The 72,089-nt window shown below is 45.0% G+C and overlaps 4 protein-coding genes across 4 annotated transcripts in view; 2 read left to right on the forward strand and 2 right to left on the reverse strand.

Annotated features, from left to right (window-relative positions):
* The window catches only part of LOC308138643 (cationic amino acid transporter 2-like), a gene marked incomplete at both ends in the record, with an annotated part of 8,883 nt that extends 926 nt beyond the window's left edge, over positions 1 to 7,957 (reverse strand). The window contains 11 exons of the mRNA XM_080507857.1: positions 1 to 78; positions 245 to 369; positions 703 to 805; positions 1,657 to 1,793; positions 2,480 to 2,702; positions 2,770 to 2,906; positions 3,850 to 4,042; positions 4,139 to 4,294; positions 5,593 to 5,978; positions 6,932 to 6,950; positions 7,861 to 7,957. The exon at positions 1 to 78 is cut by the window's left edge and continues 89 nt beyond it. Of these exons, the coding sequence (XP_080363983.1) occupies positions 1 to 78; positions 245 to 369; positions 703 to 805; positions 1,657 to 1,793; positions 2,480 to 2,702; positions 2,770 to 2,906; positions 3,850 to 4,042; positions 4,139 to 4,294; positions 5,593 to 5,978; positions 6,932 to 6,950; positions 7,861 to 7,957 (1,654 nt within the window). The remainder of the gene's footprint in view (positions 79 to 244; positions 370 to 702; positions 806 to 1,656; positions 1,794 to 2,479; positions 2,703 to 2,769; positions 2,907 to 3,849; positions 4,043 to 4,138; positions 4,295 to 5,592; positions 5,979 to 6,931; positions 6,951 to 7,860) is intronic.
* Positions 7,958 to 25,627: 17,670 nt separating this feature from the next.
* Positions 25,628 to 49,872, reverse strand: LOC308138644 (uncharacterized protein; the record flags this gene model as incomplete). Its single annotated transcript, XM_080507858.1, is given in 5 exon segments — positions 25,628 to 25,706; positions 36,567 to 36,624; positions 46,986 to 47,286; positions 47,288 to 48,124; positions 49,609 to 49,872. Coding segments are annotated over 5 exon segments (1,539 nt in total).
* Positions 49,873 to 52,084: 2,212 nt separating this feature from the next.
* LOC308138635 (uncharacterized protein) lies at positions 52,085 to 55,705 on the forward strand. The gene is made up of 4 exons (XM_080507847.1): positions 52,085 to 52,220; positions 52,298 to 52,424; positions 54,250 to 54,403; positions 55,119 to 55,705. Exons 1-4 carry the CDS (start codon positions 52,101 to 52,103, stop codon positions 55,288 to 55,290), a joined length of 573 nt encoding a protein of 190 aa, XP_080363973.1. The 5' UTR covers positions 52,085 to 52,100; the 3' UTR covers positions 55,291 to 55,705.
* An 8,633-nt stretch (positions 55,706 to 64,338) lies between these two features.
* slc24a3 (solute carrier family 24 member 3) overlaps positions 64,339 to 72,089 on the forward strand; it is a gene marked incomplete at its 3' end in the record, with an annotated part of 49,586 nt that continues 41,835 nt past the window's right edge. The window contains exon 1 of the mRNA XM_080507776.1: positions 64,339 to 64,434. Coding sequence (XP_080363902.1) covers positions 64,383 to 64,434 — 52 coding nt within the window. The 5' untranslated portion in view covers positions 64,339 to 64,382. The remainder of the gene's footprint in view (positions 64,435 to 72,089) is intronic.

Genomic DNA, 72,089 nt, shown 5'->3' on the forward strand with positions numbered 1-72,089 from the left:
CCACGCTCCACGCCGCCCGCCTCCGCAGGCCGTCGACGGCCTCGGAGAGCAGCACAGTCAGGGCGATGACCAGAAACACTGAGGGGAGACGGCGGATTAGAGAAACCGTCATCTCAATCTTCAGTCAAAATTCCATTTTTTTTCGTGGGTTCAGTCGGGACTTGACCGTACTGTGTCCGCCACAGAGGAACCGGTAAGAATATCACAGGTTTAAAAAGAATAAAAAGAATGCAGGATGACGTACAGACGATGATGGTGAACACTCGGACGTTTATAGAGGTGCGCCGGGTCGCCCGACGCGGCGGCTTGAACAGTCCCTTCATCGTGAACGGTTCCGTTGTGTAACTAAAAGCTGGTTCTTCTTTATACCTGGAAGAGAAAACCAAACACGCCGATGTACAAAGAGAACAACACACACACACTTTAAAATGTTTAAACATGCAACACACACTATTCTAATCACTGTGTTCAATACAAAAATAGAAAAAAATAACCTGGTGTTAAAGGACATTAGACTAGAAAGAGCTACGACTTAAGGAAATTGACGCGACAGTTTTACACACCAGCTGCTCTCCAACCAAAATGTATAAAAATTCCATACAGAAATGTGAAATTACCAGTTAAACTAAATGTTCAAGGGCTAACAACTTTTCCAACATGTTAAGACGGTTAAACATCTGTCCAGAAAGTCGGTGTACATACCTCAATATGAGAATACACGCCGCAACAAGAGTGTACGCAAAGATTGTCCCAATAGAACTCATATCCACCAAAGCCTTCAGGTCAAACAGGAGCACCATAAAAGCTGAAATCCAATTCAAAAAGCATGTAAAAAAAAAAAGTCCCATGACAAATGAAGCAGAGTGATTGATCCAGTCCTCGTCTAACCATCACATTTTAGTTAATTTGCCAAGGATCCATCGTGGTCATATGGACAGCTAGCGGCGTATGTTTAACGTAATTAGCAGTGGCGGGCCGAACATTTCAGTAAGTGCTCAGTCTGAACCAATCCATCCCTCAATGACTTTTTTTTATACCTATAAAAACCACATTATGAAGCAGAAATACACTGTAAAGAGCTGTTGGGTCACAGATGTCGGCAGAATAAATACCTTTACTGGTGAAAATAAATCCCGAGCAGTGCAACTCTCTTGTGGGAGTCGAGGAGGAAAGACAAACGTCACCTTTTCGTGGTCTAGAAATCTGGCCTGTGTCTGGCAAATAATATAATCCAGAATCCTGCCGTGGAAATTATATATATAGCGAGTGCATTAACTTTTCCACGCGCTCGGTGCGCTGTGGTGCGTTCAATGGCCGTCTTGGTTGACATGACGGCCATTAAATCGACACATTTGCCTCAGTGACTGCATGGAGGAGTGTTTCTTTGGGGAGAAAACAATGTTTCCTGTGGGGTAAAAGCTGCTTCTTGGCATCGTGTATCAGGTTGTGAAAAATACTGAAATTAGCAACCATTTCTCAACGTGCTGCTAGCAACGGGGCTAACGGCAACGCCTGTGAGATTCACAGGTACAGATGACCTTGAAAGTGGACATAACTGTGCCCTGGTCAGGAAACTACTGGGTTTAGATAGTTTTTTGGGGTTGTTTTTTCTTTATAAGAATTTGTGTTCAGAATGGGTCCAAAGTCAGGGCTCACCTGCCACAGCTCCCGAGCACAGTGTGGCCAAGACTGGACTCCGTCTGCGACTCGTGTAGCGCAGTTTCTTGAAGAGCAGACCATCTCTGGCCATGGCGAACAGAACCCGCGGGATTGGAAACATCATCCCAAGGAGACTGACAGAAAGTAATGCGAAAAAAAATTCCAGAATGGTTAAAGTCAATTCAAAAAGACATTTGTTAAAAGGGACATGTGGTCATCTTCTCTTGTGGCTCTCTCAGATTCCTACGGTGGGACGGAGGCAACTTGAACAAACCGCTATCGGGGGTTTTGAAAGAGGCTCCACCTGTTTGGAGCAGCTTCCTCAGCTGGATGTGCAAACGTTTGCTTCAAGCATCTCGCTGCACAAGTTTTATCAACTTCATACAGCGCAACATAAAAGTTGCACTGTCACTCCTACAAAGAGAGAGTTGGAGATCGAAAACAATCAAGGAATACTTTTGGATTCCAAGGTCGTTTCCAAGGGTTATTTGGCCAAACATTATCTGTAACAAACAGAACGTATCCATCCCTGGTAGTTTAGACTGAAAATGGTGTGCAGCGTTGGTCAAACTCCAGCAAAGACATGATTTTGCAAGCGTCTCCCCGCTGGCACTCTCTCTCAAGCTTTCAAAGGCTTTAGGAATTTCAGTACAAAGTCACACAGACGACACATTCGTATGACACTATTTTTGTGCAAACCTCCCAGTGCAATAACTGGTTTGGTTCCCTCCTTCAGGAGACCATCTTTTCTCCCAACATCGCCGAAATTCTTACAAAAAGAAATAAATACATATGTGATCTGGACCGTTTGCCCAGGTACCTGGTTGAGAGTGCACAAAGGGATCCCACGGCCACGGCATACTTGGCCGGCTCCCAGCCGACGTACTCGAAGGCCACAGGTAGCGGACTGTGGGAGTCCAGCAGGTAGTAGGGCATGAGGAGCGTCAGCGAAGCCGAAACGCCAAAATAGGCCAGGAAGCAGATGAGCAGGGACGCCACGATCCCAATGGGTATAGCCTTCTGTGGGTTCTTCACCTCCTCGCCTGGAAAACGTCAGGCTTGGTTTTGTCACTTCAATTGCATAGGGTTATCAGCGTCTTGGGACCGTACCCGTCGCGGCGATGCAATCAAAGCGGACGAACGCGTAGAAACACGTCGCGGCTCCTGCTAAAGTCCCTTCGAAGCCAAACGCGAAGAACCCGCCTTGACCGAAGTTTACCGTTCCGGTGTGGTTCGCCGTGGCGTTCCTGCACAAAGAAAGAAGAGCTTCAGTAAACGAGTTTCAGTGCAACTCAATGATCAGTGCTTCTCGTCTTCGGGGCCCATCGTCAAAGACAAAATCGGTGACGAGGGAATAGAAGAGAATATGCTAACACTTACCAAAGTTAATCGACAAAATAAGCAGCGAACGGAGAATCGGACAGGGACAGATCATCTTTCCTGCTCAATTGGCTGCATTCTAATAAAGTTAAAATTACTCAGACACGCGAACGTATATTGAAATTCAGATTCTGTGTCGAACCGGTGCTTCATTTATAATTGGGAATTAACAAACATGAAGCTAGACGTTTTGAATTTTAGGCCCGTTTACATGACGTTTCAAGCGAAAACATCATTTTAGAAAAGGGAAATGATAAAAAAAAATATATATATTATTTTCCCACAGAAACTGCAGAAACAGTGAAAAAAGATATAGTTAAATGCCAAACAATGAGTAGAGTGATGTTGGTTGTTTTTGCAATGAAACTACACACGCATGCGTGAGGAGAGAATAATATGCCGTAAATGTCAACAACAGGAGAACAAGGACTTTCAGATTGACAGACGACAAAGTTGGATTATTATTACGGTGATTCTCAACTATAAAACTACCAAGTGAATATTAGACTGGGACTAATGACACTCGTATGGATTGTTTTTAGGCATTTCCTCATTATGTGGGGCAAAAGACAAATCTATACAGGAGTTACGAAATTCATATTTCAGGAAGTAATTCTAACTTCATCAGTTCTTTGTGGACCAGACTGGAAAATAATTGAAGGATTAACAAGGTTTCCTGTTCTTGAAGAGTAGAAAATTGGAATCTGACCCCGATTCCACGTTTTATCGCTCAGAGCTGAACCGGACCATGAAAGTGACACAGGGTTACTTGTAATCCCTCAATCTTCCAAACCAGTAAACTACAGTCACTTGATATCAGACTGAAATATGACTCGCAGTATTTCTTGAGTTGCATTGAGAATGGTCTCCTTGCTGATCCTCCAGTTCTCGATGTCGCCTTTTATGAAACCGGCGACGATGATGAAGAGCAGCACGGTCACGTTCACGGCGGTAAAAGCGATGTTGACGATGGCCGACTCCTTCACGCCAAACGCCAGAACACCTGTGAAAAATAAAAGGGGAGAAAGTGAAACGCAACTGATCTCGGATCAATCTTCAACGCTTCAATAGGCTTTGCGCAAAACGAGGAACTCGTCACCAGCGAGCAACATGATGATCCCGGCAGCGAAGAAGTCTGGGTACGGCGCCAAGCCGGGCGAGTCCATGGGCGTGCGTTTCCCCAACGTGTCGGCCATGACATTATCAATGAGGTCATCAAACGCCCCCGCCCAGGCTTTAGCGACACTCGACGTTCCTGAAAAGACAAGAAACAGATGAGACCCAAGTCAATGAAAGGGCGGTTTTTAAATCGCAACGCGTTCAACAGCTCTGGATCGGGAAGTTTCAGATTGTCGAGCTGTAAGAAGCCTGAGCTGTATCCATAGCGACTGGGACGCATTAGCAACATTATCCAAATATTAGCATCCTCTTTTAAGAGTCATCTTCAACTACGACGCTTCAACACTTTCACATTTTTTCTTGTGGTTCCAGAAAAACGTATTCGAAGTTTATCGCCACAAATCCAGCGCTCCAAGATCTCTAAACTGATTTCTCCGCTCAGCTGCAGATCAGGGCTGAACGAATGCACCAATCACCATCGTTTAAAGAATGGGTGTGGTCCTTTTCCAAGAGATCTGATTGGTTGGGAGGCGGAGTTCTGACTGCTATATAGGGTTTGACTTCCGTTGGAAAACCTCTAGATCAGGGGTCGGCAACCTTTAATGCTCAAAGAGCCACTTGGTCCCGTTTCCAACTGAACGCAACTCCCAAAGAGCCGCACACATTTTATTTTGACAGTCCCACAGGAAGACCATGCCAGGAGGACACTAAACACAAAACCTCCTTCACTGCTGGTTGACAACTTACAACTAATAAACTAAACTACATGAACTAAGCAACAAAAACACAACACAATTACTACCAACGCTACAAACCTAACATAACCCCCAATAATTACATTTAAAACACGACAAACAGAAATTCCCATAATGCATTGCAGCTCTCAGATCCTTTATCGCTACACATTATTAAAATGGAAGATAAATGTGGGAGATGTGGATTGTTAGAACCATGAGTGTGATGGTGTGTCTTTTATGTCCTGTAGTTGTTGTGTAATTCACTAGAATGTTCCGTCACTCTCAACAAGTCTGCAATGAACCTCCTGGGACTGTCTGCTTTTACTGTGAAAGGTACAGGAAGCTCCCAGTTGAGCCGCTGTCATGACCTGCAGCCGCAATTCTACGTTCTTCATGCCGTTATTGTTGTAATGACGTCACATCGCTGCGACGTTCATGACACTACATTTTACCACTCTTTGTAGCGGGACTGCGCTCTAGGTGCGCCTTGCCTCCTTACGTCCCTACGGGATGAACTGCAGTGCGACGGAGGCTCCAGGAGCCGCGAGTTGCCGACCCCTGGTCTAGAAAGAGAATTTTGCGTAGTACGTTTTAAAAAGGAGCCACGGTAGACGTCTAAGGAGCGCGGAACCACTGCGGTGTCAAGATCTGGTCAGATTCACCGTCGCGTTTCCGAGGACCCCAGCCGGTCACCCACCGATGACGTAGGACAGCAGCAGGTTCCACCCGGTCACGAACGCCCACACCTCGCCCACCGTCACGTAGCTGTACAAGTAGGCCGAGCCCGTCTTGGGCACGCGGGCGCCGAACTCCGCGTAGCACAGGCCGGCGAGCGCGGACGCCACGGCCGCCACCAGGAAGGAGACGACGACGCCGGGACCCGCCACGTCCCTCGCCACCTCCCCGGACAGGACGTAGACGCCGGCGCCCAGCGTGCTGCCCACCCCCAGGACCACCAGGTCCAGGGTGGTCAGGCAGCGGCAGAAGTTGGAGCCCTCGCCCTCCGGCTCCAGGGGCTTCTTCCGGGCGAGCGAGTGGACGAAGGCCGACGCCCCGGAGCAACACCTCCGGCTGCCGGCGGCGCTTCAACACACACAGGAGGAGCGTCGGGTGGGTTTAGTGGGGAATCTTGAATCAAGTCATGGTTTATTATTACAGTTTCAGTACATTCAGTTCACGCGCACATCTGTTTTCACGTCATCTGTAGCCAAGGCTTATTTTTGCCGAGCCCCTTAATCAACCCATGAAGTTCCCCAAGACACCAGTGATGCAACATTTTAACCAAAAAAAAAAGAAAAAACTAAACGTAACAGAAGTAATATGGAAAAGCAGAAAAAAAAATACAGACAAGTAGAACATAAAAATACGAGAAAAACGTTTTGGTTTTTTTAAGCACAGCAAAGTCCGTTCCATAAAATGATATATATGATATATTTAACATTAGTTCTCGCACAACCTTTTTCAAACACACACAATCCTCTTGTATTGTATTTATTTTGTCTTTATTTACATTTTTTTTTTTTTTTAAAGCTACGGGAAGACTTTTATTCTTCATTCGAAATAATACTTGGAATGTTTTTTTAAGTATATAATATCTATGCATTTTAAAGTGCAAGATTCTATGATTAATTTATTAGTGTTTTAATCTTTATTTATGAGTCTAATAGTTCTTTTCTGGAGTTTCATGCCATAATTTATGTGTTCTACATGTATTTTCTCAACACAATATGTCCTATTGCTAAAATAATGGTGACAAACTTCATGACAACCATTTTATTATTGTAACCCTTCCTGAAGTTCAATCACAACCTTCATAATATGATATATGACAAAAGTAAACTATACAATAGTTGAGTCACTTCCTGTGTTTCTCCTGCAACATAAAACTGCTTCTATCAGTAGAAAATCAAACTTTTTTAAGACTAATGTGTAGTTTCTGTTGGTAAATTTAGACCTTTGGTGATTTTTTTCATCTCGATGAGGTTTTTGTAGCTTTCAGTGAGACAAATAATAATGTCGGTGGAAACCAGGTTTACCTGTCGCTCATGTTCAGACCTGCAGAATCAGGATCAGGAGGCGCGAAGGACAAAGGGTGTGAAATGTCCCTCCTGTCCATTTGCTGCACGGCTGAAGTCCATTCATTCAATCAGGATGGAGGCTCAGTGCTGCCCCCTGTGGACAATTGAAGCAGCGCAGGACACGTTCACTTCAAGTTAAAGGTCAGATTAGAATCATACATTTTTCTATAGTTGCACCTTCACTCTGGAGGAATCAGGCTCAGACATTTCTTCACTTTTTCTTTTAGTGGTTTGGTGTCATTTCTTAATAAATGAGAACTTTATTTTTTTTTTTTTTAAATTGGGGTTTTTTATTTTGAAAGCCTAGCTAAACACTAAATATCCAATTTGAAGATTTACATTGTCATTTTGAAAAAAATAAGACTTCTAGTTTGACAAAATTTGGGGCTTTGACACTTTATCATCTTTTTTTGAGTGAAAATCTTATTTTGATGGGCAAATTCCGGACTTCCTGTTGGATTTAGGTCAAAAAGATTTTTTAAAGTCTTGATGAGATAAACAGTTGGATTTTTGTTTGATCTCCCTACGACATTCCCACAGGCCATGGTACCTGTTTTTGTGTTTCTAGGTGGCGCTGGAGAGCACATTTTGGAAGTCTGGCGGTTCATTTTTTAATTTTCAAAAAAATGTCGCCAGTTTTGACAAGCATGCCAAATTTGGTGAACATTTGAGCGATAACATTTCCACCTGATTAATCCTCGTAACTTTCTCAGTGATTCAGGATTATATTCAATCGATGTTTATACATTTTAAAAGCTTTAAAGGGAGTGTTGAACTTTTATTTATTTATATTAAATCCGATTTTTTTGTGACGTTTCTACTCCCAAACCATAAATTTTTATGTAAATGTTTCTAGTTTTTGATTTGTTGATTTGTACACTTGTTACCTGGAGGCTGCAGCACCGCTTTCTCCCAGCAGATGGCAGCAGAGTCTAGGGTTACCGTTGTGGGTGGGAGTACGCGCACGTGCCTGCACTCGAGCATGACATAATCCGGAAATGTGTGAAGCATGTGGAGCCTTTTCAAAATAAGAGAAAAGAAAAAAATGTTTCTTTCTTTTTTGTTTTTACTTTATTCTGCTGATGAGGCGACAAACGGTTTCAGCTGAACTCTACTGGAACAAAACGGTCAAATCACAGCACAACAACAAATAAACAACATTTTTGGAGGTTTTGCTTTATTTTATGTCAAGAAATGCAGACATTTTTCACATACAGTGCATTTTTTTTCTCTCTCATAGATTCTAATTTGAACAAGAACACTCACATGTAATCGGATACTTAGTGTGCACGTTTTCACAAAACTACATTTACATGTATTTACTGAATTGATGCTGCTGGTGCGTTATCGATGCGGTCATACAGTCCATGTACACACAATTCTTTGGGTTTGATAAATTTGTGAAACAAGTCGGGTTTTTTTTGGCGTTCTTTCCAAACACGTAAACGCCGGGGGCTCCGATTATGATTGACATGGGGTGGTACGATCCTCACGGAGGACATACCAGAGGGTAGGACAGTAATAAAAGCAGCCGAGGACAGAGAGACCAGCGCCCCCTGGAGGCCTGGCATGTGTACTACACGCCCTGAGCCGTGTTCATAGTGACGTGCGGAAACGTATGAAATATAGAGGTTTTTATTTGCGATGATTTCTTATTTTTAATCTCAACCTGTCCGTCCTTTATTCCATCACCCCCCACTACCCCTAGTACCCCCCCCACTCCCTTCATCCTAATTCTCTCCTCCGTCTTCTGCTTCCTGTCACTGTGAGAAGAGCACGTGTTTAAGATCAGCCGCTGGCTTTTGTCACGTTCGTGTCACACTCCCGTCACACCAGGTGAGACGGAAACCGTCTTAATACGACGAGCTGACATTTACCTCGCCGCGGATACGCGCTGTACACGCCACCGCCTTGACGCCCGGTCACCGTTTCCTCCGGCGCACGGGAAGCACTAATCCAGCGTCGAGTTCAGGTAAAATAAACCGTCTGTCGTCCATGCTTGTGACGCCAGACGATAGAAACGACCACATTATGTACAAAGCAACATTATTATTGCTTCCGTGTTTGAATTGGTTTCCATATATATGTGTTTGTTTTTATTTGTATTTGTTCTTCTATTCTGTTTCTTTACCAACCCTTCCTCACGTCACTGGTTTCATAACTTAAAAAAAGCCAAATTGATTTGAAGGATTGGATGTCAAGGTACATTTGACACATTTGGACGCATTATTAAGTATATTTGACTCAAAAACACAAGATATACTGTATATTCCATTGTGACGCAGTCTCTCTTGCACATTTCAGTAGATCTATGTCTTTTTTTTATTATTCATTTCAATCATGTCATTTTCTTCCCCTCAGATTTCATTGCATTGAATGTTTACATAATTGAAAACGAGCACAAAACAGATAAACTCTTAGTGGGTGTCCCTTCCTTCAAACACATTACAGATTAAAAAAACAAAACAAACAAGCAACATATTAATGGACTGATGTGCAATTTATAGAATGTTCAAATCAACTTTTTTTTAGCTCATAGCTTACAAACTAATAAAGAAATAATAAAGAAATAAAAATGTATTACCTGCAGTTAACTGACTAATCATATTTCAGCAAATTCAATGTAACATTAAACTTGAAGAGCATTTGACACCAAAATATTATTGAAAAGCAGCAACACAAAATAAAAATATTTTTTTAAATTATAAAACGTTTTTGTCATACTGTCATCATACATAATAAGAAAAAAAACATGAAAAACAAATTTAAAACATTTTCATTGTTTTGTCCATTTCTGTGTAAATGACATCGTTTTCTGAATTTTTACAAAACAAAAAAACAACAACATGCATTTTCACTTTAAACACGTGTGTACGCGTCTCAAGCAGACCTGGACCTGAACCTGAACCTGAACCTGAACCTGAACCTGAACCTGAACCTTCCACGACGGATTCCGCAGTTGTTCGGTGACAATGAAACGCCTCGTGATCAAGTCGTGAAGGTGAGACGAGCGATGCTTTATCCAGGGAAAAAAAAAGGTGACGTCTTGCAATTAGCGCCTTTTCAGTTAAAGGTAACGAGTTAAAAATAACCTCGCGTGCCGACGGGTAGAAGAGGCGGCTGACAACGCTGGATTCCCGCTGAATCTCCAGACTGCTGTTTTCTCTGCAGTCTCTTCGCCGTCGTGTCACTTCCTGAAGCTGCATGGAAATGGTGGGAATTTATTTTATAGGACAGACCTTAGGGCCGTCCGGTCGGGTGTGCTGCAGCGCCCCCTAGGACGGCCAGAGCTCCCCCAAGAAATGTGATTTTTTTTTTTCTCTCAGTTTATTTAGATACATTTTTTTACGTGTGAAGATTCTAATTTGTTGCCTGGTTAGTTAATAAATACACCAATACAAATGTTTTTTTATTTATTTTATTTATTTTATTTATTTTATTTATTTTATTTATTTTATTTATTTTATTTATTTTATTTATTTTATTTATTTTATTTAGCATGCATTAACCTTTGAACTTACTACTTCCTGTTATTACGAGCGCATTTTCTCCTGGTGACGTAATGAAACATGGGGTGCTTTTTGCAAAAATAAATAAATAAAAATAAAAATAAAGGAAAAACAATCACTGATGCTTTTGCTCTGGACAAAAACAACAACCGACGTGTCGCTTTATTGTGACGTCTCACGGTGACTGATGATTATTGCCTGTTTAGTGTTTGAGATTCGAACTGGTTCAGTGAAGTTCTAGTGTTAAAGTCTACATTCTTCTCTACATCCTACAGGCTTGTAAACCTTTCATCTTTCCCGAAATGCGCTGCGTTTGTAGAAAAGAAACTAGATTGCAGGAAAAAAAACTATTATTGTAGAAAATAAACTAGAGACCCTTAAATTCCCCAGAACCGTCACTGAAAGAAGGAGCTCCCCCAATAGCACCCGCAAAAAAAAACAACCTCTTGCACTGCAAAATTGGAATCCATGGACACTGGGGTTATTGGGGGGGGTGAAGGGGGGGTGAAGGGGGGGGGGGGGGGCAGGGAGGGCTCATTAACCCACCTACATAGTTAGAGGAGTTACTCCCAGCAATATCAATTGAGACTAATTGGCTGAAAACGTCACGTTGCTATATTAGAATTCCCCCGGGGGGGCGATGGGGGGGGCGGCCATTAAAAGCTTGACACGTCGGGAGGCGCTTTACAAGAGCATGATGGAGGTGAAGGTGTTTCTTTTCTTCTTCATTACTTTCATTCATTGTGTTTCCTCAATCCCGGGGAAGCGTCCTTGACGGGGAGAATTCCCTCCCCCCCCGCCACCCCCGTTCTGCACGGGCGTCAAGATTCTCGTCCTCTCAAGGTGAAACCCACTGCCCCCGGTGGAGGCGTTGGGCTCAGCAGCTGGATTCACAGGACACACCTGAACAATACTTTAATTATGAGGCTGATGCAACAGAAACACTTAAAAAAAAAAAAAATACAAAATCAAACTAGAAACTTGGAGCTGGTTTCAAAAGAGAAGAGCTCAAATCATTCGCTTCACCTTGTATCTTCAGAATATATATATATATATATATGGAATGACAAAACAGCAGATATGAAAAGGAGACATGATGACGGCGACGTCAATGGAAATTCTCCTGAAAAAGCTGCGATTTCTTCTTTTGTTTGTTTGTTTTTTTGACCTCACAGATCATTTTTGCATATGACAAAGTAACAGTGACTCACATTTCCCCTGCCGGACCTTTTATAACCGATGCCTAAACGTCCTCGAGTGAATCAACGACGATCTGCGGGAAAAACAGCTAAGACGTCACGGGGAGTTTGGGTTACGTGGGGGGGGGGGTTGACCTGCAAGATGGAAAGAAGGAATACAACCTGGAGAAAATGTAACACGGTTGTTTTTGACACCAAAAACATATGGGGGGGGGGGAGAATTCGGGGGGGAAAGGGGGGGGGTCATGCTGCAGCACGTCCTCCCTTTCGCCCAGCAGCTGAAGTGATACATGTTCTTCCCAGAAACTCAATTACTTCTGTCACCAAAGACACACAGCAGCCCCGGATAATCCATGAGCAACAAGCAGAGTGATCGATTCTCCATTAGAGACGCCGCCGCCGCCGCCGTTTGTGCAGCTCGACACTCCCCGGTGCTGCTTCCGTGAAATTTACTGCCGTCGCTGAGAAAACCGTCTCCGTCCCGGGTGGAAGACGCGTCGGTGTGCTTCCCTACAGTTTCTACCCACCGAGCTGCTTCATCCACATAATCTACAACTGCATTTTAAAGACTTTTCTAAATGGCAGTTTTCACATGTGTGAGTCGACCGTATTTCAGTGTAATAACCTTTGAATTTAAACCTTTAAAATCTTTCTTTCTTGTTGCGGGACCAAAAAAAATGTCTCTGAATTTTAAGTTGCGTTTTTTTTTTTTTTTTTGCACAAAGCAATTAGTAATTTTACATTTTTTTTTAAAAGCATCACCAAATTGCCAATCATCAAGTGACTCACCTATTGAACGCACTTAATCTTTTAATTGGTCCTGTATCCTCGGTGCGTCCTGTCGACATCTGGGCCACATCTGGACTGGGTCTTGACGTCAAAAAATATGAAACGATTTGGTGACTTTCTTATATCTTTTTTATTTCCCCTCTACAATTAAGATAACATTTGTTTTTCCAATTAATACATTTCATTTAATTATTTTTAAAAAAAGCAGCTGCAGAGAATAATAACATTTTGTCGGAAAAGAAAGAAGAAGCTACATTTTAAATGACGGAAACAATTATAAAATATGATGAAACACGGCCAATCAAAATGCACTTTTTTTTTTTTTTTATCACACTCCGACTGGAAATAAAGGAAAACACAATTTTTCTGAAAGAACTATGTTTTCACTTGGAACACCACGTGCTATATACAGAAGATGACTTCCAAGAAACGCTAGTTAAACGATGATGAAACCAATAGAACAACATCATCTGCATAAAGCAGCGAGAACATCTGAGAACATGTTTCGGTCTCGTCGTGACTCAGTCTGCAGGAAGACTGCAGGCTGGTTCATATTTAATATTCCTGTCGCTTCTTCGGCAAAAGTTCCCCAAAACAAATTAGGGACAAATTCGACACTCGGGATGCCGAACGAAACTAAATTACGGCAATTTGAGGCAATCGATCAACGTCTGCAGCGCGCAGAGCGTTTGCTCCCAGCGAGTGAGACGCCTCCGCCCGGCGGTGCGTCGTAGCCGACGAGCAAACCTCGCTAATTCCGCCATCTGATGCCCACCCAGCCGGCGGGTCCGGCCTCCATCAGTCTATACTTAGACTGGAGATCTGTGTGAACGGTGCCACTGCACACAAGGAGGAGCAGGCAGTGTGTGAGGGAAGATTTAGACACACACACACACACACACACACACACACACACACACACACACACACACACACACACACACACACACACACACACACACACACACACACACACACACACACACACACACACACACACACACACACACACACAGGGTCAGGTTCATGCTCTGCGGCCACACTGCTCCCGGGAAGTACGTTAGCAGAGCAGCAATCAGCAAGAGGAAGGAGGAAAAAAGAAAGAGGGAGTTAAAAGGAGAGGACAGGAAGAATGATGGTGAGCACAGGGGGGTGGAGGGGTGGAGGGGTGGATGGGGGGGGGGGGGGGGGGTACAGTCTGCTCGACACCACCGTTCTTTTGAAATGTGACTGAGCCTTTGCTCTTTTGGGTGCAGTCGATTCTTCTCCATTTGCCCGGGTGACAGCAGTGAAACAGGAGACTCCCTCCTCCTCCTCCTCCTCCCTCCTCCTCCCTCCTCCTCCTCCTCTCTCATCTCTCCTCCTCTCTCCTCCTCCTCCTCTCTCTCCTCATCTCTCCTCCTCCCTCCTCCTCCTCTCTCCTCTCTCCTCCTCCCTCCTCCTCCCTCCTCCTCCTCCTCTCTCATCTCTCCTCCTCTCTCCTCATCTCCTCCTCCTCCTCCTCTCTCTCCTCATCTCTCCTCCTCCCTCCTCCTCCTCTCTCCTCTCTCCTCCTCCCTCCTCCCTCCTCTCTCCTCCTCCTCCTCCTCTCTCCTCCCTCCTCCTCCTCCCTCCTCCTCCTCCTCTCTCATCTCTCCTCCTCTCTCCTCATCTCTCCTCCTCCTCCTCTCTCTCCTCATCTCTCCTCCTCCCTCCTCCTCCTCTCTCCTCTCTCCTCCTCCCTCCTCCCTCCTCTCTCCTCCTCCTCCTCCTCTCTCCTCCCTCCTCCTCCTTCCTCCTCCTCTCTCCTCCTCCTCCTCCCTCTCTCCTCCTCTGATCCTCATGTCTCTGTTTCACTTTGTGTCTTCTCCTCCACTGAGCCAGTTTTTTATTGGATTTCTTTATGTTTTTTATACACCTTCCATCACTTGTGTTTCTGCAGTGTGAGCATGACGGGGAGTCCATTACAGGTCGTGGTCTGTTGACTGTACAAGAATCTCACCACTCGTTTTTTTTTTTTTAAGATGTAAAATTCACATTCTAATGGTTTTCTAACAGTAATTTGTGTTGCCATATCTGGGAGTGACGCCCCCGAAGTGAAGACAGTGTCTCTTCTCTCTCTCCCCGGCTTGTTCCAGGTTTTAAAAAGTGTGTTGCTCGAACCAGCCAATCAGAAATCAAGCCCTATATAGTGTCATCAGGGGATTAGCCAATCACAATCAAGGTCCTTTTGACTCCTCCCACAATCAGGCAGCTCTGCTCTGGCACATCCTGGCACCACGAGATGTTGCCAGTACTTCCTCCATCTTCCCATAGATGGGCGTGTGTGGGGGCGGAGCCAGTCCGGCTCTCACATGACGTAGCGGAGCGGACCAATCACAGCCCTCATGGTCAGCGGAGCTTCTTTGGGAGTTTTTTTTTGGGAGGGAGGCGGAAGTGATTTGTAGCCAAATTTAGCTGAAGGCGTCGCCTCGACCCTCGGATTCCTCCCGTTGCTGCTGCAGCCCTGGAGGCTCTCCGGAAGCCTTTTTAATGAGCCGCTCAGCTAAATACATGAACGGCGAACGGTTTCTAGGCAGTAACATGCCCTGTGGCATTAAGCTGCTTTAAATTCTACTTTGGGGGGGGGGACGTCCTCACTCTGCATTCGTGACCTGTCGATGCATCACTCTCAACACATCTCGGTCGCGTCGCTTCTGCACAGAAACCGAGCCACAGGAGAGATTTATTAATAGAACGCTCTGAAAAGGTGACACATGGAAAAGAATGGCGGATTGTATATTGGTCCATTAGGCTTCCAGGCGCTTAAAAAAAAACAAACAAACCCAGCAGCAGACGTGAGGAAACTGAAACATCAGCCTGACTAACGATCTCTGCTCTGCTACGTGTCTTTTTAAAAAAAATAAGACCTCGATTCCTCCTTTCAATCTTTCACTCAATACTTAATAACCAGGAAGTGACAACAACAGTAAAGGCAAAACAATTTCCAGATGATGAGAAATTGTTTTAATCCCGAATACAATATCCAGATACAGGTGACTGAGGGTTTTTTTTCTTGTTTTTTTGCAAATATAATAATATCTGATTTCCTTTAATATGTATATTCCAGAATAGACAAATGGCGAATTCTTGCAGTTACAAAAGAATCAAAAGAAGGAAAGACTTTGCATTTGTCCGTATCTGCAGTTTAATGTGATGTTTGACTTGTTGGGCCTCCAGAGGTCAGATCAGGTTGATGTGGCCCCTCGACTGAAACCAGTTTGACCCCCCCTGTTTTATTGTGTCTGACTGAAGTATGTAAACGAGGGGGAGAGTTGAGCCTTTAACATTCTCGTCAACACGCGGCTCTTACTTGTAAGCCGTCACTCTGCAAAGCAATTTCGGGGCCATGAAACATCTTCAAGGTGTCATCCAGCTAATTTCCAGCAGGCCGAAGCAGTGAGGCGGCGATGCCTGAGCGCCGATCGATACCAGGGCCGCTCCATCAATCAAACCGGCCGGCCCAATGAGACGCTCCCTGTCACCCAGTGTTACTTTCCCTTTACGTAAATTGTCTAAATGACGCGAGATCGCTTACAAGTCTTTCGGAGAGAAATACAACCCCTCCCCGCCCCCTCCCTGTGTTTACAAGATGTAATATATTGGCTCTCTCTCTCTCTCACACACACACACACACACACACACACACAGAAACGCGATTAACCTTCAGATATGCTGCCTAAGATGTTTGCCTTGGTTGCCTCACCGCTAACCTTTTCACAAGTAGTTCTTACCCTCTCTTTCTTTTCTAACCTGCTTGTAGCATGTTCCGTCTGGATCAGGAGGATTATAGTGCAAGCCATGATACATACTACATGGTACATGCTACATGCTACATACTACATGCTACATGCTACATACTACATGCTACATGCTACATACTACATACTACATGCTACATACTACATGCTACATACTACATGCTGCATGCTACATGCTAAAGAGTCTCAGGGCTCATAGACAAGCGATGCTTATGGTTGCCAACTGTCCCTTGAAAAATGGAATCGTCCCATAAATTGCAAACTCCTGTATTGAGCTGAGAAGGGACACACTTTGTCACGTGTTACCGCGAGAATCAAAAATAGCGTGATAAAGTGTCAACGGAACTTATGACAAACAGGGCGCTTTATATCGAAATGAAATGACAGCATACTCACACACGAGTATGACAACACAGAATCTCGCTTATCTCATTGGCCGAGGTACAGCTGCTCATAAAAGATACCGGAAGACAGCAGACGGGCAAACAAAGCAGCGTATTTAAATGAAGTTGAGATTGGCTGACACCGAATATTAATGAAGAGAGATTCCTGTGAATCCATCAGGAGGCACGTTAGAATAAGTGTGAAGAACAGCACGTCTGGACCCAGCTATCGTCTTCACGGCAGCTGTGTCGTGTCGTCCGCCTCCGAGCGAGTGACGAAGGAAACACTTCAGTGATTGTCTGAAAATGAGACCCCCTCAAACCAGAGACGAGCCTCTTGTTAAACAAGGCGAGGCGAATCGGCGGAGGAGATATTGCTTCTCTACGCCCCTGATGTCTCTGTCCGGCGATGGGCCACGCACACGGAGGGAACATAACAAAGGGAGCACATCAGCCTGCCTTCACGCTGTGATCTATGTCGGCCTCTTCCAGAAGACGTATGATACCGGATGCGGCCGTGAAGAACTTTGAGGAATTGAGCCGGCGCTCTCGCTGACACCGACGGGGTTGTAAAGGCGGCCGAGAGCTGCAACGGCCTCTTCAATCAAACCGCAGCTCCCAACGTGTGGAATCCCGCAATAAAACCCAGTCGAATTCATCAGAGCTCGAAACGGAGCGAGTTATTGCTGGTTGGTTGTCATTCCTCATGTTCTTGTAATCAGAGGTTTGCTGCGTGTTGTGCTGTCCTGTGGTGCATATTGAGCTCCGGTGGGCCGAGACTTGAGCTGGGCCACATTCAGGGCCGATGGAATCGGCAGTCTTCTGAAGAGGGATGCATCCGTATTGGGTATGGGTAACATTTTTTCCGAAACTACACACACACACACACACACACACTGCTCGTACTTGAGTATTACGTGACATCATCCATCAGCAACAGGTAGACGAGAGAGGATGAGTGAATCTTTAATATTAAAGAGGCTGACAAAAGTAAAGAGACAGACAGTAAACTGTGTACTTCCAAAATATCAAGAGGACGACAGAGATGGTTGGTACAACACCAGCAACTTAATAACCAGACATTCAGACGGGCCGTGAGCTGCTCAGTGAACGAGGAGGATCTTTACTACATGCTAAGGCAGGGGTGTCAAACTGGTTTCAGTTGAGGAGCCACATCCACCCTAACCTGACCTCTGGAGGCCCAACAAGTCAAACGTACCGTTAAACTGCAGATACGGACAAATGCAAAGTCTTTCCTTCTTTTGATTCTTTTGTATCTGCATGAATTTGCATATTACATATTTGCATATTAAAAACCTATATCATAACCTATATTAAAACATATATGTTTGTATAGGTTCTTACCATGTGGGGTAAAAGAATAGAAAGATGTATTTGCGAACATAAAAGTTTACCTGACAGAGACAACGATGCAGTTTTTTTTTTCATATCAAAGTGAAGGTTAAAGGTCGACGGCCACTACTTTGTGCTTTTGTGTTAAAAATGCTCTTCCTGACAGAGTTATTTACGTCAGAAAGAAAGAGTGTCTTCGTTTCCACAACCTCGGAATGAAGTGATAATAGAAAAGCTGCAACCATTAGCAAAGCCGGTACGAGTCAGAGGTGAGAATTAAAACGGATGCTGTTCCAGCTCGGCTCGTGAAGGAGGGGAAAACCGAGAGAGGAGGAGAAACTCAACGAACAAGAGGAAGTGTGAAAACCGAGGAGGGAAGTTCTGAGCAGAGGCAAAATGACAGCGGCTGAAAAATGTTGTCTTCGCCGGAGACATCCGAGACGTGGACTTAGCTGGACCTTCGGAATGCCGACGGACACAATCTGTGTGACGAGGTCAAAAGCCTTCACAGGTTCCACACCTGGGTAATTTAAGCTTCAGGCACGAGTACTCATCTTCACCTGTTTGCTCACACGGAGCACCGATTTGCCATTAAGCCTGATTTACACTCTGTGGCGGCGTGAGGCGGCGTGAGGGAGGCGCCGGCACACCCCACATGGAAAGAACCTATACAAACATATATGTTTTAATATAGGTTACGATATAGGTTTTTAATATATGTGACATATATAAAATTGGCCATTTTCCTATATTATATGTACATAAATGCACATATATGTACACATATACGTGCATACAGGCACCTATGTAGGTACATATATGCACATATATAGGTACATATGCTTACATAATTGTTTTTTTAGTTAGTTCTTAGTTACTTGATAATGTATGACAGTTGCTAAAGTGAGATATGGCCTATATATATGTGGAAATAAAGAAGCAGTACAGGAGACCTATATGGCCTGTATATTCACATATATGCACCTCAATTTCACCTATATGTGCATATAAACTGCTTATAGGTTTCATATATGCCCATATATCCTCGTATAGGTTCTTTCCATGTGGGACAAATCAGACCAGCAGGATGACGACGTAATCAACCATACAGCCACATTTAAATCGGGTTTATTTTAATATGAATTGCTTAATGCTTAATAATGCAGCACCGTGGCGGTTTAAAGAAGACGCCAGTAAACCTAAATATGCATTTTCAAATTAAATATTCCTAATTGATGAGGATTTTCGTTGCGCTCTCGTCATTGGGACCTCGGACGGAGCTCTGAGTGTTAAACTGACGAATCCATCATGTTGTTTTCACCTCATTATCTTCAGCTGCTGGTCTTGACACAGATTGACGTTTGCTTTGGGTCGATGCTCCACCGTCCACGACCCTCCCTGCATAATCCTGACTGACGCCGCGCCGGCAGACGATGGCCGTGCTTCAAATCAGCCTCTAATTGAAGTTAATTATAAAAGCGGCATAAATGATATAAAAGAAGGGAGATGTTTTAAATTACTTATAATCCAGGAAGGCAAGTCCACTCGAGGTTTGGGGAAACTTCACATCAAAGGGGAAATAAATGGCGAAGAGAAGGTTGGCAAAATGTTCGAAAAAATAAGTACGGGTAACCGCTTTAGTCTGAAAACAGTTGCCTGCGAAACCATCAAATAAGGCCTTGTTTACGCAACAAACAACTGTGTTCGATTCCCAATTCCCCCTCTCTTTATTGTGTCAAGGTGTCTCCCCGGGAAGACATTTAAAATCCTAATTGCTCCCCATGGAGGTCGAGCACTTTGCCTTGGCAGCCATTTAATGGGACTGAAAATGTTACATCAGCAGAATTTACCAGGCAAATCCCATTGAACTCAAAACGTAATTGAAAATAAAGAAACACCGAAAGATAACAAGCTCAAATTTTTTGCATAGCAAAAATGACAATGCTGTATTTCCTGCCAGCATGATCAATAAATCGGCTGATTAAAGGTGATTGAGATAAAGGTTTTGAATCCTGTGTGGTCATAATTGTGACGCTACGCCAGTCCAGCTTTGTGCCGAGTCATGAATTCAACTGTGAAAACTGCCTTTGCTGTCACGGCACCTTGTCAAACACCGGAGATGATCAATAATAAAGAACGTGGTAAAGAAGTCGAAGGTCAGCGGATCGATAAACGCGCTCTCTATTGCTTCAAAATACACCGTCCCTTCGCTTTCATTAGCGGGCGGTTAATGAAGCGGTGGCAGCAGTAGTCTGCCGATTCCCGCGCTTCCCACAATGCCTCTGCTCGTCTTCACTGGGGAAATAAGGCCAGACTGTGAGCCGAGCGCTCAGGCTGCAGGAGTGAAGTCTGCACGGGGTTTACTTTGTGTTTGCACTGAGATTTTGGAAGGTTTGCCGTTTGTCTTTGCTGCTAAAACGAGAAAGATGATGAATTCTGAGCTCCCGGTGTCCTGAAGTGGCCCGAAGAAGAAGCGAGGACTGAGAGACCAAAGAAGCCAGTCAGACGTCTTTACATTTATACGCATGAATAAAAGACGTCGTCCAGCTTCTATTTAATAATGCAAATAGATTTGATCATTCATCGGGACCAACTCAGAATAAGTACTTCAGGTGACCCTGGAAACTTTTGACTGTACCCACATGGAAAGAACCTATATGAGGATATATGTACACATATGAAACATATAAGCAGTTTATATGCACATATATGACTATATATATGCTGCATACATGCGTATATATGCCACATATAGGCAAATTTTAGGTGCATATATGTGAATATACAGGCCATATAGGTCTCCTGTACTGCTTCTTTATTTCCACATATAAACATATATACATATAAACATATATATATGTGTGTGTGTGTGTGTGTGTGTGTGTGTGTGTGTGTGTGTGTGTGTGTGTGTGTGTGTGTGTGTGTGTGTGTGTGTGTGTGTGTGTGTGTGTGTGTGTGTAGCCTATATATCTCACTTTGTCATACATTATCAAGGCAATAACTGAGAACTAACTAAAAAACAATTATGTAAGAAGAACATATAGGTACATATATGCACACATATATACGTGCATATATGTACCTATATAGCTACCTGTATGCATGTATATGTGTACACATATATGTATATATATGTGCATATACGCACATATAATATAGGAAAATGGCCAATTTTATATATGTCACTTATATTAAAAACCTATATCAAAACCTATATTAAAACATATATGTTTATATAGATTCTTTCCATGTGGGTAGAAAAATGAAGCACGTCGACCTCCTGTAGCCTCGACGTAGCTTCCACAGCTGCAGCACAGCTGATCGCAGTGAGCGGCTCGTTATTGGGCTTTTTCACAACCTTGGTGATGACATCATCGCTACATTCAGGCGTGCTGCAGCGGGGGGGGGAGAACTAAAACATGTAGGACACCGTCCCGACGGGACCCAGTGTCCTGCGTGACACTTTGAGTTCAGCTCAGGGGAAAAATGGGGGGAAAAACCAAAAGCGTTGCGTTGACCCACGTGGAAAGAACCTATATAAACATATATGTTTTAATGTAGGTTATGATATAGGTTTTTAATATATATGACATATATAAAATTGGCCATTTTCCTATATTATATGTACATATATGCACATATATGTACACATATACGTGCATACAGGTACCTATATAGGTACATATATGCACCTATATGTTCTTCTTACATAATCGTTTTTTAGTTAGTTCTTAGTTATTGCCTTGATAATGTATGACAGTTAAAAGTGAGATATGGGCTATATATATGTGGAAATAAAGAAGCAGTACAGGAGACCTACATGGCCTGTATATTCACATATATGCACCTCAATTTAGCCTATATGTGGCATATATACGCATATATGTGCATATAAACTGCTTATAGGTTTCATATATGCGCCTATATCCTCGTATAGGTTCTTTCCGTGTGGGGAGATATCTTGTTCAGAGAACCCAGAAAGCACAGGGACGTGTAACCGGGGCCTTCGACGCCGTCGTCAGGTCCCCGAGTGTCTCGCCTCGCGTTTCCTATTAACCAATGGCCTTCTCCCTCTGTGTTGACTTCCACCTGTGTGCTTCCCTCACCTGTGTATTTAAACCTTCTCCCCTCAGTCGCCTGGTTACCATGTCACTCGTGTTGTCACCTGTTTAGTTCGCCCATGAGTTGCCTCTGGTCATCCAGCACACTGTTGAGTGAGAAGGGGGGGGGGTCTGAGAATAGAAATACTTTATTAATCAATCAATCTGGTTGGAAAGGAGCAGTTTGGTTTTCAGTGTCTTCAGCGACTCTTCCACATGTGGAAGAAGACCTCATTCTGCCGACTCAGCAGCAATGTTTTAGTTACTTGTGATCGCTAGTTGCTTTCTTCAGGCACAAAATGGTTTATAAAAAATTATGAATTGATTTGTTTTTCTTTTCGTTTTTTAATCTGGGGGAAAAAAAACAAAAGAGGAAACTGCGTTCACAGGTATCTAAAACTCTACAACTGATGGTGTTGCTTCACAAACCACGAGAATTGAATAACGAACCAGAAGTACCACAAGAAATCCTCTCATTTAGTTCTGTACTGCATCTCCAGGCCAGTCTGCAGCCTCCTGCTCCTCCTGCTCCCCCTGCAGCCTCCTGCTCCTCCTGCAGCCTCCTGCTCCTCCTGCAGCCTCCTGCTCCTCCTGCTCCCCCTGCAGCCTCCTGCTCCTCCTGCTCCCCCTGCAGCCTCCTGCTCCTCCTGCAGCCTCCTGCTCCTCCTGCTCCCCCTGCAGCCTCCTGCTCCCCCTGCAGCCTCCTGCTCCTCCTGCAGCCTCCTGCTCCTCCTGCTCCTCCTGCAGCCTCCTGCTCCTCCTGCAGCCTCCTGCTCCTCCTGCTCCCCCTGCAGCCTCCTGCTCCTCCTGCAGCCTCCTGCTCCTCCTGCTCCCCCTGCAGCCTCCTGCTCCTCCTGCTCCTCCTGCTCCCCCTGCAGCCTCCTGCTCCTCCTGCTCCCCCTGCAGCCTCCAGCTCCTCCTGCTCCTCCTGTTCCCCCTGCAGCCTCCTGCTCCTCCTGCTCCTCCTGTTCCCCCTGCAGCCTCCTGCTCCCCCTGCAGCCTCCTGCTCCTCCTGCTCCCCCTGCAGCCTTCTGCTCCCCCTGCAGCCTCCTGCTCCTCCTGCTCCTCCTGCTCCCCCTGCTCCCCCTGCAGCCTCCTGCTCCTCCTGCTCCCCCTGCAGCCTCCTGCTCCTCCTGCTCCTCCTGCTCCCCCTGCAGCCTCCTGCTCCTCCTGCTCTGAAGGAAACTCGACCGGTTTGCAGTCGCAGAGCTCCGGCGTAACTGAAAACACTGAGCCACAAAGATTCAAGGTGGAAACGACATAATATCCGAAAAGCTGCATTATTGTCAATTGTTCCGATTCTCACAGATCGGCCTCATTTGCAGGCTGCTAATATTGAGTTTGGGATTCATCGCAGGGCTCTCTTGTCTTCACACTCATCTCCAACAGGAATTTGAGAGAGCAAACTATTGATCATCCATAACCCCACTGGCAGTTTGTCAATATCATTTTCACTTAACGTTTCCCACGGATTGTAGAAGTCAATTTGAAAAAGCAGAGCAGGGCGTATTCAAATCTAGTGACCGTGGCTGATGTGGCTCTCGGTGAACAACATGAAGAATTTTTAGACACGTTGAATTTTTACACACATATTTTTTGATGTTGAAACAAATATCAGAAGCAAAAAAAGATACGTACTTGAAATTCGACAGCTTTTAAAATTCAAAGTCTGATTTTGATGGTAAAAAAAAAAAGAGTTAGAAATTCTAGTTCAGAATCTGATGGCACAGTTTTATTTCCATACTCCAGACCGGCCCACCGGTCCACCAAGCAGAGGTGGAATGCAATCCACATGCAATTAAGTTTTTGGAACATTTCACTGTATTTTGCATCAGAAGTTTAATTAAAATTGGCTTCATGTGGAAATTGTAGTATTTTTCAGTGATTGTTTTGGTTTTGCATAAGTATAGTCTATGTTTATTTATTTATTTCAAACGAAGGAACAATTAAAATCAGATGAAATGATGGAAAAGAAAAATCATGAATCCAATTGTAATATAGAACACATCTAACACATTTGAAAAGCGGTAGGGAGAAGCCGAGGCTCGTCAAGCCCGACCCACATTCTACACCATCGACGAGTGAAACAAAATCCAATAAAATAACTAAACAGGCAGTTAAAAAAAAACAAAAAAAAAAACCCAAACAAACAAAAAAACAAAACTACTCCTATCTGGCTATTGACCTTGGTTATCAATGGACTATTTGACCATTCGGACCAACTCGAGATGAAACTAGGCTGAATGTGGCCCTTAGATTTCAAAGTGCTAACTAACATTCAAAAGAACTGGGCAGGTGGTTGTAATATTGTGGCTGATGGGTGCATGAGGCCATTGGTTTGGAAATAATTTTCACCCACTGCGGTCAGAATGAAGGATTTGCTTCCGTTCGTCTGGCCGGACACGGTGTTTGTTCTCGTCGTCTTTCATTCTGCCTGTTCCAACACACCGATATTCGTTCTGGAGGAGACGAAACCGGAGAGACTTGCTCTGCACCGCCGCATTCTTCCGGAAGCCTCGATTACTTGTTGGAATGTGTTGGACCTTGGGAACATGAGTGATAGAAGAATTTCGTAGTAAAAAAAAAAAAAAAAAAACATCAGTGAGACAGAATGCACAGCAAATCAGACTGAGAGCGATTTGCACAAAGTTTAAGATCATTTTATTAAATTATTCTTGAAAGAAGAGACAAAGTCACGGTACAAGCCTTTGCATGATTGACCAGGAGTTTGTCTATATCTAAAGTCACACTGTGTCTTCTTAAAGCCAGAAATTGTTTGGAGCTGAATTGGAAAAACCCCAAAAGCAGCACCGAGGTTCCGACAGAACTTCTGTTCACCCTGGAACATCCCAGATTATTCCTCATTCTTTAAGAGACAAAACAAGGTTCGAAAAAGAGACATTGAGTCAAGGGACACTCTTGTAGTACATCCATATAATAAGGAGCAGGATTGGGTCTGGCCCGTTCCCATGTGAGCAATGCCTGTAATTGCTCTGCTCATCTGCACGTCTGTTGCTTCCTCGTATTGTCGGAGGGGGGGAGGAGGGGGGGGGGGGGGTCCTAATATAGCTCCCCACCCACTAGAATGAAGATCAGGATTAGCCAGAAATAGTCTCTCAATGGAGAGCTAATGAAGTAAGAGGCTGAGACACTCGGTCAAACGTGGAGGACCGTGAAAGAGAAGATTAACCCGTGACGGTACGGTTCATGTTCCTCATGGCGAGTTCAGCATCGCTGAGTCACTCCGGTCCGTAACTCTTTCTGGGTTTGAAGGTCGGGCAGTGAGAGACTGAGTGAAAAACCGCGTCATGTTTGCGTTTTAATTTCGGGAAAGTTCCAACGCTGAAGACGTTGTAGAGCTGTTAGCATGCCAGGCCACTGCTGGACGCTGTTGATTGTTTCTGTCCGGTTGTTCCATATCAAAGCCAAAAGCTCGACTTCATCCAGCTTTGACATGAATGAACAATTTCCTCTGGTCCCATGGAAAAGATGCTTTGAGAACGCCACCGGTGCAGCTGGATAACTTTCCCGGCATATTGTCCTCAACAGGCACTGCACGGCGATGTCGCTATGTGCCTGATCAGAAAGGAGCTGTAGGGGTTGCGCGGCGCATTCGCGACTCTGCAGGCGGAAGAGGACCGTCTCAATAAGCAGACAAGGTCATTGAAGAGCTGGTCTCATCGCGTATGCACCGGGGATACTCGCTCGCGAGGCAGCAAACACGTCGGGTCTTGGGGTGATTTGAAAATGGGCCGAGAATTACGCGAGAGAGCGCACTTTACACAAGTGCACGTCTTGTTAGGGGCTCATGAAGAGGGACGGAGGCACAGCAATTACGAGAAGCGACTGCGGTTTGAGTATGACGCACCTTCAGGTCATTAAACGCCGACTGACACCGTGACATCAGCAGGAACCACGTACATGTCCGCGAAACGAGGTTCTATAGGAAGCATTGGCATTTCCTAGGCTAAAGGAGGCTTGAAGTGAAGCATTAGTCTTTCCTAGGCTAATGGAAGCATCAGTGTTTCCTAGGCTAAAGGAGGTTCTAAAGGAAGCTTCAGTGTTTCCGAGGCTAAAGGAGGTTCTAAAGGAAGCATCAGTGTTTCCTAGGCTAAAGGAGGTTCTGAAGGAAACATCAGTGTTTCCTCGGCTAAAGGAGGTTCTAAAGGAAGGATTAGTGTTTCCTAAGCTAAAGGAAGCATCAGTGTTTCCTAGGCTAAAGGAGGTTCTAAAGGAATCATCAGTGTTTCCTAGGCTAAAGGAGGCTCTATAGGAAGCATTGAGTCTCCTTTCCTCAGCTTAGTGAGAATTCCAACGCTCTTTATCATGGCCGCCACTTACACACTTGCAGAGTTTAGGAAAAGTAATTAGTAAAGGAGATATGAGGGACTATTCGGATGCACCCCACATCTGATCACTGTCAAGAGACACAACCATTGGGCATAGCGCCACCTGCTGGAAACAGGAAGTGGAGCATACATGCTCTGTTCTGGATGAAACTTTACACATATCAGAACATTCTATTATTGTTTATCCCACTAAGAATATTACAATACGGCAAAACCTACATGTATGATGTTTGCAGGAAAAAAATTTGAATTTTCTTGAGCATTTTTTATTTATTTTTTTACTCACGAAGCCATGTGTTTATTTGTAGTCAAGATCCAGCCTCCGGCTGAAAATGTCAAACCATGCAGAGAATAAAAACGCCTACTTAGTTATTTTCAATAGTACAGGCGGATTTAATGATCACATTAGGCTGCGTTTAAGAGAAAACACTGTTTGGGTTTTACGTGACAAACTTCTCTCATGCAGGCCCATTAAATCCTTCTCCGGTCACGTCGGGACACGCCGCCGCCGAGTCTCTCGGATACGAGTGAGCCGACGTGTCAAATCAAAGCGCAGACTGCTGCTCGTCACGCACGTCTCAGATCGGAAGCGACAAACTGCAGTCTCGCTCGCACAAACTCGGAGAAAATCCAGCAATGTCGCGTGCCTTCCCTCGAGCCGGGGCGACAGCACGCCACGTGTCGAGCAGCATCACGCAGGAGCCCTCGCCTCGCCTCTCTTCTGACACCCCGGGATTAACACCCTGGATGCAAACAAGCTTTCCTAAAAGTGAAACAAGAGGTCACGTCGTGAGGAACATAATGCAGCGTACGTCGTTCCCAGTAAGAAGTCCTGCTGTGGCTTCTGGGAAAACGAGTTCTCTCAATCGGGGGGGATTAGCGGCGAACGCTGAACTGGTGGAAACATTGTTAATTACATCATTGCATTTCGGAGGGGGGGTTTGGGGGTGGGGGGGGGGGGGGGGGGATTACGTCTGTTTCCGTCGTGTTAGCTGCCAGTTGTTCACGGCTCAGCAGACAATTACATAAGAAGAAACAGGGTCAATGAGTCGGAAAGGAGTGTGGATTTCTCTGTGGTGTGTGTGTGTGTGTGTGTGTGTGTGTGTGTGTGGTGTGTGTGTGTGTGTGTGTGTGTGTGTGTGTGTGTGTGTGTGTGTGTGTGTGTGTGTGTGTGTGTGATGTGGGGAACTAATGTGCGCTGTGTACATGAATACATTTAACTTGTGCATCTGCCTCACTTATGACTGTCCATTCAGAACACAGAGAGAGAGAGAGAGAGAGAGAGAGAGAGAGAGAGAGAGAGAGAGAGAGAGAGAGAGAGAGAGAGAGAGAGAGAGAGAGAGAGAGAGAGAGAGAGAGAGAGAGAGAGAGAGAGAGAGAGAGAGAGAGAGAGAGAGAGAGAGAGAGAGAGAGAGAGAGAGAGGGCATTTCAAATGGCATCAAGCTGCCCACTTCTCCATAGTTTCGTGCCAAAACCCAAAAATAGGCTCGAGGCTCCAGGGCTGGCAGTGGGAGGGCCGAGCGAGCTCACGACTTCATTCGCCGACTGTTCGCCAAACCTCCGTCTTTGCAAAGGTCTGATTTTTTGCAAACTTAATGTCATCATGAACAGAGGGTTCGGGTTCGGGTACCACTAACCCTGACAGAACTCTACATGAATGAATCATAAAAGGGTAAAACATTCCTTTTTATGTATTTTGGACACATTGGACCATTTTGCAGTTTGTTTTTTTCCCCCATAAATTACTGTTGCCATTATTAGTCTCCTGTTTTTCAGCCTGTTTTACTCCACCTATATGATCTGACAACTGTTTTCTCAATTTAAAGCAACTTTATAGAATATTTTGTTCCAAAATGTTCAAAACTCTTTGAACTTGACTATAGAAATTTAACCATTTATTGCATTGAAAACCTCTCACTTTTTTTTTTGTCCCTGATGACTGTTTCCCCTTCTTCTTCTTCACTTTGGGTAAACGGCAGTTGGCATCCATGAAGTTGCACTATACCGCCATCTGCTGGTTCCAGCTGGTCCACACCATTGCCACCTCTCAAAGACAAAGAAAGACAGACACGTTTGTTTTTCTTTTCCACAATTGTAATGACGTTTGTTGACCAAGATCCAATCAGACAATCTGAGATTGAGGCAGAACCTGTGCGTCGTCTCCAATTCTCTCCAGATTCAAACATAAAAACCTCGTTTGGTTTCTAGTTCTTACTGAAAAGAATGTAAATCTCAATCCTGTCTTGAGAAAAAAAAAAAAATCTGCAATTCCTACAGCTCCGGAAGATTTCTGATCTGCATGATCGTGATTTATGCTTGGACCACGAAGCAGTCCTGCAGGCTTTCTGTCCTGACTTGACGCATCTTACAGTCGCGAAGAAGAGAAACTCGCGGCTGCCTTAACTGAGTTATTGAAACTCGTGAAATGTGCAAAAGCAGATGGGTGTCATCAGACACTGCAACAGATCCAGACGGGTGACTCACAGGCGTAAACGAGCCACGGAGGTTCCGGCAGCCCGACTCGACGCTGCTGCATTGCAGAGCAACGCTACAAGTGCTGAGTGCAAACAAGAGGAAGTAGGAGTTCTATGAGATTCTCCACAGAGGAAGCAGACAATAAGAGGGCAGGACGTGTGTGTGTGTGTGTGTGTGTGTGTGTGTGTGTGTGTGTGTGTGTGTGTGTGTGTGTGTGTGTGTGTGTGTGTGTGTGTGTGTGTGTGTGTGTGTGTGTGTGTGTGTGTGTGTGCGTGCGTGTGTGTAGTCATGTTAGATATGCTTGGCCCCTTGCCAAACCAGCTAATAAACAATTGGGCACCATTTCTTCTGGCAGCCAACCAGCTAGAAATCAATCCCTTCTCTCTCATACACACACGCACACACACACACACACACACACACACACACACACACACACACACACACACACACACACACACACACACACACACACACACACACACACACACACACACACACACACACACGTTTAAACGGCATCACTTGTTGGGCCCAAACGTTTACACGTTGAATTTCCCCTATACGTTCCCTATACCTTGTTTCGCGTCTCCACGGCAACAGCACGAAACACCAAAACAATGTAGTTTTCATGCTGGGCCACTGGAGGGCGCTGTTGGTTGGTTTTTTATAATGAAACCACACACGCGCAGAGAAATCAATAAACAATAAACGTTAACAATGGCGAGTACACAGACATTCGTATAGACAGACGACCAAGTACGACGACTGTCAGCCATCAAAGCACCAAGTCCCAGGAGAACATGGACCGGGAGTGACGACTCTGGAGGAACACGTTGTTGTTGTTGTTGTTGTTGTTGTCCATCTACTGACTATGTGCAGTAGCAACGTTTCCATCACCTTCAACGTGTTGTTTTCGCCCGTTTACGTGGCGTTTTCAGTGGCTCCAAGCCTCGCTGCTGTGCAAATGGACACCCACGTTTTTTTCCCACTTAGAATCGTTTCCAATAATAAATAGGCTCTAAAAAAAATTGACCGCATGAGTTAGCTGTCACCTTTTTTAAAACGCGCAGGCTCGAGTGTTCAGGTCCTGTAGCCCACAACGCAGGAAAAACAAGCGTTCGTTCACATGCACAAACCAATGCGCTGCAGCCGTAATTGAATGAATGAATAACTAAAGGATGCCCGAGCTGCTTACTGTACACACACACACACACACACACACACACACACACACACACATGCGAGCGCTGCAGGTTATTGATGGGGGCCCGCTCTGTGTGTGCACTGGAAGTGGAGTACACTGCCACGCAGCAGCGGGAACCATCACCATAAACCAGCATATTAAACGGATGCAGTTGGCTGGTGAATCGATCGTGTGCATTAACCAACAGAGCTGCAAGAATCCACCAGAGCGCACTCTGTTTCAGTGGAACTGAAGCCACGAAGGGAAAAATACTGGATTAAGTAGCACAAATAGTGGTTTAGTCGAACCCAAAATAGGAGCTCATTCTTATTGATCATGGATTCAATAATTTAATACATTCTAGTTTTGATTTTAACCCACGATAGAGGGTTAGGGTTCGAGGTTACACAATCACTGAGCAAGACCCTTGACCCTCATCGGATCCTGAGATTTCAAAGGTAATTGCAGCAATTACTTGCCGAAATATATTCAGTTTCAAGAAACTCTTTCGATATCGTAGCACACAAAACAAAAGCTCTCTTTCGTGACCAAGATCCTTTCTGCTTGGTACTCTGCCTGGACTTCCAACTCGAGCAAGAGTGGCGGTAAATGTTTTGACATGATTTCGTCCCAAGGGAATTTCCCTACCCTTTTTAAAGGTCAAGTGGGGATGCTACAGGGAGTCGAGCTCCGCTCACAGAATCAGTAAACTGAAATCCAGTGACAGTACAGATGATTTTTATTTTATTTTTTTCGTGAATTAACTTATTTTTCAAGAATCATGGCCCGTTGGTGGATCTATTTACCAAATATATTGGGATATCATATGCGCCGTGGCAATTCATTACATGTGTTAAATCCTTATTAAAACCTAAAAGCTTTATTTGATTTAATTTATTACTAAATATTATATTGCACCCAGAAAACTGTGCGATAATTATAAAGGAACACAATTTCTAGCACCAGAAGAAAGAAAAGTAAAGGTCCACGACACTAAAAGTTCCTTGTCAAAGCCCGGTGGCACTCGTTTGCCTTTTCCTCAATAAACTTCTTTGTCTGGACAATGACTGAAAACGGCATCCGTCAATCCGACTGAGCTTAAGTAGACAAGCTATCGCCTGGTGGAGCCGTTTCTAGTCATTAAACAGTAGCCCGGAATGAACTGCCTTGAAAATTAGTCCACATTGGACAACGGACTATTTCATGAAGACTTTTTAACGATTAAGTAAAGATTTGAGTTCCTTAGTCTTTGGAGACAAAGGTACTTAAGAGCTAGCGCGCAAACATTAATGCTCACGATTAGTGTTCTTGTGTTATTTTGAGATTCTAACTCTGTCTCTGGTTTCAGGCTCCTTTAAATCCCCCTCCTCGTGTCTGATTGCTGTTTCTCTTCCCTGAAGTGTGGCTGGGATTTATGTCGGCCTCTTCTTGTGTGTCTGGTTCTTCGGTGTTTCAGAGTGAGAGTTGTGTCCCTGTGATGTCTGTGTTCCTCGTGCTTGTGACAAATGGCATTTTCAACCATGCGGCCGCCAGGGTTTCTCCTTCTTCACAGGCAGGGGGTCGGCAACCTTGAACACTCAAAGAGCCGTTTGGACCCGTTTCCCACCGAACAGAACACACTGGGAGCCGATTCAGTTGTTGTTGATTTCCGCATTATTTAGCGGCCGCCTCTGCGGCGGTGAACGTGAAGCGTCGTTCAAACTATGTCACCTGCCGTAAGCCCTCCTCTTAATGTTCACAATACGCCACTCCACAGCACCGCAGTCTTTCCACGAGGTTCAGACGCTCCTCTCAGTAGCAGGAGAGGAGGAGGTCCAGCGGGAGATGGACACTGCAGTTCGGCTTGAGAAAGTTTTCCACCGCATCACAGATAAAGGTGATGACAACTCTCCGCCCCACTATTGTTTCGTAATGCATCATCCACAACCCGCCGACCCCTGTTCTAAGAGAAACTCCCCACCTTTATTCAGGAGAGAGTGAAGCATGGAGCTTTAGGCCCAATGAAAGCCGACACACAAAACAAAGAAAAGGTCAGACAGAATGAGTCATTTTTACATAAAGACACTTTATTAGCTTATACATACATCTCTGGATATAATAATTAGCTATATAATACCAAGAAGTCAAAAATAATAACTGTAGTTGTATAGTTATAAAACTAAGCAGATATACTACTCTTGAATTTTTAAAAACATAAGTCTTTGATAATATATTATACTTCCTGTCTTGTTTCATTTGTCACCAAATCTAAAAAAAAAAACCCAAACTCACAGGTTGAAGAGGTTATACAGTATGGACCGAGGATGTGTGGACTTTCAGCTTGTCCATCATGTCACCGGACAGAAAAAGTCACTCCAGTCCGACGGAGTCCTGCTTGAGAACCAAATCACACCGATCTCAGCTATGCTAGGCCCGAAGAGGAAGATGGATGGTTCTAAATAATGTGAACAGATGAAGGGTGTGGTTGAGTCTTCTTCCATTTGGTGGTCATTTTTCTTACGTTGATCCACGTCTTTTTAAAAACCGGCCTGGCAGTAATGACACTTTCGCTTTTTTTCAGTTAATCAAACAGCATTGGACATTTTTGTAAACTTTCAACAAAGTTGTGCACGTCCACGATCATGTACCCAGGAATGTGGAAAAAGCATACCCACAGCAGCGTATACGCCCAGTACGTGGCTGAACGCTTGAACACGAGGTGTTCAGAATAGCGGAACGTCGTCGGTATAGGAACGGACCGTGACACAAAAAAAGCTGAACAAGGAGCAGAGAGAATTAACAAACATCCTCAATCAAGAGCGTTTTTTTTTTTTTTTTTAAAACCCCCATCTTTAAAACACTGGGTAAAAAGCCTCGCAGCCGCGTGGGAGTGGAATTTGATTTGATACCAAAGTATAAGATGGCTGTGCGAGTACGACCTGGCGTCACGTCTAAGCCTTTAATGCACCCGTCACATGTTGCTGCATACTTTTTAGATTTCATCGTCAAAGTTTCAACGCCCTGTTGTCGGGAAATCATTGAAGGAGTCGTCACCTGGGGGTAACGCACCCCGGAGACGTAAAATGAGACACAGGGTGATTTGTAAATACTTGTCCCGTGAGCGAAGGTGACGGGTTCCAGCCATGCTCTGACGTGACACCAGCGGAAAACGTGTGAAATTAGACCATTAAAAAAACACATCCTGTCCTCAGTTTTGGCCATCATTTTTCTTTGACAGTGACAATAACCTGAACATGTGGGGACATAAGTGTGCTGGAACAGTGACATTGTGAGGATTTACTGTCCTGAGGGGATAACAAACAAGCCCCTCTTCACATTTAATCACACGTTGGTATTACCGCTAATTAAGTGAGCTGTCGACACCAAATGAGCTGAATGACATTATAGAGACGTCCCCAGGTCGACCAAAGTGTTGAGTTATTTTATTTAAAGGAGTCCGCAGACCAGCACTGTATCTATACAGGTACTACTGATAGATATATGTGATTTCGTAAACTGACGTGAAGTATTGTGAGTATTTCATCTGAATGTGAAGCTTTTTTGAAACCAAAACCAAAAATAACCACAAGGTTGTTGTTTCCAGCGGATTGTTGTCGTGTCAGCGGGGCATTAAGAGCAGGTCTGCGACCAGTTGTGCTTCAAAATGCTATCAAATAAAATATCAAGTGGTGAGTTTGGAAAGAAAATAAAACGCTGCCCATTTTAAATCTCAGACAAATCTTCAATAACTCTGTGTTTTAGACTTGTTTCAAGAAGACTTGGCGTCAGAAATGGAGACGTTGAAACACGAGTTCGTCACAGAAGAAAGTCGCCAATACGTTCTACAATTTTTAAATTGCTCGGCTTATTTGATCTGTGATGTGGTTTCTGACACCTTCATCGCAGCTGTTCGAATGATGGCCAAAACTCTCCCCAGAGAAAGTGGCTGTTGGAATCTAAAATACCCGTGTGCTTCAATTGCAGCTCCGCGTGACCCTTTAACGAAGGTAGCTTGGTTTGTCGGAGGAAGGGGTGGGGGGGGGGGGGGCTGCGAAGTCGTTCCAAAAGAGGTAGGACTTACATTTGTTGGCGACACAACGGTTCTCGTCGTCTTTATTCCATCTTTGTCTCTTCTTTTGGCAAATGCAGCGAGCGACATTCAGTTTCTCTGAGGAAGTGCATAGCGGCGGCGACGGGCAGAGAGTCTCACCACGTAGTCGACTCCCATCGCCGCTCTCGGTCCTCCACCCCCATCCCTCCCCCCCCCCACCCTCCCCCACCCCCCGGGGTGTGTGTGTTGTCACTGCAGCGTCTGATGGAGAGGCATGTCGCGGTCAGGAGGCATCAAAGCTGAAAGACAGCAGGGAGGAGAAGTGTTTTAGATGTGGCTCAGCAGAACCAGGCCGCTCGCCCTCTGCAGGTAAAGACGGGGGTGGGGGGGGGGGGCTGATTTATTCACCCATCAGGAACCGCTTCTTCATTAAATATTAAACCCCCCCCCCCGTGCCGTCGCTCAGCCAGTGCATTAACGCAGGGATCACACCAGGGTGACCTTTTATACACGGAAACACGCAGGTGAAGTCGACTTGCAGGTGACGAGTCGGAGCCTCCAACTGTTGTTCCAAATGGAATCTTCCCCCTCGGTTGACGTCGGACACCGAAGCAGATCCACATCTATGAATCAAATGATGCGTTTCCATGTGCAGCTTTATGCTTTGTGTGTCTTTAAAAGCCAAGTCTTCGGTCCTCCTCCTCCTCAGCTACGCATTTTTTTCTGAGTGTCTCCGTCCGTATGGACGTTTTAATCTGAAATGTACAGCCTGACACTGATAGATTCACATTAAGACGACTTTCTTACTCGTTTCACTATTACATGTCACGGACATATTTCTCTCGCTCTCTAAATTTGCAGAAAGTCTCCACCTTTAACTCTGTTTCTACAGAAAGTCTTCCAGTTAAGAGTTTTTTTTCTATTTTTTTCCACACCACCGTCTCCTTTGTCGGTTTTTTCTCTGCAAAAGTGTCTCGTGTGAAATGGCTTTGTTGTATTTGGCACTGCAGAGGTTAAATTGAATTGGATTGACAAGGACAAAAACATGTCAATTCAAATGAAGATCTTGGAAAAGCGAAACAATAGGAAGTGGTCTGGATGAGACTGTGGATTTATTTGCGATGAGGTGGTAGACCACAGGGGGGGAAAAAACTATATTATTAGTGAGAAGGAACAAGTTTAACAGGCAGTAGAAAAACCTCCAGAGAACACTAAAACGCTGGATTAATTTGGGTTTATTGTTTTACCCTGATCAGTGTTTCACTTTGGGTTTTTTTTTTTTTCATTAAAAATGAAACCCACAACATAAATGCGGGTAACATCAGTGACAGAATTGAAGGTTTCGCACCAGACGGCCTGCGATTCAACAGAAATTCATGACTTTTTTTTTAAGTGCTTGGCTGTCGACTGTGAGTCTCGCTCCGTCCGACTCTCCGGACTGAAGGGTCGGGCCAGCGGCCGCTTGATTGACGGCTGTTCCGGACTGTTCCAGATGGTCTGTCCACCCCCTCCAACCCCCCCCATCCCTCCACCCCCACCAGAAAACCTTTGCAACTAACTTTTTCTATCCATCAGCTCGACTCTAAAGATGTTACAGAAATACATTCCGAGCGTTGCTAAGAAATTAAGGTATTTTTTTTGTTGTTTTTTATTTTACTGTCGCTCAACCTTTAACCTTTTTTGTTTTCATTTTACTGTCGCCCAACCTTTAACCTTTTTTGAAAGATCACAAGGTTTCATAGCTGAATTGGGTTCAGCTCTCGACTAAGACTTTATTTTCTCAATAATCCACACTTTTGACTTCAGACACATTTTCTTTTGGCGAATTCCATAAAAAGTGATAAGAATCTCCCAGAGCTTTCAGGTTAATGCAAAAATATATCTACACATATTATTGAAACTTGTGTATCCATTATCAAATGGAGTGATTTTGGCCATCTCTTATGTGTTTTTTTTTTTTTTTTTTATTGTCCAGTGACCCCCCTCCCTCAGTCGCCAATGGAAAAAATTTTAGACACCCAGATTTTTGGGATGGACACCCAAAACAGCGATTTCTGCCTTACAGACATACATCCAAAAAAAAAACAACCAACCAGCCAACCGACCGATCGACGAACAATGAAATGCAGTTTTTGAATGTAAAAAAAATTCAGTACATCGTGATCAACAAATCAACTAAATCAGTGATGTGATTCAAAACCACTGAGCAGGAAGAATGATCAAATTGAAAATGTTCCTCAGCCTCATATCTTTGTAATTTAGCGTCTTTTGTGCGATGAATGATCATTTTCCTGAGTCAAACAGCTGTGACTCATGAAGTTTCCTCACTAGAATACCTTTAAACACATTCTAGACCTGAAATACCAGGGTTATGATTCCAACCAATCACTGCATGGGGACCCTGTGTCTATATGTGTGTGTGTGTGTGTGCAACACTCACCTGTCCCAAAGCTTTACACTCCTACAGGAGCCGGTGCAGCATCCAGCCGATATCAGAGCTGCAAAAACAAAGAAGAGAAAACATTCGGAAAGTGGCTTCGTGAGGTGTGACTACACAACAAAAACACAAAAAAAACATCATTTTCTTTCAATTGCTTCACTCTTTTCTCTTCCTGTCAACGCTGCCTGCGACCCGTCATGGGTGTTCAGCCACCGGCGGCACTTCCTGTTGCCCATCATCCTCTCCTGTCCCGTCTCCTTCGCGGCAGCTGCCTGAGACACGTCGCTTTGTCTCAAGACGCCTCATTGGAAAACCTTCAGGTAAGAGTCGGCCTTCACAGCTGCGGAGCCCGAACCAATGGGATTTTTCTCCCCGCCGGTCTGAACCTGGAATCTCCTCACGTGTTTGTTGTGTCACGTGTTTTATTTAGTTGTGTTCCGTCATGTTCTTTTAAATAACATATCTGGTGTTTGGTTCGTTCAATATCAACTGGTCCTGTAATTTCAAATGCTTTTTTAATTTTTAACCGATTCATTGTTGAATCAATTATTAAAATAGTCGTTACTTTAAAAGCCCGACACATAACGGTACTAATAAAGCAAAGAAAGCCACAATCCAAATTGGCTGAGGCCCCCAGCAGGTCTTTAAAAACTGGTCGGACACACAAAATGTGGCGTAACGCTGCTATTGTCTACGGTTCCTATTGATTTTCAGTTAAATATTCGGGCACGCCAACATTTTAGAGGAACTGAACTGTACGATCTTCTCAGTTCTGCTCATTATCAATATATTTCTCTCCCCAATGCACGGCTTCGATCAGTTTCTGCTCTCCATCACTCATTTTATTGGATTTAGCAGTGTGAGGAACGGCCAACATCATAGCTGCAGCTCCGGGTTTTGTCTTCTCCAAGGTTAGAAAACAAAAAATCCATCTAGAACAGGGGTGGGCAATCCTGGTCCTGGAGGGCCGCAGTCCTGCACGTTTTAGATGTTTCCCTGCTCAAACACACCTGTTATGATGATGAGGCTCTGCAGAAAGCTTGACAAGGAGCCACGAATTTTCTGTATTGATGTGAGGAGACGTCTAAAACATGCAGGGCTGCGGCCCTCCAGGACCAGGATTGCCCACCCCTGATCTAGAGTTTTCTAGAGTCCAAAGCAAACCTGGGATCCCAGTATCAGGAAGTACTCGTACTCATTAAAGATCTCTGATTACAACCATTTGGAGACATTTGGACCAACAGAGTTCGCACGATGTCGCCCAGTCGTTTAACTCCTCAGTGGATCAGGGGGATTTGACTTTCAGCCATGCTACATGCTACATGCTACATGCTCACACAGCAGAAATGTTGCATCCTAAACATGATTGAAGTGTGACTGATCGTGAGCTGAGTCCGTCAGTACAAATAGAGGAGTGTGTCGATAGATGCTAAGCACTGGTCTATACCCTCTGTTGGCTGTTGGAGGTGCCCGACGTTCATGGCAATACATGTCCTCTGCACATGGAGTTTGAAGAAGGCTGGATGGTATTTTAAAAGGTACTGCTATATGGTACGCGGCATTGGCAAGTAGCTAAAGGGTTGGGGTTCGTCACTATCAATCAGTACGGTACTCGGTACCTCAACGGAGGGGTGGAAAATCATAGGTTGTTTATTTTTTTTCCTTGTACCATCCACAATTTTTCTTGTGGGACCACGTGAAGACCTGTCCCGCCTCGCGACGTTCCCAAGTACTGAAAGTGCGGTGGGGTTGTGAATGGTGAACATTTGTGAGAGGGTGAACGCATGAAGTCGTTACATAAGCGTGGCGTTTAGCGTTTTAGCTCAGGGGGAAAGGGAGGGGAGGCGTTCGCTGTTCTCCAAGTGAGCATGTGGCCCGGCAGCTGTGGGCAGGAAGGAGAGCCTGACCACTGACTGTGGTCATCTATCAACCCTCCAACACAGACTAACCACTCCGTGTGTGTGTGTGTGTGTGTGTGTGTGTGTGTGTGTGTGTGTGTGTGTGTGTGTGTGTGTGTGTGTGTGTGTGTGTGTGTGTGTGTGTGTGTGTGTGTGTGTGTGTGTGTGTGTGTGTGTGGTCTAATTAAAGACTAAACACTGGCGGATCAAACTGTGACGCTTTGTGTTTCGCTCTCCTGTACTGTGAAACACATGCTGACCTGCTTGCACCTCTGGTTGCGTCTCTGTGGTATAGGCACACACACACACGCACGCACACACACACACACACACACACACACACACACACACACACACACACACACACACACACACACACACACACACACACACACACACACACACACACACACACACACAGAGGCCTCTGGGCTGGTTCACAGCTGTATGCTCTGCTTCACTTCAGTGCACCTCAGTGACTGTCAGGGGCCGTGATGGAGGGGGGGGGGGGGAGGCTGTGTGTGTCTGTATAAGTGTGGTTCACTTCATTACGTTGTATGTCAGTTTGATATATTTTGTGAGGTTTTAATATCCAAGGAGAGAGAATAGAAAAATGGTCGCTTTGAACGAGAGGACCGGTTTCAGTTGTTCGAAGAGTGCGCACACACACACACACACACACACACACACACACACACACACACACACACACACACACACACACACACACACACACACACACACACACACACACACACACACACACACACACACACACACGCTGCAGTGATTTTGAATACCTCTCAGATGAAACAGAATGGGAGCCACACCTGGACTGTTTTGTTCTCCCGCTGCTACAAAGAGATTTACATTTAGTTTTTTTCCCCCCCGCTTGTTGAGCGTGGTCAGTGACGGTCAGCGTAAACCACCACGGAACACATGCATATGCAAAATGTGGAAGATAACAGGAGGCTGTGTGTGTGTGTGTGTGTGTGTGTGTGTGGGGGGGGGGGGGGGGGGGGGTGGGGGGGGGGTAGGGGGGGTTCAAAGCTGACTGGAGATAAATTGCCAGGGAAGCAGCTGTTGGCCTAGTTAACAGGCCTGTCCTTAATGCAGGACCTCTGAACACACACACACACACACACACACACACACACACACACACACACACACACACACACACACACACACACACACACACACACACACACACACACACACACACACACACACACACAGAGCCTGCGTCAGCCTGTCAGCATGCGTCACACACATTGTTAGCCCCCTGTTCGGTTGGGTTCAAGTCTCAGCTGCAGAGCCGGACACACTCTCTCTCTCTCTCTCTCTCTCTCTCTCTCTCTCTCTGCTGGCAAAAAGCAAGGCAGCACACACACACACACACACACACACACACACACACACACACACACACACACACACACACACACAGAGATTTGACTTCCGGTTTTCTATCAAACCCACGCAGACACAGCAGTTGTTTCTGGCAGAACAAACAGATTGTCGGAGGTTTAGCCGGCAGTGAGTGTCCGCCACTCTCTCACCTCCCATCCCTCCCTCCCTCTCCTCCCTCCCTCCCTCCCTCCCTCGGGCGAAGAGCCAGCCAAGCCCTCCGTCTGCCCAGCTGACCGGGTTCGCCAGTCAAGCCGAGATGAGAAGGCATCAGACACAAGTTTTGCGGGAAATGTCACCAGTCGGAGCTGGGATGCTTCAGGCAAAAGGTCCGATCAATTCACCTTTGAAAGAGAAGCACCCAATCCAAGAGTTTTTCAAGGCCTCTTGTTAAAAAAAAACAACCCAAAAAAAGCAAAGACAGATTTTTCACTGAAGGTCACAGCAACAAGTATGGATTTAATAATGTCGGTATGAAGCCATAAAGTGACGGATTAAAATGAGGTCTGTACACGTGTCTGCTGGTTCAATGAGCAACAAACAGGCACTGAGCAAAGATCGTCTCCTGGCCACCGGGGGTGCCCTCATCCACCGGGGGTGCCCTCATCCACTGGGGGGGTGTCATCATCCACTGGGGGGTGTCATCATCCACCAGTGGTGCCCTCATCCTCCGGTGGTGCCCTCATCCACCGGTGGTGCCCTCATCCACTGGGGGGTGTCCTCATCCTCCGGTGGTGCCCTCATCCACCAGTGGTGCCCTCATCCACCGGGGGTGCCCTCATCCACCGGTGGTGCCCTCATCCACCGGGGGGTGTCCTCATCCACCGGCGGTGCCCTCATCCTCTGGTGGTGCCCTCATTCTCCGGTGGTGCCCTCATCCACCAGGGGGTGTCCTCATCCACCAGGGGTGGATAAATAAAGTTTCTTCTTCTTCTTCTTCTTTTCATCCTCTGGTGGTGCCCTCATCCACCGGGGGTGTCTTCATCCACCGGGGGCATCAGTTTAGGAGTGGTGGTTGTTTTTTTAATTGATCTGCCACCGACAAAACATTCTTTTCTTAGAGTTGCTAGAAACTGAGCATCACTTGCAACGTGCGACTGGAATGGAAGCAGTCTGGAGGTGGGGTTGGAGGGGGGGGGGGGGGGGGGGGTGCGGTGGGGCGGTATTGAATAGTACACCTCTCTTTTTTGTATAATATGTGTGGATTTAACCTTCATTATTCAGTGAAAGTCATCCTGACGCACCGTTTGCAGATGAGGATTTGGAGTTCTAAATTTAATTTGACGTGCAACGTTTGAAGAAAGGCTTCACCTCGAAGAGTTCAGACGGCGTGCGCCTCCCTCGGTGTGTTTACGCTCACATTCACTTCACCGACAGCTCAAAAAGCCACAGGCTGACACAAATATTTTGCTTATGATTATTAATAGAAGCAAGATGGATTATGTATTCCAGTGCTCCTTGACAGTGGCTGTGGGACGTACGAAGACAAAAAAATTTGGGTTGTATTAAAGTAAGTGTTCTTTAAGTCGTGTGGAAGCAAATTCTGATTTAGTCTTAGTGTTTTCACGCCACTTAGTTTGAATCCAATTTGATTCTTTTTAGTCTAAGTCTAGTTTCAGTCGACTGAATCCACACTTGACTAAATGTTTCTCCAGATTATCAGTCTGTTATCGAATTGCGTGCAAGTTTCGCTATGCAACACAGACACAGATTCAACAGTTGTAACACCAAACATGTAGGGATGCACCGATACCGATACCCGGTATGAGTCCTCGTTCTCATATAACTGCCACCGATACCACGACCACGATACCACGACCACGATACCACGACCACGATACCACGACCAGCGATACCACGACCACGATACCACGACCACGATACCACGACCAGCGATACCACGACCACGATACCACAACCACCGATACCATGACCACGATACCACGACCACGATACCACGACCACCGATACTACGACCACCGATACCACTTTACGGCAACGCGCGGTTTACGGCACTTTACTGCAAAGCGCGAGCCGCCAGCGGAAATTCTGACATTTTATAAGTAAGTCTATGAAGCAAGAACTTTTAAGTATACTCAGATTACAGTCAGGTTAAGTTACTGTGTATTCTTCACCGGTTCTTTCCTGTCCCTTTTTTTTTCTTTGATGATTGTCAATTTTTGCAGTTTGTCCTCCATGTGAAGGGATGAATGCTGCTGGACACAGACACATAAACGAAAGACCCACATGAAGAGCGGTTTCTTTCTTTCCTTTTTTTTTTTTTTTTAAGGAAAGAGGAGAAAGGAAGGAACGAAGGAGGACTGAATGCAGGATGGAAAATGTCAGCACACAGATGTACGAACACACTTTCCAGAGACCGTCTGAGGAATACTGATTTCATTTCAACTCGACACCAAAGCAACCCGTGTTCGCTGTTCACACACACAAACACACACACACACACACACACACACACACACACACACACACACACACACACACACACACACACACACACACACACACACACACACACACACACACACACACACACACACACACACACACACACACACACACACACACGCACAGACAAAATCAATTAGACCACCAGTGGCTAAATGGGCTTATCTGAACAGCACAAGCTTATTACATGAAACCCTTAAGCTCTGACTGTGTGTGTGTGTGTGTGTGTGTGTGTGTGTGTGTGTGTGTGTGTGTGTGTGTGTGTGTGTGTGTGTGTGTGTGTGTGTGTGTGTGTGTGTGTGTGTGTGTGTGTGTGTGTTTTACATGGGAACACACGTGCGTATTCTACAGGAATGTAAATCTTCACATCCACTCTATTTTCCTCATTAATACTCTTTGAAACAGTCGAACGAACGTGAAATACTTTTCCCCGTCGTTTCAGCTCGACTTAATGTGACTGCCAGCAAATATTCCAAAGCGTTCCCTCGTGGCTCCCCTGCTGGAGCTGTTTGTGTGCGTGTGTGTGTGTGTGTGTGTGTGTGTGCGTGTGTGTGTGTGTGTGTTTCTGTGTTAATGTGTGTTTGATGACTGTTCTCTGGATGCAGCGCAGGTCGTTTGAAGTGAAGAACTGAATGTAATTTTAGAACACTGTTATTTATTCCTCCTTGTTGCCGCGGTCATTCTGATGGGTTGATTAGAAGATTCTGGTATTCGAATGGTTTTTGAGCTGCGTACAAAGGCCAAAACACAACAGCTTAAATGGTTAAGGTAGTGAAATGGTACAAACAGGCAGAGCGGTGGACACTTCTTTAAATAATAAAAAAAAAAAGACAAAAAAAAAACAGCCTACGTATGTATAAGATTCAAAATGGCTAAAAGAACCGATGGAGCTAAAATAACATTAATGGCTTGGTCAGCTAAAATGGCTATATTGGCAAAATAGCTGGGAAAATAACGTAAACCACTAAAATGCTATAAAATGTAAAAAGAAACGAGTCAAAATTGCCAAAAAGAATTGGCTAAAGGGCCAAAGTGGCTTCAATCAAATTGGATAAAGGAAAGTTAAAACGTCTCAAGCTGGTAATATGAGGGGGGGAAAAAAAGGTTAAATTGCCTAAATCCTCATGAATTTGGCTGAAAAAGTCAAAACTACTAATAAAAAAAAAAACGTGATTGGGCATCACTCATTCTGACGAAAGCACGGCGGTTTAGCGAGACAGAGAAAAAGAAATCTCCTTTAAAGCTGCATTTTACTGGAGTACAGAGCCCGTCTGACGGCTCTGCAGCGCCTACTAGTGGCCATGGGGAAATCACACAACACTCATGGATAAAATCTGTATTTCCGGTGGGAAATAAACCTGCTATTTTGCATAAAATCCCCCCCCCAAAAAAACAATAAGAAAAAACTGCATGGTGATAACAAACTGATCCTTTTGAGCAATTGACTCGGTTAGCGCGTCCTTTCTTCCCGTCGGTGTGGACCGCGGTCGCCCGGCAACCGTAATGATTTCTGCAGCGCTGGGGTGGAAGCGCTCTATATTACAGCTGAGGCCATGGGAAATAGCCGCGGCAGATCCCTGACTCAGCTGCTAGCGGAGGAAACAATAGTTGGCGGGATGTCCTGAGCCGTATACGGGAAGGAGATACCGCATTACCAATCAGACGCCGATGCCGGGCGCCACGCCGCCACCTGCAGCCCCGGTGACCTCCGGCCTGCAGGGGGTCACAATTGTAATCTGAGTAAAAACGACCTGTGTTTTCAAGTGAAAGCTCTAATTAAAATGTGCAAAAGTTGAAAAGGCAACTTTTTGAAAACTCTGACTCTGTCTCTGTGTAAACAGGAGAAGAAAAAAAACGCAACTTTTCTGAAACACAACGACCACAGATGCAGTTGAACGTCACTATTCGATGATACTTTGGGTCAGAAAGCTGCTGTTCCAGCATTATTAGACATGTTTTATATATTTTTTTTTCCCCCAGCTGAATGAGCTGGAGGAGAGTCTCACGTTACTGTTTCTGCACGTATTCGATGACTCGTCGTTTCAGCGGCTGTATCATCGCGCCGCCGCTCCGGTTTCACTTCAGCGAAGCTTCAGGCGTTTCCTGGAAAAGCCCGTCGCTCTCTCCACATCGCCCGGGTTTCATCGTTGAATTTAGTTTCCTATGAAAATCCCATTATCAGAAGATGGACGACGAAATCTGATGTGGACACTTGGTTTTCTCGCTTATTAAAGCGCTGAATATATTCAATCAAACCAGTGGGTAATTTGTAATTTTAGTAGTTGCCGTTGCAGCATCGAGGGCACAAATCGAAAGATACATGATAGCATTAAAAGTCTTGAGAATACAAAAAAAAAAAATGTCAATAAATCACTGAAGACTGTCGGTTACTAGTCGATGAAATCCCCACAGAACAGAAAGTCGTTTTCCTAATGATTTAAAAAAAAAAAAAAAAAAATGTTTAATGCTGGTTTCTCTTTCATCTTCTTTCATAATTCTCCTCCGCGTCTTCATTCGTTCTCATTTCCGCCCCCCGTCGGCTCCAACATGTGATAACGGGCCCTAACAGAGACGAGCCGGTGTGAATCTTCATTAAAGGCCTTCATGGAGGGCCGCCACCTTTACAAATGGAGGTCATTACACCCACTGCCGTCTCCAACGGCCTCGGCAGCATTAAATAATTGAAAAAGCCGCGATGTGACTTTTTTTTTTTTTTTTTTCTCCTTTAATAGTAGCGCTGCTATTTTCCATACATGCTGTTCCCAGAGCTCACGCGAACCCCCCCCCCCCCCTCTCCCCCCCCCCGAGGGGCCGCCGCCGCTTTAAATCAAACGCCTGCATGTTGGAGAAACACGTTCATCAAAAATGCATCGGCATTCGGCTATTAATATTATTTAAATGTGTCGTGGAGACATTTTTAAATGACAAATGTACGCACACAAGATATTTTAAAGTGAATGATTTACACAACAGCATATTCAAGGGGAAAAATGTAAACTTTACTTGTGGTTTTTTTTTCGGCGTCGGTGTTTGGGGCCACTGGAGGCGCGGCTTTTCGAAAAGGTGGATGTGACAAGAGACTGGGGGCTGATCGGTTAGTCGAATTTTCATCGTGATTACGATTTTTGGCTCCAGATGACGATGATGTGGTGTTTTCGTTGTGAGACGCGCGCCTGGCTGCCAGGACCGCCACCGTCAGACAGGAAATGACGACGCATTTAACTCAATGCTGTTCAAATTCTGACCAAGGGCGGTTTTGAATCTCATTTTTGACAATCTAGTGTTTTTAGATCAGCCTCTGTCACAGTTTTCATTTTTATACTTTAAAAAAAATCCCATGGCGGCCGGATTAGGTCGTCTGGTGGGCCGGTTCTGGCCCCCGGGCCTCATGTTGGACACCCCTGCTGTACATGCAATGGCAATAAAGGAATATTGCACCTATAATACCTTTTATTGTCGCTTTGGGTGAGCATACATGTGATATGTAGCAGGGAGATATGATGTAGTCAAGCCCAAGTGCCTCTCAGGTACGACAGCGACACAAGCTGGATTTTGATTTTGTATTAATGGGAAACTCTACGTTTTTTTTTGTTCAGGAGCAGCAAACTGGAACGAGTTTAACGTCACAGGCTGCCAAGGAAATTAAAGAGCAAAACAGTTTCCGAGGTTCAAAGTTCACGACAGAAAATGTGGCTCATTAAAGCAGCCGCTCTTTGTGGATATTAAAAACACAACGCATGATAGGAGGTGAGCAACTTAAAAGACATTTGACCAGACTTTTAAAGCCGTGAAAACTGAGGTTTGAAACTGCGTTTTATGATCGGTAGTAAAAAAATGTGTTTCCTGCCGACTCACCGGTTGATTACAAACAAGTGAAAGATGAACATTTTATGACCTTACGGTGCAAATGTAGGTAGAAAAATGTAGATAGCAGTGAGAGAGTGGATATTACATTATGCAGACTTTACATAAACTATCCATGAATAAACACGGAAACCAGAGGCGAGCTAGACATTTGAAATCTGTATAAGGTTAACAATTAAAGCAAATGTCCAGGAGGATCCCACATGGAAAGAACCTATACGAGGACATATGCGCATATATGAAACCTATAAGCAGCTTATATGCACATATATGCGTATATATGCCACATATAGGCAAAATTGAGGTGCATATATGTGAATATACAGGCCATATAGGTCTCCTGTACTGCTTCTTTATTTCCACATATATATAGCCCATATCTCACTTTGGCAACTGTCATACATTATCAAGGCAATAACTAAGAACTAACTAAAAAACAATTACGTAAGAAGAACATATAGGTGCATATATGTACCTATATAGGTACCTGTATGCACGTATATGTGTACATATATGTGCATTTATGTACATATAATATAGGAAAGCGGCCAATTTTATATATGTCACATATATGAAAAACCTATATCGTAACCTATATTAAAACATATATGTTTATATAGGTTCTTTCCATGTGGGATAGTGATGTCGTATTTACCGACACTAAACTGACACCTTCTGTCCTCAGGATTCACAAACTGTACGGAAACGCCGGCAAACAGACAGGAAAAGGAAATAAATCTGTATTTAAAAAAAACAAAACTAGAAGTTACCATGTGCCTACCGTTGTACAGACTCTGGTGGTGAGAATCCATGTCGTCCCCCATCGCCCTCCGCTGGCTGCCGTCCCTCCCCGGGGAGCCCTCGCCGTACCTCGCCTTGCCCTGCTGGTAGTGGTGGTGGTGGTGGTGGTGGCGTATGGACTCCGGGCTGCCCACGATGACCCGCCCCTTCCTCAGGTGCTCGGGGGTAACCGCGGCAACCGCGTGTTTGGGATCCGGACCCCCGCAGCAAGGCCCCGTGGCGTTCGCCTTCCGGTGCCTCTGGCTCAGCTCCGGGCTGGACTTGGCCGAGCCCCGCCCACTGGCCGGGCTCCGCCCACCGGCCGGCCCCCCCCCCGCCGGCCGGGCCCCCCCCGCCGGCCAGGAGCAGCTGTTTGTGGGCCAGCAGGTCCGAGCTGCAGGGCGGCCTGGCGGGGGACCGGCTGTGCTTCTCCGGGCTGCGCGGCCCGAGGCCGCGGGGGTCCAGGCCGGTGAGCGACCCCCCCCGGGGGCGGCAGGACTGGGGGAAGGTGTGGTACTCCGGGGTGGAGCTGTGCCTCCTGCCCGAAGGCTCGCACGCGCCCCCGGGCTTCCCCGGGGGGACGCCCCCGGACGTGGACCCGGCGGCGGCGGCGGCGGGGGGGTGGTGGTGGTTGTGGTGGTGGTGGTGGGGGTTGTCGGGGCTGTCCGTGCTCCCCGCGCTGGAGGTGCTGCTCCCGTCCCCGACGTCCCGCAGGAGGCCCGGCCCCGGCGCGCCTCCCCCCATCTGGGACAGGCTGCTCTGGCTGTCTATGGAGCTCCTGCAGCCCGGGCCGGCGTGCCCACCGGTGCCCCCGACCCCTCCCCCGACCCCGACCCCGCCCCCGACCCCGCCTCCTCCTCCTCCTCCTCCTCCGCTCGCCGCCGCCGCCCGCTCCTCCTCCAGCATCACACACACCTCCTTCAGCTCCAGGTTGTCCCGGACGACGTCGGCCTGCCGCTGCTCCAGCTCCCGCAGCTTCTGCAGGTAGACGGCGACCTCCTTCCTCATCAGGCCGGCGCTGTAGCGGCCCAGGCGCTGCCACTCGCGCGACACGCGCTTCCCCTTCTGACGGTCGTCGTCCAGGAAGCAGCACAGGTCCCGCAGCTCCTGGTTGTCCTCCTGGAGCTTCTGGTTCACATCCTGGTCCACACACACACACACACACACACACACACACACACACACACAGAGGGATTACATACTGCTCCTGAGTATCAGTCAGTGAACATAATTTACCGTATTTTCCAGACAAGATAAGTCCCTTCTTCCGTTTTTTTTTTTACTCGTTTGTTTGTTTTAGCATCTGCTTATGTCCTTTATATTTAGAAGCAACTACTAAACATATCATAATACATTGATACGGACCATAGCTAATCTCAATGGGACATGTTTTCAAGCGAGACATTCGATTGAACGTTTGTATTTTTATTAATTTATTTTTAGCAGGAATAACCTCGAATCGTCTGTGATTTACTTTGCGTGAGCAGCGAATTCTCAGCGGGCCGCCGGTCTATTGAAGAGCCATTCAAGGACAGCTCAGGAAAATCACTGGTCTGTGGATTAATGACACTCAGAGCTCAGTTCTGTGGCGTTAGAAACAGTAAACTGACTCCAAATCATGTATAAACCTCACACATAGCAAGTTCAAACGCTGGACTCTTGTTTCTTCATGGTGAGATTTTATTTGTGCACAACTTCTATTCAAATATTAATAGTTTATAACATTGGTGGACTTGACTGAAAAAATATTAAGTCTAAACATTTAGAAACTAAAGTGTTATGTGAACACAATATAAATGATTTACCTTTGAAAGTGATGAGTTACGATTTTATCCAGCTTAATGATTATAAAGCTAATCTTTTGACTATGATATAGATTCTAAAACTGCACAAAAACACTAACAAAAAACAAAACAAAACTCCTTGTTTGGTTTTTTGTCTGACAATGACAATAAAAAAGCCACTTTATTTTAATTTAACAGACTTTGAACAGTGCTTCACCAAGTCCTGAGGGCCACCACAGTTAAATTACAATAAACTCATAAAACGTTTGTTTCTTGGTTTCCTATTGGAAGGAGTTTCCACAGTGACCTCGAACGAGTGGGAAACCGACTTCAACAAAACACCTGCATTCATGTGGGTTTTGCGTTTGTTTGTTTTTTAAGCTTTTGACACAAATTTGTGTTTTGACATTATATTGAATCAATTGAAAGATGAGCATTTTATATATTAATATGCACTTTATGGTTCCACGACGAATCATTGTGATTCTGGATTGAATCTTTATTCTAAGTACCACAACTCGATGAAATTGAAGATTTTAGAGTTAATTTGAGAAGATTTGTTTGTTTTATTATTGGTTTTCTGTAGTTTGTTAATTCTGTACTTTTCCTCATGACGTGTTTCAACCCAACTTAAGATCACGACACAACAAGTTCCCCAAATTCAGGGAGTTCAACAAATAACGTGCAACAGGTTCAAATGCTTTCAAATATTTTTTAAGCCTTGATGAAGGTGAACACACAGTAACGGCGAGCTCTCCGCGGGGGGGTCGCCAGGTCCTGTGCAGTGCGGCCCTACCTGCCTCCCCCCCGCCCAGGTGACCCCGCCCATCGCAATCTCACCTTCAGGCTCCGGATCTCGTTGAGGTGCTGCTGGAGCCTGCGGTTCACCTCCCGCATCAGATTGCCGTGCTCCACGATCACGCCCCTCTTCTCCGCCTCTGCCCTCCGCAGCCGCCGCACCAGCTCCTCTCTGCCCCACTTCAGCAGCTCCTCGTCGCGGATCTTGGAGAGGTCCTCCGCCGGCCCCGGTCCCGGTCCCGGTCCCGGTCCCGGTCCCGGTCCCTCCGCCGGCTGCTGATGCTGATGCTGCGCGCCTTTCTCCATCCTCTCCAACTCTAAAAGCCCGATAAAGTCCAGTGTTTTGGTGAAATTCCCAGAGAACAAGCCCAACCCTTGCAAAAAGAAAAAAAAAAAAAAGACGCACAACTCTAATCCGAGCGTCCCCTGCGCGCGCCCTGCCTGCGCCCGCGGATCTCCATGGCTCTCTCTCTGGGGGTGAGCCTCTCTCCCACGCCCAAGCCGCGCCGCTGCATCCCGGAGGTTAGAGCATCCGCCCGCATGCTGCTGCTGCTGCTGATGCTGCTGCTGCTGATGCTGCGGAGCGCTGGGCCGGCGTGCAGGGGCGCGCGCCCTCCAGGTGCATGCTCTGCGCACTGACGCGGCTCCGTGCGCACTGAGAGGAGGAGGAGGAGGAGGAGGATGGGTGGATGAAGAGGAGGTGCAAGGAGTGGCTGCAGGTGCACCAAGAGCCGGGAGGAGAAGGTGCGTGAGCTCGGAGCGCTCCTCCTCCTCCCCCTCCTCCTCCTCCTCCTCCTCCTCCTCCTGGTGTCGAGGCGCCACCTGGCGCCGCTCGGAGGGAGCGCGCGCCCGCCTCTCACATACACGCGCACAATATTGATTCAGAACGTTTGGGTTTGACATTTTTGCTTGATTTCTTCATTTGAATGAAGCTCAAAGTGCCTCTGGGTACAAATACAGTTTATTTAAAAAAAAGAGAACTGATTTAGAAAGTGACAATGCAACATGTATAAAATGGAAACAATAAAAAATATATAACAATAAATGTTTACACTGCACTGTTGTTATATTTGTGGATTTTCGTAGTGCAGGGGAGGGATGGCAGATTCACGTTTATTTGCACGTTTTAATGCTTATATAAAAAGTCAAGCTCTCAAATAAGTTATTATTATTATTATTACCCATTTTCAGACATGACATTTATTAGCGTTGTAAATCTGAGTGCAGGTGTGATTCACCAGGAAAGCTGTGTGTTCATATGTCACACTCACACGAGGGGACAAGGTGTTGTGTTGTTCCAAAGTTGTTGTTGCTCATTAACCAGGAAGTGAACAGTTCCCTCACATGACCTCAGTTCTTGATGACTCTGCAGGAATGTGGTTGAGCGGGTGTCATTGTCAGTCCTGGTCTGGAAGCTTCACAAGAGATTGTTTGTTTGTTTTTGGGCTTTTTTCACTTGTCACGGCTCCGACGTGGGAAAACTCAGCAGTTTCAAACTAACAGAGACATTTAGGTGGATTCATTTCTTGAAAAGTTACAGAAAAACTGATGTTAGGAGGTGTTCAGGTGAATTCCAGTGCTGAGCCACTCATATACGACAATCTTAAAGTATCGTACGAACCGAATATTATCTCGGGCACACGGTAGTCCAGGTGTTTTAATTTCAAGAATTAGAGAAATCCCATATTTTAACATCCAGCAGATGGCGCCACGGATGCATTTCGTCTGCCAAATTTATAGAAGAAGAAGACGAAGCAGGAATCCAAGATGGCGGCCAACATCGCAAACGTGGACAGTGTACAACTTCGGACAACTTGTAGTATTTTGGCCCACAGATATAAATAAACGCTAGATGCCGCACGGCCTGTCGGCGACGTGCCTACAGCGCCGCCATCTTGGAGAGGTCGTCCCGCTCGTGCTAAACATATAGGTTCCAGAAAATCTACAAAAAAAAACATTCATAGCTCGCTTGCTAGTCCACGTAGCAACACAAATAATACCTCATTTTAAAGCGTAGGAAAAGCTCTTCACCCAATAACCCTAACCGCCCCAAGATGGCGGCGCGTTAGGCACGTCACAGGCAGGTAACCGTGAGGCATCTACTGTTTTATATCTATGTTTTTAGCCATTTTCGTGTCGCTCAGCCTGAAATATTCCAGGAAATCTTGTTCATGGTCCTCGTCAGGCAGGTTTTCCCCTCATTACAGTGTGTTAATGGTTAAATTGGTGTGTGTGCACAGTGACATGTCCCTCCCCAAAGTGTCGCAAGAGAACTGAACCACAAAAATACCTCCATGCAAGAAAAGATTCTCGGAATATGTGTCTGCGCCGTAATTAAAACTGGTTAAGTCACTTAAACAGTGAGGGAGACGGAGGAAACACCCTTGCCACTGTCTCCCAGCCTCGCTGAGCCTCTTGCAGCAGTGACGAGGTCAGTGGGAGTGTCTGAGGGACCAGAAAATCTGGTAATCTGAAATGTGCCGGACGGATGTGTTGAAGCTCAATTCGACTCTGCAGGAGGAGAAGGGAGGACGATGGGACGGCCTCTGCTCGCACTCGCCACGCTCTTCGCGGTGGCTCTCTGTTCCGACGAATATGAAACCTATTGCCACGGTCTGACCTGTCCTTCTTACCAGCTGATTAACCAACATGAGGTCGGGTACATTCATTTTATTCCTGCAACGCTTTCTTAAAAAAAAAAAAAGTGTATTCATAGTGTGTCTGTTTGCAGGGTTTTGAGGAGCGCTCATACACGGCCACCCAATGGATCTCCACAAACATCGAAAGCGACTCGTCCGTAGAAGTTTTGGCTGCAAATGGAAGGCTGAAGAGTTTCTGCAGCAACAATGGAGAAGCAGGTATTTCAGCGTGGAAAAAAAACTTCACTTTCACTTGTTTGACAGGTGGATTTATAACAGCAACAGGCGCCACGGGACAGTGAACGGTGTAATACACTGCTAACCTTGAACGAAGCGTTTTCAAAAATGTGTGTTTTCTGTGGCCCCGAGCGCCGTCGTCGTGAAAACGGACATCCAAAACGTTTTCGCTTGGCAACGTCGCGCAACGTGAGAGCGCTTTCGCCATCCTGCTCCCAACTGCAGTAAAATAGAACTTATAAAAGAGAAAAGTAACTTTTTGCTTTCACTTTCACTTTAATATTGTCAATCGGAAGCTTTTTATTGTCATAAGGCCAATTTATTTGATCATTCAAACACAGGGCAATTCACAGTGCTTTACAAAGACATCAAAGGAATGTATCAATAAAATAAATACATTGATGCTTTAAAATAAATGAAAGAAACACTTTAAAGCAGGTCATGAAGAATCTTGATCTTAAATGTTTTTCAATGTTAAATTGAAATCGGAAGTCCCGGCTTTCGAGACACAATAAACTCAGAGGCTATGTAGATTTAAAATGCTGAAAGATATAGATTCTAAAGGTGCAGGCTGTGCTGTCACAGATTAACTAAACTTAAATTAGTGACTGAAAGACGCTGTAAAATCAGGGAGCTAGCACTTCCTGCAGAGATGAACAAAAACATACAGGTAACTGCTACTTAGAGCTGCTAAAGCTAATCGTAGTGACGGATACGAACAAAGCCTTCTTCCAGCTGTGTGGGTTCATTAGGCGCTCAACATGGAATACAACAGCTAATCACGTGTTACAGGTTCCATTGTAGCCAGCAGTAATTACCATGTTTTCCAATGCTTGGTACTTGTTGTCGTCACAACTTGTCCAGCCTGTTGCATCTAATCGTGCTAGAGATAGCACAATCATTCAGATCATATCATACACAAGTATCAGTGACTGCAAAAACTCTGAAGCAGTTTGAGAAAAGTTCTTTCAGAGATTTTCCACATTAACTGAACTCCAGCGACGACTCCCGTCGTGGCGTTCCTGTACCTTCTGTTGTGTTTTTAGGCTGAATTAAGTCACATGTTAGCCCGTGCCACCCAAGGGCTAACATGTGACCGAGCCCTGCAGGAGGAGGGACGTATGAGCATCATCGTGACTAATTCAACGAAAAAGACGGAATAAATGAATAAATTAACACCTTAAACAAGGATCCCAAAGCCTGATGAGTTTCTTTGTTTTCTGACTCCACCAGATGGCGCTCTTGGGTTTGAAGATGGAAGTGCGCTTTCAAAACATTTGCTGAACAAACATCGCCACCTGGTGGCTTCAGAAAATAAAGACAGTGGTAAAGATGAAGCTCCATTTAGCTTCATCAGTATCTCAAACACGGAAAAGTCCAATTCAGCGTGAAGGGTTTTGTAGTAACTAATCAAAAAGTATTACTTTTTACGACTAATAAGGAATTTTGAGAAATGATTCCTTACAATAAGCAGATGTAATTTCTTGACTGATCGTGGTGGAGTGAATTTGACATTGATATGACGATAGCAACAAAGCTATACAGAGGACACAAGGACAAATCGACATGAGGATGACCCAACGCAAGGACACAAAGACCTCCCCCCCCCCCACAAGACAGTCAGTTTGTTTTTCAATTTGATTAAAAAAAAAAAAAAAGAGTTAAGAATAAAGATGAAGTTAAAACATCGGATATACGCCAGAAAAATAAAGGCAATCTGTTAAATTATAAGGATCAAAGGGTGATCAAAGGCTTTAAAGGTGCAGAGACGACATCTAAACAAAAGGCTACTTCTGTCTGCCTGCAGGTGAAATCATAAGTGAGACCTGGCCGGTGCTCATCAGCGTGTCGGAGAACAGGTACTTCTTGCAGTGGTTTGTTCCTCCGGGGACCGCGGTGCCCGCCAACTTCCCTTCGTCAGTCACTCTGGTCTCCAGGCCTGCGGCCACCGTCTACGTCCGGTGAGCGCAGCTTCACGCATCACGACCATCAACACAACGCCACGTGTTGAAAGAAACCAGGTCCACTGAAGAAGCCTAGAAACAAAACTAGATTGTGGACTTTTTTTTTTTTTTTTATCATATTGAAATATCACTATTATTACTGCCGTTGTTATTTTTTAATATGTCATGGTTTTTTATTCATTGATTTAAAAGTTTTAATTTTCATCCAGCGGCTCTGTAGCGTCACTTAAATAAACATTTCATTTCATTTTCTTTCTTTTTTCAAGAAAAAAAAATTTGCATTCCAAGCAGATGTAAAAAAAAAAAAAAGGTTTTATCTTCAGGATGAGAACAGCTGAAGGAGGTAAAACAGCTCAAAGAGCCAGATGACCTTAAATGGCTAAAAACAGATGAAACGGCTAAAATTACCACAGTTAATTAATTACCTGTTTGAAAGTGTAGGAATTTCCTGGCCGTTTCATGGACGTCGTGTCTGGAAGTCACATGAACGTTAATGGGAAAAAAAAAAAAAAAAGTGATGCTCCACTGGGAATCAAATCCATATCTCTGCCGCTGAGCTGTTTCTGTGTAAACAGACATCGTTTTCAAAGTGTAAACGAGAAATCTTTCTGAAACAAACACAAAAAAAACCAAACCCGCCAGAGTGACAGCATTTTAACGTGTAACTTTTGTTGAGTGAATGGAGAACTCAGCGCGGCTTCCTTCCGTTCAGGGTGTTTGGCGGCACGCCGTCTCTGAAGAACGGGAACGACAACAACGCGCTGCTCCGCGGCGACCTGGACCGGGCCTCGGTGACCTACGATCACAGCGAGTACGTCGGAGCTGGATACGACTCCTTCTTCTCCGTCACCCACCACAACGAAGTCTGGATCCGCGCCGCTTAGCGCCGGCGTCCGCACTTTGTTTCTTTCTTTTCTTTTCTCAAATTCTCTGCATATAAAATCCGAACCGTCCTCTAAAGCAGGGGTGTCAAACATGCGGCCCGGGTGGCCAGAAGCGGCCCGCCAGAGGATCTAATCTGGCCCACCATGTCTTTTTTTTTTTTTTTTAAGTATAAAAATGAAAACTGACAGAGGCTGATCTAAAAACACTTAGATTGTCTAAAATGACATTCATGACCACCCTTGGTCAGAAATTGACCCCCGACATTAATGCACTCTGTGGAGGTCACATGACACAACGCCTTTCACAATAAAACAATGAGTCCAATTTATGTGAAGTGATACTTTAGACATGTAAACTCAAAAATATTTCCAGATGATGACAAATTGTTTTAATCCTGAATAAAAATACGATATCCAGGTACAGGTGACTGAGAGTTTTTCTTTTTTGCAAATATAATATCTGATTTCCTTTAATATGTATATTTCAGAATAGACTGGTCTTTTTTTCAATGAAATGTGATTACCATGTTTATTTTTGTCACATTTGTTGAATGGTTTATTTCTTTATTTTTATTTTCATATTATTTATATATGTATCATTTATTTGTTTCTTTATTTAGTTTTTCTTTGTTTGTTCAAATTTGAATGTACTATTTTGTCAATTTCATTCTCGTTTATATGTCAGTCTTTCAAATGTTTAGTGCCATTTGGACGTGTGCACTCGATTGATTGATTGGTTGATTGATTGATTGATTGATCGATTGATTGATTGATTGGGTTTTTACAGATAATAATTTAAGGAAAACAAATTTAGTTTTTGGACATTTTGGCCATTTTAATCGTTATAACACACAAACCAAACACGTTATAAAACAATATACAATTATTTACAATGATTTCCTCTGAGGAATTAGAGGGGAACAAGGCATGATGGGAAATGTTAATATATGATATCTCTTTTGTGGAGGTCATGCATGCACCTGAGATAATCGAAATGAGATGTAATTATTGAAGAATGAACTGAGGGTATCACTCCAGTTTCAGTATTTGGAATTAATATCATTAAAGGAAACTCAATATTGCTTTGTGACGAGAGAGAAAAGACCAAAAACCTGTTTGAAATTGACTAAACCTGTTTTCCATGTCTGGCCCTGCAAAACCAAACTTTTTTCTTTTTCTTTTTTTAAAAATGTATAATTAAATTAAGTTTTGAAACGGGCAGAACAGACTTGAGGAACTGCTGAACCAGCTCAGATGGCGATGCCTCATTTTCAACACTAGGGTGTGCTGTAGGAGTTATTATGGTTCGGGACTCAGGCACGTTGGAGGGAAAAACGTTTCAGCTTCAACGTTCACGTCAGACTCTGAACCGAGTTCAGTTACAAAATAGCCAGAAACTTTAAAGCAAACAAAAAAAAAAAAAAACTTAAATCATTGTTGACATAATAAGTCTATATTTCACATATATATTTCACGCCCGGTTTACTATTTTCCAGAGGAAATTGGGGTTAAACTAATATAGATTTGAATTAGACCCTCCTTTTTAGAAATAAAAAAATGGCGGTGTGTCAGGGTAAAGAGAAAGATGAACTCGTCAAAAATGGGGGCGGGGCTTCATGGAAACATTGGACACAAGACCAGGATGTGTGTGCAGGGAGAACATGCAACCCCTGGAAGCAAAAAAAAGACCTCGAAGCCGACCGGAGACGAAACGAGACTGGTGACCGGCACCGGTTTTTCCCCCCAATGTACAACATGAAAATTCCAAATACTGCCTAATAGTGTAAACCTGATTTTCAAAAAAACCGTCCTGCCTCCAAGTGCTGGCTCTGTGAGTGCAGGCGGAGGCTGTGGCGCTCGTCTTGCGTCGTCCCGTAGCGTGACTCACCGGCACCGAGCGTCTCTGGAGGACTCATCCACTCTCAGACAGAACACACGGGTAACCTTGAACTGGAGCGGCACTCCACCCTCTCTCTCTCTCTCTCTCTGTCTCTCTCTCTCTCTCTCTTTCTCCGCGGGAGGGAGGCTCAGATGCTTGGAGGACGCACGGTCGTCGCTGCGGCAACCGTTTCCATAGCGGGAGGCCAAGAGTGCCTGTGTGTCACGCATGTTAGCACATTGCAGCGAAGGTGTCCGCATGACTCACGACAGGAACTTGCTCACCTCTGCGCCGCCTTACATGCCAGTCGAATGGACGGATGGAATAACTTCGAGGGTCTGACGTCAACCCGGAAGAACTCGGAGGAAGTCGCCAGCACACACGCCGGAAGTGTGACGTCTCGGTGGAGTTTCAACATGCGGATAGGATAGGATGTACCGCAGTTTAACTGGGGAGTGAAATGGAGTCGCATGAATGTCAGAGGAGATCAATTAAGTTGTTCTATGCTCTTTGCTTAGATATTTCACTTCAGGTTTGATTGGATTCTGGTGCGTCTCCGCTCTTCCTCCAGACACTGGGACCATGGGTACGTCCGAAATGTCCCTCCTTATCTATGGACTTTACCTGAACCCCCTGGATGACGTCACGGGGTTAAGGAAAGGTTGCCAGGAGTGCTTCCTAAAGGAGTTAGTGAAAGGCGATGACATTGGTGTGGCAGTCGGACCAAACCTTCACTGAGTGACGTCATAATAATGTGACGGCGGCGCAAATTACTGACATTCGGAAGTTTCTGAAAATGGACTCGAAAAAGCGCATTTGGGTTTTAGATGATTTAAAGTTGTTCAGTTTGTTGCTTTGGTGACTTACATGATCTGCATCCTTTTTCCGCCATCTTGATTTTCCGTAAAGGCTTGACTTGATCGGGTCCCTTTAAATGTTGTTGCCGCAAGGAATTGTGGGGCAGCATGAGCTCACTTCCTTCGCGAAAGGATGCATCGGTGCTATCCTATGCTAAAGGAGGCTCTAAAGGAAGTAACGAGGCTCCTTTTCTTTGCTTATTGAGAATTCAGACGGTCCTTATCATGGCCGCGATACAAAACACTTCCGGGGTTCAGTGAAAGTCGATAGACAAGGAATCAGGAGGGACATTTCGGACGCACCCCTCAACTCCTGTTCCTCGTGGGGCATGTCGGTGACGGTCTTCTGGACCGCTGTCAAATCAGTCGTCTTCTCTATGACTGAGTAGCCCATCTTAGCCAGTCTGAGTTCTTGTTCTATGTGTGTGTGTGAAGTTGACTGTTTTACTTCGGAAGAAACAGGAAGTGCACAAATTCGGTCACTTGTCCGACGACTAAATGTCAAATTTCGATTTAAATTTTGAAGCTCAAGTTCGAGAGATTGCAAAGCGGCTCGAATAAATCATCGCGACACCGACACTGCACCGTTGCTTTATTTAATACAAACTGATATCCTCATCGCCGTGACGACTGGCTGCATCAAGGCTGCATTTTTCACGTGAGGAGGTTTGATTTGGCTGCAGATCTGAAGGGTGGATTTGTGTCAGGAACCTGGAAGAGAGAAATGTAGTGCTGCCGCTGTGGAGGTGACGACGCGTGTCAGACCGTGGAGCTAGCAGCTCTGAGTCATCGCGTCTTTGTCGAGGATCTGGTAATCCGTCGTGTAATCTTAATAGCTGAGATTCCATCTTAATGTGGCTGAGATTTCCATGAAATGTTGGCAAGAGTTTTAAATAAGGGCTGGTCGACGTAGGAGTGGCAGCAGAGACGTTTGTAGATGTAGTCGAAGCCTGTTTCCTGCATCTCTTCTTTTCCAGTGAATACACACGATCCCTGTGCAGTTTTTTTTTTTGCGTGGATCAGCCTGAATCGGAGACGACGCGCTGATTTCCGAGTACTTCATGCTCTGTGAGTGGCGTCTGAGTCAAAGAGCGTGAGGTTTGTGAACGCTCACGCTGCTTTTTCGCTGAATGAAACGTACGTAATGAGCCGGCTGAAAGGCCTCCTTCTACTGCTTCTGTTCACTTTCTTCTGTCTGCGCTTCCCTAATAAGTCATCTTATTCCTCTCTTTGATGCACACACACACACACACACACACACGGAGTGGCCTGGTTTAACCATGTGCCCGTGGGAGTGTGAGTGTGTCATGGTGAGGACAGTGGAGTCTGATCGGAGAAGTCGGTGTCAGCCCCGAGGGCAGACGCCTGCTAATAGAGTTTGCTCTGTGGAAGAGAGTGCTACAAGAATGCCATGTTGACGTGTCCGGCTTTGCGTCGCGGGGGGGCGGGGGGGGGGGGGGGGGGGGGGGGTGAGGTAGGTGGAGGGCATGCATGCTCACAGCTCCGTCACACCGGCTCCCCTCAGTAGCAGAACGCCCACAAGGTCTGTCTTGTTTGCCGTCCCAATGAAGGACAGCGACATTAACTGCACCACCTGTGCAGGCGTTGCGGGGTTGCCTGTTTAAATTGTTCCACCACGTCGCACAGCAGCGCTCCAGAACAACAACCCATCATGTCAATATGAATTAAACAGTTGATTAGTGATTTCTATTGGTCTGCTTTTATTGTGGCGATCGAGTCATTCAACACAAAGTTCTCAGACGAACCCAAGAACGTAAATCTATACGCACGGGGTGTTTTGCACCAAACACAACAGTTGGAATCAATATTTTTTTGCAGTTTGCACGTTCTACTTCACCGGCAGGTTCCGCTTCTCCGTCGACGGAATCCAAATCCCGTCGGTGACTGAAAAGCCGATAAGGAAGGATACCGCCTCCATTAAGGCAACTGAAAAGTCAACAAAAGTCTGCAGACAGATCCAGTCCACCTGGGAAGTTCAAAGCCTGGATATACCAACATGGCATCCCACCCAATGTTGGGATTTATGGTATTAAATTACTGTAAGGAATAGATTACTGAAAGGAATATATCACTGGAAGTAATTTTATGAAGATTTTAAATTATTAATGGAAGTAAACTGTCGTTTACTCATTGACAACTCCTAAAGTAATTGTTTAATTACTTAAAGTTAATAGATCCATGTATTAATGAAAAATGATTGGTTTGAATAAATTCGTTATTTATTCATTAATAATAAAAAGGGACACCACCAGATCAACTGGAAATAGCTAATTACCACTAATTACCAAAAATATCGGTCTTGTTTGGAAAAAGGTTTATTTAAGTTAACACTTCTGTGTAAAATAGAACAATCTTAAATCAAAGGGAATGCATTTATTTACAGAGATGTATTAATTCACAAATGATTCTCAAATCGTTTTATAAATCAACACGTCTAAGTATCAAATGTCATCTCACATAGAGATCTAATCTCTGGGGGCGGGAGACATCCAATCAATCTTCAAAGGGAAGGGGGGGTCCTTTCATCTGTTTCGGCCAAATCTCCGGTGATGCAAAGAAGCAAGGAGCCGCTTCAATGGTCGACGCAGAGAGGAATAGACATGGAATCCTGGAATGATTTACAGAACCTGGACCAACCTGGACCAACCTGGACCAACCTGGACCAACCTGGACCAACCTGGACCAACCTGGACCAACAGCACATCAAAGCATTACAATAAAAAAGGCCGTCCGTGTGCAGTATGTGTGCTCCAGGTGTAATGTGTATGAGAATCATGAGCTTCTCCTGATGTTCCCTCTGAATGCCGACACTGTGGAGCGTCTTTAACACTTGAAGCAAATGAGAGTTGAGTTTAGAAAGTTCTAGATTCTCGTACTTGTGCATCCTTAAACTGAACTGTCAGTGTTCCTCCCTCTTTTAAAATGCTTTAAATAAAAACAGATTGTTTTTTATGTTTTCGCTTCAGAAAAGGTTCCCCATTCACACAGCAACGTTTTGAAGACGATGTCTTTCATCTTCACCGCGTCAGAAAAGTTGTGGTTTTCAAAAATTCCCACCTTGAAAGCTGTTTTCAAAAGATGTATTAAAATGAAACTTGCGGAATTAAAATCTTTAAACTCACATAGCTTAAGGATACTCAAATAACTTGTTGCCAGACCAAACAGCAACAATCATCACAGTTTGTAATACAATCAAATATAATAGACTTCTTCACCTCTTAATTATGGATCCAGCAAATCTAAGTCTTATCCAGCCCCTTTAATAAACCCCGCCGGGAGACGCAGAATATGTCAGCTATGGTATCAGCAGCTCTTCTATTTTCATGGACTAGAAATACTCAGCAATGTCACAATGTCGATTTCCCGCCAAACGGTGAAGAACAGGAATCCCTGGCTACCTCCTGACTCAACACGCTGGGTCTGTCGTGGTCATTGTCTTGAGTCGCGGCTGTCAAACCCTGTTGTGCGGGATGAGGATTATACTTAATCCGTCATGAAGGAAGTATGTGCATGTGGGTGTAATCTGAGAGTTCATTCGCTAATACCACACTGCCGTCTCTCTCTCTCTCTCTCGCTCATGGTTTATGCTGTGAAGACATCATTACACATGCCATCGGGAGGGATTTCTGCTTTTTACACATGAAGCCTGTGGTTCCAGGACTGCCTGCCGACGCTGGACCAGCTGTCCTCGGGCCTGTACGGATTCATGCGGTGCTTCACTAGAGAGGGTCAGCATGTGTGACCTCTGACCTCAAGTGAGAGCGTTGACCTTTGAGGAGCACGTCCATTTGTCGAATGTGAAAGAGCAATGAGCCCTTTGTTGCGTTAATGTACAATCATAATGCTTCATAATGTGTTTTATAGAGCTGCTGCTGAGCTTACAGATCGTATTGTTATTATTCATACTCAACCTTTCTGACCAACAGCAATACCTCAGAATTACCAAAAGACCAGAAATGAGATTTTAAAACCAGATCTTGTTCCTTTTTTGCAGTGAGATTGGTAGATGGATGCATGCATGTATGTATGGATGGATAGATGAATGGATGGATGGATGGATGGATGGATGAACATTTAATACTGCCACCAAATAGCATAGTTGATTTGCATGCAGGGATGGATGGATGGATGGATGATTGGCAGGTGGATGGACGGACGGATGCATGCATACATGAATAGATCTATGGATGGTTAGCGGATGGATGGATGAATGGATGGTTGGTAGATGGATGAACATTTAATACTGTCACCAAATAGCATAGTTGATTTGCATGCAGGGATGGATGGATGGATGGATGGATGCATGGATGGATGGATGGATGGATGGATGGATGGATGCATGCATTGATGAATGAAAGGAAGGAAGGATGGATAGATGGATGAATAGATGCTTGGTGGATAGATGGATGAACATCTAATACTGCCACAAAATAGCATAGTTGATTTGCATGGATGGATGGATGGATGGATGGATGATTGACGGGTGGATGGATGGACGGATGCATGCATACATGGATTGACGGGTGGATGGATGGACGGATGCATGCATACATGGATTGATCTATGGATGGATGAATGGGTGGATGGTGGATGGATGAACATTTAATACTGCCACCAAATAGCATAGTTGATTTGCATGCAGGGATGGATGCATGGACGGATGGATGGATGGATGCATGCATTGATGAATGGAAGGAAGGAAGGATGGATGGATGGATGGATGGATGGATGAATAGATGCTTGGTGGATGGATGGATGAACATTTAATACTGCCACCAAATAGCATAGTTGATTTGCATGCAGGGATGGATGGATGGATGGATGCATGCATTGATGAATGGAAGGAAGGAAGGAAGGAAGGATGGATAGATGGATGAATAGATGCTTGGTGGATAGATGGATGAACATCTAATACTGCCACAAAATAGCATAGTTGATTTGCATGGATGGATGGATGGATGGATGGATGGATGATTGGCGGGTGGATGGATGGACGGATGCATGCATACATGGATAGATCTATGGATGGATGAATGGGTGGATGGTGGATGGATGAACATTTAATACTGCCACCAAATAGCATAGTTGATTTGCATGCAGGGATGGATGCATGGACGGATGGATGGATGGATGCGTGCATTGATGAATGAAAGGAAGGAAGAATGGATAGATGGATGAATAGATGCTTGGTGGATAGATGGATGAACATCTAATACTGCCACAAAATAGCATAGTTGATTTGCATGCAGGGATGGATGGATGGATGGATGGATGGATGGATGCATGAATTGATGAATGAAAGGAAGGAAGGATGGATAGATGGATGAACATCTAATACTACCACAAAATAGCATAGTTGATTTGCATGGATGGATGGATGGATGATTGGCGGGTGGATGGATGGACGGATGCATGCATACATGGATAGATCTATGGATGGATGAATGGATGGATGGTGGATGAATGAACATTTAATACTGCCACCAAATAGCATAGTTGATTTGCATGGATGGATGGATGGATGATTGGCGGGTGGATGGATGGACAGATGCATGCACACATGGATAGATCTATGGATGGATGAATGGATGGATGGTGGATGAATGAACATTTAATACTGCCACCAAATAGCATAGTTGATTTGCATGCAGGGATGGATGGATGGATGGATGGATGGATGGATGCATAGATAGACAGATGGATGGAAATGATGGATGCATGCATGCATGCATTGATGGATGGACGGAAGGAAGGAAGGATGGATAGATGGATGGGTGAACGTTTAATACTGTCACCAAATAGGTTGGTTGATTTAAGAACATTTTGTAAGATTTAAAAAAAAAACAAAAAACAAAAAAAAACAACCCAAAAAAAACAAACTACGAAACATACAGAAATCCCGTTTTACGTGTGTGCTGGTTTTTTTTTTATTGCGTGACCGTGCCGTGCGCGCTCCCGGCCACGGCCAATCCACTCATAACACCCCGCGCGCGCTCCCGGCGGATGACTTCACGCGGCCATGGCCAACGCGCGGCCATAACGCCTCCCGCGCGCTGAACTGCGGCTCCGCACCGCTCCGCGTCGCGTCGCGTCTCTGCCGCTCGCTTCAACTCTCTGCACGGGGCTTGAGCAGCGCCATGGCCGCCGCCGCCGCCGTGGTGCTGGACGGGATGCCGGGGACGGCCGCCGCCGCCGGAGGAGCGGCGGGAGAAGGAGACGGAGGAAGCGGAGGAGGAGGAGGAGGCGGAGGAGGAGACGGAGGAGGAGGAGTGATGCTGGACCGGTGGAGGAGCAAAGCCAAGCGGCGAAAGCGAAAGGAGTTGTTCGCGGTCCGGATGTGCTTCGCCGGGGTCCTGCTGGGGCTCGTCGCGGGGTTGCAGAAAGCAGGTGAGGGGCACCTTAAAGCCCTCTCCTTCTCCCTCTCCTCCCTCCCTCCCTCCTTCCCCTCCTCCCCCCCTCCTTCCTCCCCCTCTCCTCTCCTTCCTCCTCCAGCTGGGTTTGTTTTGGAGCAGTTTGCAGGAGGAACAACAACCTCCTTAGTTTTCTGTTGCATTTAAGCAGAAAAAAAAACAAACAAAAAACAAAAACAAAAACGAGAAATGTGCTGGATTAGTGCAGATAATTACTGTTTTGCAGGATCAACTGTATAAAGAAGTAAAACAACACGATGCCTCCTGGCAGCTCAACATCTGTAACTAATAATCCCCTGGAAGTGGTGGCAGACTGTTGCTCTGGAATTACTCCACACAAAATGTACTTTTTGCTGTTGTTGTTGTTGTTGTTTGCTGATAAAGCAGAGGCAGTGAGATTTTTTTTTGAATTTGAAAAATTTAAATGCATTTGCAAAAGTGCTTTTTTGGGGGGGTTTCAAGCTTCCGGCTGCATTATCTGATAATAGTTTCAATTCAAACTGCATTTTTATTTCCTGGTTCAAGTTGTTGACCACAAAACACAAGGCAAAACAAAAATACGTATGACAATAAATAAATAATAATAATCATTAGTGATAGAATAAGGAATACGTTAATTAATCAGTCAATAATTAAAAATAAATAAACAAACACCAACAAGCATTCTGTCAATGTACTCGCCAAGGATGAAAATGAGTAAATTCATATAATTTCATTCTGTTTTAATATGAGACATTTTTATGGCCGAACTCAAAAGTAAGAAAATGAAAATGATGCATTAATACTTAGTATTTACGAGTCAAACTATGCCGCGAGCATCTTGAAATGAAATGCATTTTTATTTTCAAATTTGACATTTCAAAATGAAGTTTGCTGGGGCGTCTTTTGAAAACTAAAAAAATTAAACATCTTTCACTTTTTCATTTTAATCAGGTCACAGAACAAGCAGCCACCCAGCTTGGATGATTGATCATTGATTTTTAATTTACGAGTCAAAAAAATGCAGTTTTAACCTGAGAATGTTTAAAATCAAACAACTGCTGCTGGGGGAACTCGAGATACACTCTTGGTTGAATACAAAGACAAAAATCCCACACAATTTGTACACATTTATTGCGAGAGAAAGACGTTTTCTTGAAAGAACCGATCGCAGCACAAAGACATTAATGTCGTCTGCGTACTTGTTTGTTTTTGTGAGACATGCAAAGCTTCTTCAAGCTTTCATCCTTCTAAAGTCCGACAATAAAGCAGATTTTCACCTGCAAATTCATTAAAAAGTGTGTTAAGTAAGTTATTATTAGATTTATATTTATATTTTTTTCTTTCTGTGTTTCCCAATTTAGTTTGTTTGTTTTTTTTTTCCTTCTTTTTTAATTAATAATTTCAGACGCAAGATTCACAGAAGAAATATTGGCGATTCAACATTGAATATTGATTTTGTAAAATATCATTCAAAGAAAGTAGCTTTACAATCAGTAAAGGAAATAACAGACTGAAGACACAAGACATGTTTTTAAACCTTTAAACCAATTCCGGTGCTTGGAGGTGGAGAATTTCAACATTTAAATAATATTTCAACACCCTTTTTAAAAAAAAAACAACCAAAAAACTTCCCGCTGATCGTTTTTTCCTCGATTGTATTAATTCTGGAGCCAAAATCGTAACCGCGATTAAAATTGGATTAACTGAGCAGCAGTACTGTAAGCTAATTAAAACAAGTCATCCACGAGTGTCGGCCTTAATTGAAGATTGTCACTGGTTCCAGCCTCTTGGAGGAACTCGTGCCTTTTTTCCATTTAAGCAGAACGGAAACGGCATCAAACCTGGAGATTGATTTGTTGCTTTGGCGCTAAGCTGTACGGCCGTTAGCCCGCGCGCCATGTTTTCTCATTGACGTCAGTTTGATGCGCCGAGTTTAGCTGCCTTTGGAGTTTTGTTTTATTTAGCACACTGGTGTTCCGTGAGATTTAGGCTGTGTCCCAATTCTACCCCTTAGCCCTACCCCTTTGAAATGCGTGTTCACGAGAGTCTGAGGGTTGTCCCATTTCACTACTGCGCAGAGGCGGAGGGGTGAGGGGAAGGGCTGTTCACCCCTCGAAACGAAGCGTTTACAGATGCACGCTTTAGACAGAGGGGTAGGAGGACATTGTGCCGAAGGACTCGCGTTTCACATATATTAGCTTCTAAAGTTATATAAACCTGTTGTGTTTTATACTAGTAAGAGCGGCAGTAGCGCTGCTGTCTGTAGCTTCCGTGTGTCTTTGTTTCGTGGAGACCGTGTTCCCATTTTTATTCTTTGGCTTTTACCTCAGCGTGAGACTCTGCTCTGGTTTTAGTGCCTTCGTTTTTTTTTTTTTAATTGTTTTAACTTTTTATGTTTTGTTTATTGTTTTACCATCTGATTGTTTTTATTGCTTTAACTTTTTTATTGTTTTTATTGTTTTAATGTTTTTATGTTGCCTCTTATATTTTTATTTCAATGTACAGCACTTTGTCTCAGCTACGGCTGCTTAAAGCGCTTTATAAATAAAGTTGAGTTGAGTGTTTGTAACATTTTATTATTACGCTGTATAGTTCCAAAGTCTTCCAATATGGGTGTTTTGAAAACCGGGACCCCCGAGCAAACAAGGAAGCTCCTCTGCTTTCGCACGGCGAATGAGGAAATATTTCTGAAGTCCAAATACGGCGCAAAAACACACCGCAGTGTGTTGCAGAGTAATCATGTATAAATACTCTTCGCCAATAGATGGCAGCACAGAACTTTGCCGGTGAAATGGAAACTGACAGACGTCAGTGTGGTTAATCACGAACTCCGAACGAGACATGTTGGTGTTTGTCTGTCTTCTATTCCTGCCAGGATCTCACTTCTGTGTTCATCCAAACAGGCCCAGGAGTAAAAATAAAAATAGAAAAGAAATTGGGAAATACATTTTTTTCTGTATTTATTTGATTCCTGTTGATAAAACCTTGATGAGAAAGACTTTATATTGTTAATAGAGGCTACAGAGTTTCAAATTCTAACATTTTCGGGTGGCGGTGTGCCTCCAGATGTTTCCAAAGAAACAAGTGTGCATTGGCTCAAAAAAAGGTTGAAAAACACTGGTCTACTCTCCCTCCATTCCTTTAGCCTCCCCCCCCCCCTTCTTCCCCCATCTGTTTATCCACGTGAGTGTCCGTTCGTAGAAACCGCGAAGGTAAAGAAAGCGGCGGAACCGCGACGGACAAAAGCACTATAGGGTCCCGGGATTACCCGGCCGAAAGCAAACAGATGCCGCCGCCGCTATTATCTGCACGTCCCGGCGTCGCCGAGCCCTAAAGTCCCTCCGCCGTCCATCTGTGACCCGCCTAAAAGACGTGTGGACAGACAAATGGTCATGCTATGGAGAGAGACGGGCCACTAATGGTCGTCCGGTATATCTGGCGTGCAAAAGCATTAGTCTCCAGATGATCTCGTTACATAAGTTAAAGCTCCCGTCGGTGGGTCCCCGTCTCTTGGCACGCTAGGACGGGAGGACGGGGGGGGACGGGAGGGGGGGGCGGAGACTCTTTTGCACTGACGAAGCCTCGGGACTCGGAGCCGAATTAGTACCAAAGAGGAAGAGACAAAAAAAAGTGGAGGGGAGGCTGTGAGGAGGAGTGAGAGCGGGTGCAAGCGAGGACGCCGTGGAGCGAGGGAACTCACAAGAGAGAGGGGGGGGGGGGGAGGAGGGGGGAGGGAGTGGGGGGATGGAGAGAATAGGTGAGCGAGTGTCCACACCCAGGTGGATAAAAGTAGAGGGATTCACTAATCACTCTGTTTCCTCGCGGCAAGACGAGTGTCTTCGAGCGTCCTCTGAGACGGTGGGGTCGCCCAGGCTCTTGTGCCTCGCCAGCTTTCGTAAAGCGCTTTCGCTCGGTTGCGTAAGAGAGTCTCTCCGCTTTTTGAAAGCGTCGTTGAGAGAAGCAGACGGGTTCCCGAAAACGCTTCGATCGATAGTTCACTTTGAATCAACACTTTGTGTTATTATCAATTAGGGGCCGCGGCAACGAATCGATTGAAAGTGATTCAATTAGCTCATTAAACGAGTCGGCAACGAATTTCATTATTGATTTGTTGTGTCGCGCGATTTATGCGCCGAAACGTCAAGGTTTCGTCAAGCCGCGGTTAGTGTGTGTGTGTGTGTGTGTGTGTGTGTGTGTGTGTGTGTGTGTGTGTGTGTGTGCGTGTGTGTGTGTGTGTGTGTGTGTGTGTGTGTGTGTCTTCCACATACTTAAGTATGTCCAGCTTACGTGTGCGTTCTCTCTCTCTCTCTCTTTTTCTGTCTGTCTGTCTCTCTCTTGCTCTTTCTGTCTGTCTGTCTCTCTCTCTCGCTCTTTCTGTCTGTCTGTCTTTCTCTCTCTCTCTTTTTCTGTCTGTCTGTCTCTCTCTTGCTCTTTCTGTCTGTCTGTCTCTCTCTCTCGCTCTTTCTGTCTGTCTGTCTTTCTCTCTCTCTCTTTTTCTGTCTGTCTGTCTCTCTCTTGCTCTTTCTGTCTGTCTGTCTGTCTCTCTCTCTTTTTCTGTCTGTCTGTCTCTCTCTCTCTCTTTTTCTGTCTGTCTGTCTCTCTCTTGCTCTTTCTGTCTGTCTGTCTCTCTCTCTCTCTTTTTCTGTCTGTCTGTCTCTCTCTCTCTCTTTTTCTGTCTGTCTGCCTGTCTCTCTCTCTTTTTCTGTCTGTCTCTCTCTCTTTCTGTCTGTCTCTCTCTCTCTCTCTCTCTCTCTCTTTCTGTCTGTCTGTCTGTCTCTCTCTCTCACTCTTTCTCTTTTTCAGTCTGTCTGCCTGTCTCTCTGTCTGTCTCTCTCTCTCTCTCTTTTTCTGTCTCTCTCTCTCTCTTTTTCTGTCTGACTCTCTCTCTCTTGCCCTCTTTCTGTCTTTCTCTCTCTTTTTTCTCTCTCTCTCTCTCTCTCTCTCAAGGACGTTATTAAAAATAGTCTTTTAATTTAATTATAAACCGCGTGTGTTGAGTCGACATTAATTCCGTGGTTTTCAGAAAAACAATTGCGATTAATCGCAATTAATTACAGGAAATTGCACGATTAATTAGTATACATTTTTTTTAATCATATATATATATATATATATATATATATATATATAAAATAACACAGTGATACCGGTGACGGGCACCGCTGCTCCAGACGCCCCGCGCCAAGTTTCCCCGTCTTTTCGCACCCGCTAGTCAAAGCTGTTTGCTAACGCGGCGGCCACACGCGGAGGCATCCATCCGACGCCGCCTGCTAGCCGTCCAGACGCCACACAGCGCGTTGCTTGGCGACGAGCCCCCGGTCTGAAGCGTTTGGTCAAATTGAGGAAGAGCCTCTTCCGGGCTGCCGGCAGCGGCGGAGCATCAGGACTGACGGTTCAGACGTCGACCTCGACCGCATCAGTTAAGCGACGGCTACGTTAGCGACGGTTGCGAGATGATTCAAGTGACCGAGTTTCCCGTTTTCAACCAATCAGCTTCAGTTTTTATACGTCTGACGTGAGTTTCGACAGACAGTATGCAGGACCTCATTGGGTCTCCGAGAACGTTGTATTTCTTTGCAGTATTTGAGAAGACGGTAATTAATCACACCTCCATGTAGGTTAATACCATTCAAAGTGCTTTGCAGGGGATAAAAGCCATCATTTCCGATGTTACTCTAAAGCAGTGTTTTTCAACCTTTTTGGAGCCAAGGCACACTTTTGTCTTTGCAAGAATCTGGAGGCACACCACCACTCCAAATTGTTAAAATTTGAAACGACTGGCAGTTACAAAAGGATCAAAAGAAGGAAAGACTTTGCATTTGCCCATATCTGCAGTTTAATATGTGATGTTTGACTTGTTGGGCCTCCAGAGGTCAGATCAGGGTGGATGTGGCCCCTCAACTGAAACGAATTTGACCCCCCTGGTCTTGATTGATCATATCAACATGAGAATCTTTTGTCCTGAAAAACACTAAAAGATCTGAGATTAGAAATGACATATTTGGATAACACGCAAGTCCAGTGACTCTGATTCAGTGGCTCTGAGATGCTTCCTGTCTCAGGTTGGCCTGAGTTTCGCCTCGATATGTTTATTTGTTTATTTGTTTATTGCTGAAAAAGAAAAGAAATTTGTCTCTTATAAATTCATGTCCAAATGTTCCAGCAGCTGAAACGCATCTGCCGTGCGCTTCCCTCCACCTCTGTCGCTTTGTTGTCCCGCGCAACACACACACACACACACACACACACACACACACACACACACACACACACACACACACACACACACACACACACACACACACACACACACACACACACACACACACACACACACACACACACACAGAGGACCGTGTCTAATTTGGCTGCATCTGGGTCAGCCGCTCCTCCAACCTGAGACTGAGTCCGCCGCAAACCGCCTCCGTCTGTCCATTTGTCCCTTCTTCCTCTTCCTCTTCCTCTTCTTCTTCCTCTTCCTCTTCCTCTTCCTCCGCCGCCGCCGTCCTCTCTCGCTCATCTCCTCCAATCTGCAGTCGCCACGCTCTCATCTCTCTCTCTCCCTCCACTTGTACGCCACTCTGCTGCCATTCCGCCGACCACCCTGCCCCCCCCCCCCCCCCGACCCCCCCCAAAACCTTCAACCCTCCCATTTCGTTCCATCAGTGGCTGCAGGGTCTCGCAGGATTTGCTCCGGCAAACGAACAGGAAGGAAAATCCTGCGACTTTTACAATCGTTTCTTTTTCCCCGTCACTCCGTCTGCATCGTTTCCCTTTGAAATCCAAAGTATGTGACTTTTCCCAGTAACTCGTGATGTAACGCGTTACTATTACCAAACCATATTATATATGTACATATATATACCACCAAATCAGATTAAAGTTACTTGTTGTTACCGTTGTAGCGTCCAGTAAGACAAGTTTCGTTATTTATTAAGTGTGTGTGTCTGAAGCAGCCTGCAATACTATACCAGTGTTTTTAACCTTTTTGAGCCAAGACACACTTTTTTCTTTGGAAACATCTGGAGGTACACCTCCACCCGAAAATGTTAAAATGTGAAACCCTGTAGCCTCTATTAACAATATAAAGTCTTTCTCATCAAAGTTTTATCAACAGGAATCAAATAAATACAGAAAAAAAAGTATTTCCCAATATCTTTTTTTAAATAGTGCCTCCCTCAGTGTGAAACCTGGACCTGATGGATGAAGAGCTGAGATCCTGGTTCACATTCTTCCTTTTCAAAAACTTCTCCATCACTGTCACTGACACAGTACTTTGATACAAGATGGTAGCAGGAGGTGGAGATGAACCACACTGACGTCTGTCACTTTACATTTCACCGGCAACGTTCTGTGCTGCCCTCTAGTGGCGAAAAGTATTTATACATGATTACTCTGCAACACTGTCGCTGTGAGAGCAAATGATTTTTAGAAAATAATGTGAAATTGGCTAATTTCCCACGGCACACCTGACTATATTTCGCGGAAACACCAGTGTGCCGCGGCGCAGTGGTTGAAAAACTCTAAAGGTAATGGCGTTACCAGAATAAAAGCAGCACTAATTGCCACCGTTAATGTAGATTTCCGGGGGTTTCAGGATGACGTCACGTCACTGAGTGATATTAAAGTTACGTGTGTGACGAAGGAAAG

The sequence above is a fragment of the Blennius ocellaris genome, assembly GCF_963422515.1.
Source record: "Blennius ocellaris genome assembly, chromosome: 13".
Lineage (NCBI taxonomy): Eukaryota > Metazoa > Chordata > Actinopteri > Blenniiformes > Blenniidae > Blennius > Blennius ocellaris.

What these genes read in the sequence shown, in the direction of transcription:
- LOC308138635 (XM_080507847.1), top strand. Translation starts at nt 52,101, where the DNA reads ATGGGACGGCCTCTGCTCGCACTCGCCACGCTCTTCGCGGTGGCTCTC. An exon ending in CAGCAACAATGGAGAAGCAG is followed by an intron (nt 52,425 to 54,249) that starts GTATTTCAGCGT and finishes GTCTGCCTGCAG; the next exon opens with GTGAAATCATAAGTGAGACC. An exon ending in GCGGCCACCGTCTACGTCCG is followed by an intron (nt 54,404 to 55,118) that starts GTGAGCGCAGCT and finishes CCTTCCGTTCAG; the next exon opens with GGTGTTTGGCGGCACGCCGT.